General features: G+C 41.8%; 1 protein-coding gene and 2 long non-coding RNA genes across 3 annotated transcripts in view; 2 read left to right on the top strand and 1 right to left on the bottom strand.

The window, feature by feature from the left end:
• LOC116877047 overlaps positions 1 to 3,456 on the top strand; it is a 6,250-nt gene extending 2,794 nt beyond the window's left edge. The window contains exon 3 of the long non-coding RNA XR_004384516.1: positions 3,214 to 3,456. This is a non-coding gene — a long non-coding RNA (uncharacterized LOC116877047). The remainder of the gene's footprint in view (positions 1 to 3,213) is intronic.
• A 9,218-nt stretch (positions 3,457 to 12,674) lies between these two features.
• LOC116876987 (general transcription factor 3C polypeptide 6-like) lies at positions 12,675 to 48,641 on the bottom strand. Its single transcript, XM_032873444.1, has 4 exons — positions 48,550 to 48,641; positions 17,814 to 17,829; positions 15,830 to 16,412; positions 12,675 to 12,679 (listed from the first exon to the last, which is right to left on the bottom strand). Exons 1-4 carry the CDS (start codon positions 48,639 to 48,641, stop codon positions 12,675 to 12,677), a joined length of 696 nt encoding a protein of 231 aa, XP_032729335.1.
• A 16,596-nt stretch (positions 48,642 to 65,237) lies between these two features.
• On the top strand, positions 65,238 to 67,707 carry LOC116876995. Its single transcript, XR_004384507.1, has 3 exons — positions 65,238 to 65,353; positions 66,224 to 66,453; positions 67,691 to 67,707. It is a non-coding gene; the product is annotated as an uncharacterized LOC116876995 (long non-coding RNA).
• The last annotated feature ends 4,382 nt before the right edge of the window (positions 67,708 to 72,089 follow it).

The raw sequence follows: 72,089 nt of genomic DNA, 5'->3' as shown, positions 1-72,089 counted from the left end.
GCAGGGCTGCCCACTTTGCCTCCAAGCTGCGGTATTGGCCAGTCCCCCTGAAATAACTCCTGAGGGCAGAGTTGGCTCATGTGTCTTCCAACGTTAACATTAGAGCGAACCGAGATTAAATGCTCCCGAGAAACTGACCAGCCTAACATTTTTCTCCTCCCTCTCTCTTTTTATAACTATGACCACAGTAGTAATTCAATTGGAAACATATTCTGTCCCTGATTGCTCCAGCACTGGCACTAGATCATTCCCAGGGCTTGATATTTTTATTAAATGCACACTGCTGTTATTTTCTGCGGGGGCTAAAAATACATCTGACTGCAGCAAAGGCTCAGTTGGGGCCTCCTCCCTGTTCTCTGGGAGGCCAGGACCAGGCAGGACCAACAGATTGATGGCCTCCCAATTAATTTAGGCAGCACCCTATTTCCAAGGAAAACGGCCCCAGATACTAATATAACTGTAAAAATAAAGATGGAGTTCTGGTCTAAAAGGACACATAATGGGAGACCACCTTCCTAACCGCACATACTGCCTGTCTCCCTTCCCTTGCAGCTGTCACACATCACCATGTCGAAACGCTTTATGTACTTTCAAGCCATGTCTTTGTGGATGCTGACCCTTCGCTGAGAATTCTGCTCCTCCGTCTCCTTCTGTGAGTTTGTGATTGTCCCATAGTCTCAGCTCAAGCACTTAGCCCATTTTCTGAGCCCGTGCTTTGACGGAGACCCTCTTTGCCTGATTTCCCCGTGCTCCTTCTGCTTATACCTTCAGAACTCACCTTCTGCATTGTAATCATTGCAATCACTTATGTCTGTCTATGATTATCTTGCATTTCTTGAGGCCAGGGACTGTGTTTTACTGACAGTTAGAGCCCTAGCACCTAGCCCAGTGCTAAGCTCAATGAGCTGGGGTGAGTTAGTCATGGAGGATGCAGAATTTGAGGAGGTGCTGCTTTCAGGTGCTGACCCTACACTGGAAAGACGCTGACAGTGCTTCCTCAGAGTTCATGCCGGAGGCTCCAGGCTTGTCCCATCTAAGTCCTGGTCCAGGGGCCTAAGGGGGTTCATCAACAATGATTTTGGAGGAAGACAAGTCAATCACTTCTTCCTTTTGGAAGCTCTCCCCTCCATTGGCTCTTACAATGATGAATTCTTCTCATTTTCTTCCTACCTGGTCCTTCTTTCTTCTTTCTTAGATTCTTCTTCCTCTGTGTGCTCCTGAGATGTTGCTGACAAGATGCTGCTTCTCTGTGGTCCCACAGGATTGTCGATGTACTACCCACCTGCTCATTCAGTCAGGCATTCAGTATTTATGAAAGCGTTACCGGGTACCAGGTGCTGTTCTAGGTGTTTCAAATGTGGCAGAGAGAAAGAGAATGATCCTGTCTTCAGAGAACTGACATTTTAATGGAACACGCAGAGATTAGAACTAGATATCTAGAATAAAATGTTAGTTGTTAGACTGATCTATAATTAAGTTCAAGGGCCTTGCTTTATTCATCCCTGTATCTGGAGCTTATCACAGTGCCTAGTCACAAATCATGGGCTCAATAGCTGGATAAATGATCACTTGAATGAATGAATAAAGGCCTAGGGTCAATGTAAATCTTCTATAAATCTTTCCCTAAACAACTCAGGCAAAGTCTAATTAATTAGTCCATTCATTCATTCAACAAATATTTATTTTATGCCTCCTCTCTGCCTACCTGAAAATATTTGAGGCACGTTATAAACATCTGTCATTGTGCCTACCACAGTTTAGAGATTACTTGTTTGTTTGCCTATCTTCAGCACTTCTCAAGGACAGAGACCTTGCCTAATTCATTGCTGGATCCCCCGACCTAACATGGCATCTTATAGGTGCTCAGTAGAAGTCACTTGAATAAGAGATATATTTTTAATAATTTGTAAGGGAGTGAAATTACCATACCATACTGTGGAAGATGGGTGGTCTCCACTTTTCTTCCACTTTCTGTGACTTTTGAACATTTTTTTTTTCTGGAATTACAATGATTTTAGATGGAAACTTTGTAAAAGGCAGGATATAGCCCTGTCAATGTACAATGTCCCCAGTGCAAAAGCTCAGTGAGAAATTTTCTCTGACATCAAAGAAAGACATTTTCAAATGGACTATTTCTAACTCTTTGTCTAAATTCCTCACTTATCCTATGGTTGAGACTTAAGCTCCGGGCTTAGGGCTATCACTAACTCATTGCGTGACCTTGGATCAACCATTGTCTTTCTTTGGACTTAATTTTCCTTTTTGAATAGAGACTGTGTTGGTCAATTATGTCAAAGTCATCTACAATTCTGACCCTCAGAGGAGCCCATGAATCGCCTCTACTCTGGGGGCTGGTTCCTGAGAATCCTTCTTTTGCCTCTTACTTGATTAATGGACACAGAAGAGATATTCAGAGCTACTACTACTTCTGGATTTCACAAGATGGCCAGTTCACAGACATTTATTGAGCATTTACTATGTACCAAGATCTGCTGAAAGACAATGTTATTGAAGAGATTGTCTTTCTACCCAATAAAGCTATTGTTGAAGTACTTCAGTAGCTTAACCAATTCCTGAGAATATCCTGTGATGCAGTTGGTGTCAAATGGGTGGGGAAAAGAAGATAGGGCAGTAAGCTTTAATCACAACATCACTGTGTAATTGAGGACCAAACACCACATAGTGCAAGGACTCAAAAAAAAAAAGGTGTAAAGAGACTCTATTTTATAAACCTTCTTTCTGAAGGACATGTAAGTCCATTATTTAGGAATTAAGAGAGAAGAAATCCCCAAGGACTTGAATAATTGGGAGAAGGGCTCAGGGACAAGGTGACACTTGAACTGGACCTTGCAGAATAGGTGACAGTGTTGGTAAGGGGAGGGGGAAGCCTCTGAAGGAACCAGGGACTGAAGGGCCCTTCTTTCCAGTCTCCAGTTCTGTGTGCTGATTTATTTGTTCGTTAAACCTGCTGATCAAAAGCACAGATCTTCTCTGAATTCTTGGGTAGATCTGAACCGAGGATCTAGGCGCAGTATCCAGGATTGTCTGGGGGCAGAGCCAGATGTCTAATTGTGATATGTGCAGGGTCCATCAAGATTCTGTGTGGGGAGGTGAGCTGTAAGAGGTTTCTCTACCTTCTCTTTGCTTGTGAGTGAGTTTTACTGAAGGAGAGTCTATTATAAGAGAGGAAGAGAAACTTCTCTTTTCTCTCAGAGACCAGAATACTTCACAGAAAGTCTTATTTCTGCTCTGAGTCCATGATTCTCAAAGGATGTGGAAGGGGCTGAAGGAGTCAGTCCTTTGCAATGGGGAGGGACTAGAGCCTGCCTGCTCCTTTGGAAGCTAACTCCTTGAGAGGACTTGGAGGTATGTTATTCTAGCTTCTATTACTAGAGTCAGCAATCCGGCTTACAAAAAAAGCCTTGCTATAAACTACTGTTGTGTGTGTTTGTGGTTGAGGTGTTTGTGTGTATGTATGTGTGTGTGGTTGTACGTTTTTTGGTGCTCATTAGTCATTTTTTTTTCTAAAATTGATAAAAAGAGAGATATCTAAAGTGGTAAACCTCTAAGAATTTAGTGATTAATCAATTTTTTAAAATCTCACCTGGTGGTGGGTATTAAGGAGGCACAAATTACATGGAGCACTGGGTGTGGTACATAAACAATGAATCTTGGAACACTGAAAAAATAAAATAAAAAAAATAAAGGTCTAAATAATTTGTTAAAAAATAAAATCTTGCTAATAGGTTATATATATTTATTATGGTAAAAAGCACATAACATAAAATTACCATTTTAGGTATTTTTAAGTGTGTAGTTCAAGGACATTAAGTACATTAACTTTGTTGTACAAGCATCACCATCATCCATCTCTGGAACTTTTGTCATCTTCTGAAACTGAAAGTCTGTACTATTAAACAATAACTCATTATTCTTTACTATTTCCCCCCCTGACAACCTGCTTTCTGTCTCTAGGAATTTGAATACTTTGGGTACCTCAAATAAGTAGACTCATATAATACTGGTCTTTTAGTGACTTCTTTAACTTAATGTAAGATCTATAAGGTTCATCCATGTTGTAGCATGTGTCAGAATTTCTTTCCTTTTTAGGGCTGAATAATATCCCATTGTATGTTCGCTTCATTTTGTTTATGCATTTATCTGTTGACCGACACTTGGGTTAGTATTTCCACCTTTTGGTTATCACAAATAATGCTGCTGTGCACATGTGTGCACAAATATCGCTTCCAGTTCTTGTTTTCAATTCTTTTTTTTTTTTTTTTAAGATTTTATTTATTTGAGACAGAGAGAATGAGAGAGAGAGAGAGAACATGAGTGGAGAAAGGTCAACGGGAGAAGCAGACTCCCTGCCTAGCAGGGAGCCCGATGTGGGACTCGATCCCGGGACTTCAGGATCATGACCTGAGCCAAAGGCAGAGGCTTAACCCACTGAGCCACCCAGGCGCCCCTCAATTCTTTTGGGTATATGCCCAGGAGTGGAATTGCTGGTTCCTACGGTAATTCTATTTTTAACTTTTTGAGAAATCACCGTACTGTTTTCCACAGCAGCCATGCCATCTTATGTTCCCATTGGTAACGTAGAGAGTTCTAATTTTTCTGCATCCCCACTGACACTTGTTACTTTTTGGATTTTTTTTCTTTGTGGTCTTCGTTTTTGTCTTTCTTTATAATATTCATGTTAATGATGTGAAGTCTCATTGTGATTTTTATTTGCATTTCCCTAATGACTAGTGATGTTGAGTATCATTTCATGTGCTTATTCATTTTTTATGTCTCTATTTTTACCCTTCATCTAAAACTAAACTATTTTTTGGGGGGGCCACTAAACCAATTTGTGTTGAAAAGAAATTCATCTAAATTTGGTATTATTCCATGCAACCCCACAGGTATTTAAGGAGCGCTTACCCTGTGCAGGATAGTCTGATCTCTGCTAGGACTCTGTGACTGTCCCTTTGGGGTAATCATTGATTGGCGGGGGACTCAGAGATACATAACTTGCAAACAAGCCAGGCTACGAAAAAAGCTAAAAGAGAGGATGGCCAAATTACTCTTTGAGACACAGATTATTGGAATATGTAGATGAACTCTTACAAGACTCTAAGATTCATTCATTTGTTTATTTGGTGAACAGTTATCAGCAACTGCTTTGTTTTGGGCAGTGTCGAGAGCAAGATTTGTATAAAGGGGCTGTCTTCAGTCCAGCCTCTCCTTTACATTGGCCTCTAAGCCACTACAAGAGAGCTTACAGTCCCTGGAAATGTTCTCCTGTTCTCCACCCATCCTGCCTCTGTCCTAGCTTTTCTACCTCATTCCACTTCATACTTCACTTCCCTATCTTCCTAGCCACATCTGCTCCAACACCCAAAGAGCGGGGACTTCCCCAAAGCTGGATGCCCCTTGGCCTCCAGAAAAGAGAATTTGACAATTCCTACCTCCACATGAACTACAGCTTTGGGTGGTAGCAATGTGTTAACACATCAACACACAGTAAAACATGCAAACTATTAGAATGGAGGAGCACTTGCAGAGCAGTTTGGGACTAGGCAGGGAAGTTCTTACCAAGAGGACATTTAAGTTGAGTTTTGAAGTAGGAGGTGCACTTTGAACTAGCTTCAGTGCTTAGTGTCAGTAACAGCATCATGAGGCCTTCATAAAATGGCATTCTATTTATGGAATAATTCCTAATTTTTATGGGCAGTTGCAAAGCCATGAGGCCAGATGTAACTTTTGACTCCAAACCAAGACTAACTCATTGAGTGTTACTTTGGGCCCGTGTTTGATGACTTCAGCTAACAGGGATCGAGAGAGGTGCACCTATATGATCTATATTTAGGCATGTACTCTGCAACGTGGGGCTGTCCTTTCAGAGGAAAGTCTTCGGTGTCAGCTGGGGAAGTACTGATTTCAGGATGAGATCCCCTGACGAGGTGGCACACAGCTTGGAAATTTCTGATACAAAATTACAAAAGCTTTCTATGCTGTTTCCACACCGATTCCGGTTGTTTGATTAGAAGGTTCAGGGAAGACATTGCAAGCTGAAAAGCACCATTTCAAATATTTGCATGTGGGTTGCTGTATAAGATTTTTTGTATTTAATGCAAAAATGGAATGAAGCCATAAGAATGTGTATCTGACTCATTTGGAAAGTGAACACTACATATTTGCCACATGCCAGGAAGCACCTATGTATTCCTGTACCTCTTCAAGTAGCTGCTTCAGTACCTGTTCTCATATTAGTATCACTGCTTGGTTGGCACACTTTTGTAGGGCTGAAGAAAGCCATTTTGTGGATGTGAGTGGACACCAGTCTGGGAAAGGAAAAACCTACATTCTAGGACCTGCTTCTTCATTGGCTGGTGGCTGTGTGACTTTGGACAAGTCTCTAAAGCAGGACATTGAGAATGAGTTGGCATTGCCTTTCTCTAACTTTTGTCACCAGGAAATGGAAACTGAGTTAAGATACCAAGAAGTAGGCTGGACACAAATAGGCCTTTGATGTCACAAAAATTTAAATCCCCGCAGCATACAATTATGCGTGCTCAAATACAGCAAAAATATTAATGAAAGAGACCAAATATTAGTTCTGACTTTCAACGTTCCCTCAACACACGTTCTAAAATCTCACAGGAAGGGAGACTGAGGGATTAACATCTTCAAAGCTGATTCACTAATCCATTATCTTCTTACAAGAGCCATTTGAGAGGATGAGATGTCAATTGAGATTTCAAGTTTTATGTTAATAGATCAAGTTTTGACTATTTACTATGAATCAGGTAATTTGTAAACAGTTGACATTCATCTTCTATTTTAATCCTGACCATCAACCTTATTCCCATTTTGCAGTGGAGGAAATTGAGGTTTGGCAAGGTTAAGTAACTTGCCCTAAATCTCACAGCTCTTAAGCGGTAGAGACTGAAAAATCAGTCTGTCTTATGTCAGAGTTGCTTCTCTCCAGCACTATCTACTCAATTCCTTGCCTGTACAGAATCCTGAAGCATTGACCTGTACCTATATTCCCGAGGACTTCTGATTTGAGAGGGGTCCTTTCATTCAATATTTAACTAATGGATATTTCCATCCTTGTGATCCATGATAAGGCAACTTTCTTCCAAAAAACAAACCTACATCTATCATTCCTTAGGTCAAAGCTTCTTTCTGTGTTTCCTTTTACCTTCAGGATAAAATTTTGGGTCCATAAGATGGCATTTAATGTTCTTCTAAATCTTTTCCCAGTGTAACTGTCCAACATGGAAAGCTGTGTCCCAACCCAAACTCCATGCTCCTGTCAGACATGTCCAGTCTTTGCCCTTAAAAGCTCTCTCCTTCTGCTACCCTACTCACTTAAGCTTTCCACTTATTCTCCCCATGCATCTAGAACATGTCCATTTGAGGGTTCCCATTTGCAAGGTCCCTCTCCATTCTCAGTTCTTCGTGTAGCCCTATCCTGCTATGTCCAGACATGCATTCAAATGCTGTCCATGTTAGTCCACTGTGCATTCATTTACTAATTCACTCAACATTTATTGAGCATCTACCACATACCAGGCTTTTTAAACTGCAAGACATTCCTTGGTAGCTGTTTTTCTTTTAAATTATGATTTGTCTTTGCAGAGGAACAGTAATCTCCTTGATAGTTTTTTTTTTTTTTTCAGCTTCTAGAACTGGACCTTTGTACCTTCAACAACCAACACATAGGAAATGATCAGCAAATGGTTTGGGGATGAATTTCTGAATCATATTGCCTTTTTACCTTATTCACTCATATAATACCTAGGAGATTCACAGCAAGCATAAATAAAATCATTGGCAAGAATATTATGCCTACAAAAATATCATTTGTGGGAAAATTATCAGTTTCAAAAGGTGGTTTTTCTGCTCCTTATCCATACTATACTGCATGCAGATCACCCAGAAATGTGTCACACAAATGTAATGGTGAGAAGCTATTTCTGGCACCTGTTACTTACCTAGAGATGAAAAGAGTAAAAGCTAAAACTTGGCATGGCCATTTACTTAATTATTTTTAAGGAAAATATGCAAGATGTCTCTGGGTCAGAAGTCCAGATAGGTTTTGCAGAACTTCAGAAGTTTTTCATTGTGGGAGTTTTGACCTCAAAGTTGACTAGAGGTACCTTAAGTCTAATTCAACTTAACCACTCATGGTTGCACTCATAGCCCTGCACATGGGATCTATGACTTAGCCATTGATTAACAACATACTTTCTGGTAATGGTCTCACCCTTAAGGAAATGGTCCAGTTGAAGAAGTCATAAAGCTGCATCTCCTGAGCAGAATTTCTGAGGTTGGTAACAGAAGCATCACATGTGCATGTGCACGCGCACACACACACATACACACATACACACGCAGCGTTCCATGGATAAATAAGTTAGGAAGTCTATCTTTATTAGGTACTTAGTGAAAACCACCCCCTTGGATATTTACTAAGCAGATTTGCACATGGAAGACTCCAAAAAATTTATTTATAAAGAAACCTGGCTCACTTTGTTCCCCAAAACTGACTGGGCAGAATGTATGATGTCATTGCCCACTCTTATCCTACTTGAACCTGGTTTTTCCCATAACTTTACTGCGTCTTCCATTCATTTGGCAAACTTGCACTGCCTGCTACTATGCTAGACACTGGTGTAGGACCTAGTCCCTGTCTTAAGTAACCTGTGGTGCCTCAGAACTGAGATACGAGCACTGATGAGGCACTTGCTGGAAGCTGTGAAATAGCGCTGTTTGCAGGGAGAAGTAATTGAAATGCATTCTTCCGAATTGCAAGTTGACCAGGGAAATGGTCAAGAGAAGGAGATTCCAGGCCTCAGGAGGTGTGTGAGAACCATCAAATCAGGTAATGGGATAATCAAGAAGTTTGGTCTATTAGGATACAGGGTTTATGCAGGGCACTAAAGAAACATGACATGAAAGAAGCAGCAAAGCACGAGCATGAAGAACATGGTTCTTATTTCCAATCTGGTTTTGTCTCTTGCTTTTCAAGAATTTCCCATGGCAGTCCTACTTGGGGTTTTTATAACTTCTTCATGGCAGCAGGGAAAGGAGACACATTGGGATGATTCAGAATATGAAAAACAAGGCTCCAGAGTTGTAGGCGTTGGTCAGAACAGCAGGCATCTGTAGATGCCCCTGGAAACTCCCAGAAGAATGATGAGTACTCTTGATAACACCTGTTTTCTTTCTATCAATGGTTTGTGATATAACAAAACAATTCATGCATTTATTCCTACAACATCCTGTTCTCCTTCAGACGTGGGCATTATGCTCATCATGACACGGTTTGGAAATTACTGTGAAAGTGATTTCCATGTCATGAACTGTCACCATTGACAAGTGACAAAATTGTACCCAAGGAACTTTCTCTCTTTAGATCCTGGCTGTATAACAACACTTCTTCCAAATAATTGTAATTTTCCCCCTCAGCTATGTATATATGTTTGTAAGACTATAAATGTAAGATTACAAGTGAAATAAAATATTACCTGTAAATTATATTATGTCATCAATTCCAGGAAAAAAGCACCATAGCAAAATGATCTGGAAAAAAGAACTCTGCATGTTATTTTTCCCTCATCTATAAAATGATGGGGTGGACTAGTTGGTCTCTGAGGTCCTTTCTAGCATTAATGCGATGTTCTTGGATTCTATGGGAGTTGTAGACAATTGTGGACAGCAGATGTGCAATATAATTTTCTCAATAGGGTATTTGTCTCTCACTGACTCTTTGGGAAATGGTGGGCATGCATTTTGTTTGTTGTTATGACTGGAAAATCTGAGCAATAATTATAGTAACATCCACAGAATTTCCCCTGTGGTGTAAAATACAGATAAGACTCTTATAATATTATCCCTTGGTAACTGGAACTCATGATGGCTGGAAATCTCTATGTGGCTCACTGAGATTGGTACTGTGCTTCTTGTTATCTGGCTCTGCTTGTCTGTGGGATGCCCAGGCCTTGGGGTTAGTTCCAGCAATCAATTCATTCATCCATGCGACAAATATTGATTGAGCACTAGCCAAGTGTTGAGTACTATACTAAGGGCTGGGGAGATAGGATGAGTAAGAGCTTGCAGTCAAAAGGGAACACATATATGCAGTCCATTCTGTACTGGATGCCTAGAGTGTGCTTGGCTCTTGACCAACACAGACAGATAGGAATGAGAAAAATAAGAATGGACACATGTGTTCAAGTTCTGAGGTTAGTAATCTATGATACAGAGGGCTGAGAGGCTTCCTATAGGAGATGGCATTTATTTGAAGAGCAGAATAAGAGGTTACCAAGTGGCTAAGAAGACAGCCATCCCAGGTAGTTAGAACAGTATTCTCCAAATTACAGGGGCACGAAGAACATGGTGTGGTGAGGGAGTTCCAAGTTGCCAGGAGCCTCAGTGTGGCTCAAGGTACAACTTAGAGGCTTGAATGAACCTCCCCTACCCATTTAAGAAATCTGGAGGAACACAGAGAGCCACTGAAAGATTGTGGCAGGAGAATGATGAAGCTGCTGTTCTGTGACCCAACATGGATACAATTGGTATGAGCATCAATAAGAATAATAGCAAATATTGATTGAAGGCTGCCCATAGACCAGGTACTGCTTTAAACACTACATATTTGATCTCCTTTCAATGTTATAATACTCACAGAGTAGGTAGTATTATTGTCCCCAGGTTGTAGATGAAGAGATGGAGACACAGAGAAGTCAAGCAGACAGATATCACAGGGTAATTGAGCGGAAGGGTCAGGAATTGAATCTAGGCAGTCTGAAGCCAGAATCCTGTCCTCTATTATAGTTTGTTTATTACATTTTAAACTTTAAAAAATTGTGCAATGAAACACATGTGGAGAAGTGCACAGATCATAAATATATAGTTCAATACACTATCATAGGGGTCATCGAACTGTGGCTCACGGGCCAATTCCAGCCTACCATCTGTTATTGTAAACAACGTTTTATTAGAATACAGCAATACCCATCATTTACGACCTGTCAGTAGTTGCTTTTGAACTTCAGTGGCAGAGCTGAGTGGTTAAGACAGATGCATATGGCTTCCAAATCTTAAATATTTCCTAGATGACCCTTTACAGAAAAAAAATATCTGTGAATCCTTGTGTTATCATATTATGAGCATGGCTATCACCAGGTCCAGAAATAGAATGTACCCAATGCCCAGAAGACCCCCACATGTTCCTTCCCGACCACTGCTCCTTCTACCTAGTGAAAACCTCCCTCTACTTCTCACACTCTTCATTGGTTTTGCCTGTTTTTAACTTCATGTGAATGCAATTATACTGTATGTGAGTTCTGCCATCTTAATTTCTGTGCTATGCTGAGGTGCTTAGCATAAGACCACAAAAAATGGGAAGCCAGTCTTATTTTCCCTGAGTACTCAGTAGGTGAGCATATAGGAGACAAGGCACACTGACCCATGTCTTGCTTCTTCTGAGAAGAGGACATTTAGGGGTCACCATTTTTTGTTCCAAGTTGAATTGTGGTTCTTTCTGACTACCTCTACTAGTTTTCTATTGCTGCTCTAACAAATCACCACAAACTTAGTATTTCAAACAATATAGAGTTTATTTTCTTATAGTTCTCAAGGCCAGAAGTTCGAAAGGATCTCACTGGGCTAAAATTAATGTCAGTAGGAACATGTTTCTCTGGAAGCTCCTTAATTCCCATTCTACACACTCTTCCTGAATGATCCTGTTACTTTAATGACCTTACTTAATATATCTGTGATGACTTGCAAATATCTACCTTTTCCACCTCTGTTCTGACCTTGAGACCTGCATCTGCAACTCCTTGACTGCTTGTCTGACATCTTTTGAATGCCCCCACACACCTTGAACCCACACACCTGCACTGACAGTCCTTCCAGGGTCTACCCAGCTCATGGACTGGCACCACTTTCTACCTAATTGCTGAAAGCTGATTTCCTAAAACTTTTTCTGGATTTATATCTCTTATTTAACCTCTAAATTCAGTCATTTATCACATTCTGTCCATTCTGTACCCTTAAGAACTTTCCGGGTGTATTTATGTCTCAACATCTCCACTGTGATGGCTCCAGGTCAGGCTTTCTGATTTTTATCTAGTTCACTGTGCCTATATCCCAGCCATGGTCTTGCCCCTTCCACATGCCCTGTAACCAAAATGGTTTATCTAAAGCAAAATCTAATTTTCTCTTTTCCCCATAGAGTTAACAGGCTTGTGCCTTATTCACTATCATGCTCCTGACACCTAAAAGAGAACCTGTAACAGGAAACTCTCAATAAATACATGTTAGTTAATTGGAACTCTGACCTATCCGTCTGCTGCAAGCTCTTCTTTCACATCCTCCGACCTCCTTGGGCTTTCTCCGATTCTAAAATCCTCCATCCTGACCTGGGTTTCCCTTCTCCCCTCTCTCATTTCTATAATTGAAGAACACCTTCTTTCCAAGAGAGATCACTACCTTAATCACAGTGCCTGATCTATAGCAGATTTCTAATGTATGTTTGATGAATTAATGAATCCTTACATGAAAAAAGAAATGGAGTCATGAGGTTGTCAGAGATCATTTCCCAGAGTCTGCAAACATGCTCAACCTATTGGTAGCATCCAGTTGAATATTCTAGGGCAGGAAATGAACAGCTAATCTGGGACAGGAGAGATGGGAAAGGTTATCTGGTCCCATCCCCTGAGTTAAGGCAATGTTTCTCAAAGTATGGCAAATCCTTTAAGATGCTTTAGGAATCCAGTGAATTGAGCCACAGTCCACCCTCTGTTGGAGACTGGCATTGCCTCATAGCACACTGAAGAAGAAACAACTCAACAGTTAACAGAACTCCTCAACTTTCACCCTTTAAAAGTTTTTACTTTTACCCTATTGTTTCTCAAACAGAGGTGCCATAGAGCCCTTTCTTGCTGGTAATAGTTACTGACATCCTGCAGATCCAGTGTTCCAGCTGACATACTGTGGGCAATATTAGTCTAAGCAAACCTTGACTTTTTGTGTGACTCAACTTTTACAAAGTGAAGAGAATTGATTTCAATGAATATTCTCTCTACTGCATGAGATGATTGTGTTCAGAGGAACCTGAAAATGACATATATATTTTTTTTAATCTGCCAGAGCAGAAGCAGGTTTTAGTGTTCCCTTTGTCAAAGTAAGCTTTCCCTTTAGTTAGAGGGGAGGAGGAAAACCCAGGTAATTATATAGTGACAGGGACTGTTCTTTTTTCTCCCGTTGAGTATCAATGTCTCTCTTCTCGAACAAAGGTGCTATTGAGATTGTGAATCATAAAATTGATTTCTCCAACTTCTGGGCACCATCTGGGCTCTGAAGTAAAGGGTCTCTCATATAGAGGAAGGCATTTTTAGCCAGAGATACCTTATTGTGTCCTTCAAGGACTTCATATAACTATTCTGCATGCCATTTGTTCATTCCAATAACATACATACAGCCTCCATTCTGCTAGGTGGTGGCAATATCCAGGTTAAGAAACTGAATTATGGCCACCCTGAGTGGGTAAAAATGGAATAAACTCGTATGCCATTCTTCTCCTCCATTTTTAGGGCACTCAACGTGTACCAATGATTCTGCTAGGTGCTTTCATTGTCTTTTTTTTTTTTTCTTTTCAGAATATAAGACTTTAAGTAACATAACATAATAAAAAATTATAAATAAAGTTAAAAAAGAATATAAGACTTTATTATCATATTCAATTTAAGGTAGAACTATATTAGTCTAGATCAATATCATTAGCAAGATTACAAATCTCAAGGATTTTCCATTCTACTTCCTTATACTTTTCTCTGTTTTTCAAAATGCATAATATATTAAATAGGATTAAGTGTGACTATTACAGAGTGACTTAAACAAGAGACAAGTTATTTCTTTCACATAAAGTCCAGAGGGAGGTAGTGGCAGTGCCTTCTCTGCCTCAACAGTGGCAGTCATAGGTTTGGAAAGAGGTTCACACTCACAGGACCTAGTAGGCTTTATTGGCCTATAGGACTGAACCCAGCACCAGACTCACTTAACTTCGCAGGAAACAGAACAACGGTGTGAGCCTTATTTCTACAGGAGGTTTTAGTCTGGTGCCCATGTGTCAGTTCAGGTGTAAGAACAAGATTATTTGGGTGGATGCAGAAGCTGGGCTAGCTTAGAAACTTCAGACTTTGCAAGAGTCAGCATCTCTTGAAACAGCCATGAGTGTAGCTTTCAGGAATCTTCGTAATAAGTAATACAGTGCTTGGGGCACCTGGCTGTCTCAGTCAGTAGACCATGTGGCTCTTGGTCTCAGGTCTGTGAGTCCAAGCCCATCACTGGGCACAGAGCCCACTCCAAAACACAAACAAACAAACAAATAAACAATACACAGTGCTTAAGTAAGTTCAAAGTCCTTTATTTGCCAAAGGGCATTTATACCTATTGTAGTCTTCCTGGTCTAGACACAATTTACCAATAAGGGGTCATTTTTTTTTTTTTAAGTAGGCTCCACATGGAGCCCAATGCAGGGCCTGAACTCATAACCCTGAAATCAAGACCTGAGCTGAGATCAAGAGTCAGACACTTAACCAACTAAGCCACCCAGGGGCCCCAATAAGGGGTCATTTTTAATCACAAACAATATTGCCTGACTTCACAGCTGACATTCTATTATTACCTTCTCTAGCAGATTTCCAGAGAAACAGTGCCAAAAGGTAAACTTGAAGTCATTTCACCAGGGAGAAAAAGAAAGGGTTTTATTATTAACCTTCTTTATTCTTGGCAGTCCAGGGCAGCATCATATCAGGATCCAATCTTCTATCTTGTTGCTCTGCCACTCACAGATTCTATTTCCACAGTTTCTTTATAGTCCGAAAGCCTGCTGAAGCTCTAGCCACCACATCCATGTTCCAGCAGGAAAAAAAGTGGCTCATCTCCATTTATGCTTTAAAGTTTAAGGAAATTTTCCAGAAGCATCCACAACTCAACACTTAGAATTCCATGTCACTGACCAGAACTTGTCATATGGCCATATACATACATATATACACCTATATGGGCCCATGGCTAACCTGAATAATTCTGCGATTATTACAAAATAAAAAAGAAAGAACAGATACTGGGTCAGGTAATTATCAAGATGGGTCAGAAATAGGATGTTGGGAGGAGGAAGAGATTTACTGGCTTTGAGGAGAAAAAGACCAGAAGCCAAGGAATGTAGACAGTGTCTAGAAGCTGGAAATGGCCCTCAGATGCCAGGAAGAAAATGGGACACTGATGCTTCAGTGGCAAAGAACTGAAATCTGCCAACAAATAGATGGACGAGGAAACAGAGTGTCCCCTACCCCCAACCTCCGGAAAAGAATAAAGTCCTTCGAACACCTAGATTTTGGCCCAGCCCATGTCAGATAGCTGACTTACAAAACTACAAGATAATGCACTTGTATCATTTTAAGCCACTAAGTTTGCAGTAATTTATAATGGCTGCAATAAAAAAAAACTCATACACTTACCTTAATAAATCTCTCAATTTAAAGGACTTACCACAGAAGAGTCCCAATAGTCATTTATACCAGATTTTTAAAAATTCAATTCCTATTGGGTCCTTAATGACTTTGGCATTAAATTGTGCTCTAATCAGAAATGCATGTATAACCAACAAATCTAGTAAAAGAGTAAACAAATGAAATCTACACGGTCAATGATTTGATATAAAAACTCCAAAAAATTTGTTACTAGTTATGAGAAATATTTCATCTAAGAGTGATTTTCAAGGCAGTATCTTGAGTTTCCATAAAAAAAAATAAAAAATAACCTTCCACCTTCAAAGAAGAGATATCAGTAAAAGGGCCAGAATTCTCTTCTTCCAAGTTCAGTGATTTCCCCTGTTTATAATTCAGGTTTGAATTATCTTTCCTTTGAATCTCTTGCTCTTCCAACTCCAAAGATTTATCTGAGGCTAGAGCTACAACGTCGTCATCTTCATTTTCATGCAGAAAGCTACAAATCATGTTGGGTCTATAGCAGAAATCATCGTCCTTGATTTGCGGCCATTTCACACCACCTAGGCTTTCTTCTCCTTCCTTCTTTTCTGTCAAAAGAGTGCTTGTCATGCTGAACTTCTTCATTGTATGGTGTTTATATTTTAGCATTGTTTTATTACTGCCTTCTGCATCACCATGTTCAACATTTGCTTCAAATGTAACACAGGTTCCAAGGGTGTCTTCATACTCTCCAGCAAGGACACAGCTGCCCACTTGTATAATGGGACTCTCAGTGTCAATTACCCAAACCTTGCATTTATTTTCACATTTTGATAGAAAGACTGAATCAATAATTCTGGACAATTCCACCAGAACCAACTTCTCGACTTCCTCTTCCCCATCCTCCTGGATCCACTATCGGTCGCGGCCATGATTCCACAACACATTCATTGTCTTGATAAATCCTTAAAGTTACCTGGAAGATGATTATCACAACCATATTACAATTCCAGAAACTGAGGCTAAGGGACAGAGTCACATGCTGCAGTTATTAGGGGATAGTGTCAAAGTTTGAACAGGTCATGTTCCCTCCACGGCTCAATGTTCTCACAGCTGGACAATGTGATGTCACTGGTGGAAAGTTTAAAGGTTAAACTTTTGCTAAGGATCAAAGGTGAGCTGGTATAGAAGAAACAGCCACCAAGTATGGCATGCCTGTTTTTAGGAGCTATCACTAAGCTACAGCAACAGCAGAGAAACTTTTACATCCTATCTTGGACCTCATGCAAATTCCCTCACAGCAGCATTGGCTTTGTGAAGAATTACATTTCCTGCTGCAATGATTAGATAGACAGGCTCCTTTGAGTCCTATCAGCCAGAACTTAGCCCTGTGTTTTGCTGGAAAGTCTTTGAATACTCTCTTCATGCCAGCTTTCTCCCTCTTTGCAGAGGGATAATAATGCAAGTCTCTGTGTCTTTCATTCACTTCCATCTACATCATTTCCTTTGAAATGTGCCTATTGCCCTGTTGTCAAGACAAATGGTACTATGACAGTTTGTATGATAGAAATGAGGACCAGAAGAGCCCAAGGCCACGGTTAGCACCCCATAACACCTCCATCCATCCTAGCACTGAAAAATGGTATGATATACTTTTCTGTGTATCTGCCTTTTCCTCAGGACATTGAGAGTATCTCGAAGGCAGAAGCTATGTCTTTCACCTGTACTTTTCTAAGGTATGGCCATGAGTCTGAAGGATATCAATGTGTAACACATTTAAGAAGTATGTCCTTGGGTGGAATCTGGGATTCTGATTACTCCTGAATGTTTTACCTCCAGCCCTCAACACACCCTACAACTCAAGACAAGACAAATCTAAATGCCAACTTGACATCTCTACATGCATGCTGAAGCATCACAAGAATAATGTGACTAAAGCATAACTCTTTATTTCTCATTACAATCTTGCTTTTTCTGGGTTTTACCATCCCAGTAAGTAGCTTCATAGTGGTGCACACCAGAAACTGAGTTATCCTTGATCTTTTTATTTTTTTTTTCTTGTGTCTATTTTTTAGGAATAATTGGTCACCAAGTCCTCTGGACTTTATATACAGAACATATCCAGAATTGTCCACTTTTTCCAGCTCCCTGGTCTTTACCCCAGTCCAAGCCACCATCTTCTCTTATCTGAACCATTGTAAATACTGTCCCCATTCGTTCCCTTGTCCTCTTGCAATCCATTCCCCCGGAAGTACTCAGGGTGATATTTTAAAAAGCAAAATAAAACCAAATCACTTTTCCACTTAAGACTATTACCTGGCGTTTCTTGTCACTGAAACAAAGAAATAAACAGACAAATTCAAACTTCTTTTCTTGGTTTGCAAAACCCTCTTTGATCTCACTGTACCACTCCTTTGACTCTATTAATTACCTCTCTCCTTGTGTCCCACACGCACCAGCTGTGCTAGCTTGCTGGGTATTCCTTGGACTTTCCAAGTTTTACTCAGGCAGAGAGGCATTTATACTCGGTCTGGAATGACTTGTCTCTTCATCCTGTTTACGTGGCTGGTTTCTTCTTGTCATTCAAACCTCAGCCTACATGGGACCTCTTCAGAGAGGCCAGTTCCAATCACCCAGTTTTAGGTAGCCACATATCTACTCTCTACCATATTATGTTAAGTCTCTTCTTGGACAACACCTTCAGATCAGAATAGGTGTTGTCCAAGGAGAGATTTAAGATAATTTTCTGATATGAAATTCTTCTTGCTATTTCTTTTGTCTGTTTCTCCCTCTACCTTTCCACCCTCTGGATTATAAACTCCAGCAGAACAGGAATCCTCTTGTCATTTTCAATGCTATGTCCTGTGTAGAATGCCTGCAATGTAGCCTGAGTCCCATGAATATTTATGCAATGGCTCTCAGAGGTGTCACTTCACACTGTAGAGAGATTGTTGGTGCTTTCTGCAGGGTGGATGGTCAAGGATTAGAAGGCTGTCTAAATTAATTCTTGAAAGCCTGGAATAAGATACATTATTATACCCTGTCTTTCAGAGGAGGGAACTGATGCTCAAAGAGGTTAAGCAAGTTGCTTAAAGGCAATAGTTTATCATGACTAATTAGACCTAGAAGGTGAGGGAAAGAAAGGAATCAAGGGTAATTCAGATTTCTGGTGTGAGAAAACATGCCACTCTCTCCTAAGATGGGAAAATCTGGGTGAAAACAGATTTTCAAAGGGAAATCAAGAATTCTCTTTTGGCAGTGTTATTCTTATAGTGCCAAAGACCCCTTCTTCTTCCTAATGAGAGGGTCAAAATTTGGGCTCCTACTCTGAGCCCCAAATGTCATGCTGCCTTCCCTAACAGTGTTTGGAACTTTCACAGTCTCTTTCCTTCCCTGCAACTGGGGTGTTCCATCTAAGTGATTTTTCCATCCAACTTCGAGAGGTGGTAGGCCATGCATTTCTGCAGTCTGGAGATAAGGAAGATAATATTCCAACTGGGAAGTGTAAGTGATACCTCTTAAAAGGAGGCCAAGGAGGCAGTTTGCTTCGTATGTTGATGACTGATAAGTGAGGCCTTTGAAGGTTTGGGGGAAGAAGTGAAATTTCATGGTAAGAATGGGGAAGAGGGAAAGCACAGGAAGGGCAACTTTTGCCTACAACCAGGTCTCTGATAATAATGTTACCCCCCTAATGTGGACAGGGCTTTACAATTTCCAAGTATTTCACATTGCTTATCATTTGTGAACCTGACAACAACCTGCAACATGGGATGTTTATCCCTGATAAACAAAAGAGGAAACTGAGCATCAATAGTATTAAGTAGTTGTCCAAGGTTATTGAGTTACAAGTGAGATGAGGCAGACTTCGAAAGCTGGTCTTCCAAGTAACATCAAGGCTTCACATGCCTTGCTTCTCACAGAACACTGTGGCCCTTCTTCTCCACCCCTGTGCAGAAGACACTTTCCTTCTCTCCCCTCTACTTGCCTCTATATTTTGTCCACTTCAGTTCTGAAGTTCACTGTCTTGCCAAACTAGCTGAAAAGCTGACTTTATACCTATCTGGGGCCTCTGTTGAAGAATTAGCTATGAGTTGGTTTCAGGAAAGGTTATTGAGAAAGAACAAAACAGTGAAGATAGTCGGGAGGATGTATGTTGCTTGGTGACACTGATAGATCTGTTTCTTATGCTTGAGGTCATTGGTTCTCAAACATTAATGAGCAAGAGAATCGTGTGGAGAGCTTATTAAAATCCAGATTACTTCGTCCCAAGTATCAGGGATGTTGACTGAGTAGATCTCAGGGGTAGAACCCAAGAATCTGCATTTCTACAAAATGCAGATGATGCTGGTCCAAAGACCACTTTGAGTAGCACTGCTCTAAAGCAGCTGTACCTGCTTGCCCTCCTTGATGAAGTCCAGGTGATGGAGATAATCTCAGGTGGTGTTGACAGAAGTATCTACTGATATAAACTCTCTCCAATCAAATTCTGAAAAGTGTGTTTTGACCAAAAGTTCCACTTCCAGGAAATATATCTTAAGGGAGTAATTAAGAATATGAGTAAAAATTTTGGTACTATGTGCCAGGCTTTTTTTTTTTTTTTTTAGAAGTCCAGTAATTCTTTATAGAATGAGTTGAGGTATAGGATGCTCGTTGCTGAAGTGTTTATAATGGAGAAAAATTGGAGGCAATCTAAATGTACAAACGTCAGAAAGGATTGATTGATGACCTTAACATACCTACTGTCAATTGGAAACCAGGTTATTTTAAAATTTTAGAAAGGATGGTGACAATACAGCGATATGTGAAAACAATTAGCATGACTTCATTTTGTTACATATTTTCAAAAACAATAGTGATGAGATATCAGTTAATTCTTATTGTGATGAATGGTGTTTTCTGTTTTTAGTTCATGAAAAACATGTATCAATTGCATCACAAAATAAAACTTGTGTAAAATCAGCCTAAAAGGGTAACTGTTTAGGAGCTCAGTTCTTTGATTCAGGAATTTTTCTTGGGTCTGCCATTTTGGAGGAAGTAGGAATTTTTAGGTTGGGGAGAGGAATGTTCATTGCCTTTGAAGGGGCAAACCCAGTTGCAAACCCAGTTAATGGAAACCAAACGTGTTTGAACCCCGGCTTTCCAGCTGGGTTGCTCTTTATCTTGGAGCCCACACTTAACTCTGGCATGAGCTGTCCTTTCCTGTGGGGCTGATGTGCAAGGCTGGTTTTTAGTGGAGGTAAGCACCTTAGGGATGTAAACATTAACTGGATTGGGCATTATTTTGAAGTCACCTTGGGCAAATTGTATACATCTCCTTTGAAACTTTTAAATTAGTTGGTCAATATTAACCAGCAATGATTGTTAGATCAACATTTCAGGGGACATGATTGACTGCTGTTTGACAATTTAAAAAGTAATAAGAGCACTGGTATCTGCTTTCTGCATGAAAAGAAATGTTACCACTAATAATCTCTATAGAAGATATGATGTTATAAGCATGAAACTTTACTCATCTGGACTGTTAAAATGAATGACATTGCCTCTGCTTGGATGAATTGTGGGTTAATACCTCTTTCCATTTTGTAAGTATTTTCATGGAATAGGTATTGACTTTCTAATCACTCACTAAAAATGTAATAAAATAGGAACTAGTTAAGAAAGATGTTACTAGAGGGGAAGAGGCAATTCCATAGATGGGAAACAGAATTTAGAGATGGGCATGTAGAACCTGGCAATAATCTGTGTGACTATTGACAAATTGCTTCAGGGAGATGCCTTCATTCCTAAATGTTTGTCTTGTGTGGATTTTGAAGTCAGACATTTAAGTTAGTGTTATGTTCATCAGCTGTGTAACCTGGGCGGGGGGTGGAGAGGGTATAGGTATAGGATGGAGAAATCCTCCATCTTTTCGATTGAGTTATGTTGTTGCAAAAAGACAACCTAGATCCTCACATTAAATAGGTCCTGCTCAGTACATGCTTGTTTGTGGTAATAGTGCTGAGGGTTAATACTGAATCCCAGCAATCTTCCACCTATGCACAGATTTGACTTTACTGGCTTAGCCAGAGAGTAAAAATGCATTTATACTCATTAGTTTCATTACGAGAGTGATGACATAAAAATCTATTGGAAAAGAGTTAAAAAGAAAATGCCCTGTAATCCCACCACTTCAACACAGTCATTGATGGATACTTTTTATAGGGAAGGTCAGCCGGGTTAGAAAAATGAAAACTTTGAGTTTCAGGTTCGAGGTTGGATAAGAAGGCTCTTAATTTCTCTGACCCCGAATCCTTTGATTCCCAGGACCTAGAAAGAGATATTCTCTTTTCAAAGTAGTTTTGAGGTTTAACTGAAAAGAGTAAAATAAAATACTGTTAAGATATTTAGCCTCAGCACTAATTTTTATGGGAAAACATTAGAGATAACAATAACTTCATTCATTCAACAATTCAACAAATGTTTAATGACTTACATATATTTGGAACTATGTGCTGGGAGATACAGTGGTGACCAACAGCAGTAAAAAACACAATCTCTGTCCTGGTAGACATTGCAGGCTGATTCAGAAGACAGACTTAAAACAAGTAATCACACATATAAATACAGAGTTCCAAATTGTCATAGAGTTGTTCAAGGACAAGTAGAGAGTTCTAAGAGGGGGCATCACTGGAGCCTAATTTCACTGGGGAGCCATCGCTATCTTTTGAGGGATGCTTGCAATGGTGGATGGGTAGAAATCAATCAGTTTAAGGGACGGGATGGGTGGGGCTTGCAGAATATGGGAGTGAGGAGTCCAAAGTGAGAAACAACTTGGTCTTATTTGAGAATATGAAAGAATAGCTTTGTAGTTAGAGCACATGGAGGGAGAGGGAGCATGGCACAAGATGAAGCTGGGGAAATCAGCTGGGCCACACAAGGAGGGATTTGCTGCTTATGGCAAACTATTTGGATTATCCAAAGTACAAAAGGGGACACTGAAGAGTTTGGAGTGGGCAAGTGGCCCAATATCCCCCCGCTGTGTAGAGATTGGGTTAAAGCAAAGGGTGGTAGTAAATGGAGAAGGAGAGGACGAATAAAAGCTGCTAGAGTGATCTAGAAAAAAGATGATGATGTCTTAACTTAGCATAAGGTCTATGAAGGGTTGAACAGCGGGTGACTTGAGTATTTTCGAAGTCAACTTCATAGGACTTGTGAAAAACTCAGGAGGGTTAAGGAAGAGGGTCTGAAATGGCTCTCAGATTTCTCGTCTAAGAAACTTGACAGAGGGCAGGCATTCCCTGTCCCTGAGAGAGGGGAGACAAAGGGGGAGAATTTAGGTTTGAAACAGGGTGATTTTGAGATAGGTACATGGGAGACATTCAAATGAAGATAGCAAGTAGGCCGCTGAATATACAAATTTGGCAATTGCATCAGGCTCATTTCTTTTGATGATGCTAAGAACCAAGGAGGTTCTCTACTACTTTTGTAGTTGTTAGCACTTGACTATCTCCGAGGCATCTAAGAGGTAATGGCAATTTCTGTCTTACCTTACTTAGCCTTGTTATGTAGTGAACTGATGTTCTGTTCTAGTCAGAACATCATCTGTCTTTATCTCTATCATCATCTTTATTACCTTTTATGGACTGTTTACTGAATTTAGTTTTCTGCTATCCATCCATCCATCCATCCATCCATGCAACCATTTCCCCAGAAATAGACTATGCCCAAGATCAGAAGTGCACATATGAGATCATTAAACCTATTCACGGTACAGACGAGAAAATTGAGGTCCAGTGGAGAGAAACTTGTAGTCCAGAGGCACTTGCTGCTGGTTAAAATTCCACTTCTGCTTGTTGCATCTACCCTAGTTCCCGAACCAGTATTTTTCATCACTGTGGCTCTTTGGACAATGGCCCTGCCAGAAGGTGGGAGAGAATAGTGCCAGACCTCACTAGGTAGAGTGTGCACCTCTTTCTAGCATTTCTCCCCCATGGTGTTTAAATGTGTTGGGCTCCCCTTTGAAGTCCTGCAGAGTGAAAGCACCAGCAGGCAGTCTCTTCCAAGGAATCTGCAGTCAGTCTGCTAACAGGCAGCTTGTCTCCCCTGCTGCTGGGGGACAGGACAGAGAGTGGGTTTATAGCAGGGGACAAGATAATGATCAAAGGAAAACTTAGACTGATGGTTTCAGAAAATCTTGTGTGATTGATTTAGAGGTGGAGATGGAGGGACCTGCTGGCCTCTGAAGGTTGCAGATTTGGAAACTGCCAGGAGTTAACTCTTTGGGAACTGCTGTACCTCACACACCCAGAACAGACAGAATGAGGCATCAGCAGGGTGACATCAAAGTCTACTTTCCTTTAACCAGCTCTGGCCTGTCCCAATTAACCCCAAACTTCAATGATGGAGTGAAATTAAAAAAAAAAAGAGGAAAAGCAAAGAGGATAAATCCACTGCTTATTTCTATTCTGAATACATTAACCCAAGAGTCAAACTGATCCTAATAAGCTCAATGGTTATGTTTCTTGGCTGATCACTGCAGTGCATATTTCTTAAGTGCTGGCCAAGTGCTAGGCACCACTGGGATGCTAGAGGTTCACAAGTAAGAAGATGGGTTTCTCTGTGTTGTGGCTCTTGGCTCCACATTCGGTCCTATTATCCCTCCATTCTTGCCATTGCTAGTCTCCCTGTGACCACAGGCCCTGGTTTCCCTTGCCAAGAAGGTCCTGCTGCCCCCTGGTCTGCCCTTTGAACATCTTTCTCTTCCAAGTCTCATCTCAAGGGATGAGTCCCCAGGTTTCAGAGTACGACTTCTGGGGGGTGAGGCCTGACACTGTGGAAGCCACTTGGAGACATCCCCTTGGAAAGTGACAAGAGCTATCCAGCGTTAGAAACTGCTGCTCGTTGGCTCAGCAGAGTGGTGGTCCATGGCAGGAGGTGGGGGAGAGGGGCGGGAACCGATGTGTGAGCTGGAAGAAGGCATAGCGCCAACAGAATGTAGCCTCATTGTGACCAGCCTCGTGACTGTGGGGCAAGCTGCTCATCTCTATCATGCTTAGTTTCTTCCTCTGTACAGTGGGAAGAAAACTGCCTCCTTTCCAGATTGCTAGGATAATAGAAATAGGTGATGGTTATGAGGCAAAGAGCACCCAGTGGATGCCCAACTCTGCACACCTCTGTCAGTTTCAGTTTTCTGGAAAGCAGCTGCCAAGACAGAATTAAATGGGCAAGAGGCTTGTTGGGGAAAATGCTGGTGCAGGACCAAAAGGAAAGTGAGTCGGGGAAGGGGAGAGAGGCTCCTCCTGTGGGGTGGGCCTGGCCTCTGGGAAACAGAGGAGAAGTAGGAGGAGGCAGGAAGAACCTGAGACCCCTCTCCAGCACTGAGGAAGTCTCAGCCAATGGAAGGAAGCCAGAGCCTCCTGCACTGAGGGGTAAAATGGTCTGGTCCTAGTCTCCCTGCTGTGCTCAGTCATCAGCTGGGAGCTGCCCTGAGAAGGAGGCCCTGGGCCCTCAGCCTGAGCATCTGCTGCATCCCCATGACTGGCACTGGAGGCTTCCTGAGCTCCTTCCAGCAAGTTCTCTGTGGAGGGACATCTGAGCAGCAAAATGCCACAGCAGCCACACACCCCTCTTCCTTCTTCCCTTGTCTGTGCAATTGGGCTGAACATTTCTATCATTTATTATATTAGTGTGCCAGGACTGACATAACCATATACCACAGATTCAGGGGCTTAAACAACAGAAGTTAACCTTCTCACAGTTCTGGAGGCTGTTGGCAGAGTTGGTATCTCCTGAGTACTCTCTCCATGGCTTGTAGACGGCTGTCTCCTCCCCGTGTCCTCATGTGGTCTTTGCTGTGTGTGTACACCACTGGTGTCTCTGCTTATAGGGACCCAGTCATTTTGGAGTAGGGTTCCTCCTTATGACCTCATTTAATTTTAATTTCCTCCACAAAGGCCCTGTCTCAGTAGAGTTGCCTTGGGAGTTAGGTCTCCAAAATATGAAATTTGGAGAACACAATTCAGTTCATAATACTCCTGTACTTCTCCCATTTTTTCCTTCCATCTCTCTCCCTCTTCTTTTTCCCTCTCTTCAGTCAGTTAATGTGTTTTCCCTCTCTTCCTCCCTCTCTTTCCCTCCTGCTCTCGTTCCCTATCTCATTCTTCAAATTAAGAGCCTATCATATTCTACCAAGTGTGCTAGGGATGGAGAGATAATGATGCAGTTTTCTTCCTCTGAAGATGACCGCTTACCGGGAAGAGCTAGTTGGGACTGCCAGGTGGTATGATGAGAGTGAGCCTGCTGGTTTGAAAAAACACAAAGGAGAAATCTCCGATCCAAACTAGGCTTGCTGTGGGTGATCCAATAACGCTTCCTGGAGGAGGTGGCATCCAAATGTTAAAGAATGGTTAGAATTTATTCTGGCAAAAGATGTATGCACAAATACAAAGGGTACTATGAGATTATAATCCGTTCAACCAAGCATTGTCAGTCCAGCATACTTGGGGCATAGGGCAAGTGCTGGGGAAGTGTGGGAGCCAAGAATAGAGGGGGAAGCTGGTACCAGTGCTGGCACCGAGGTAGTATAGATCACACAAATTCTGATGCCCAGCTTGGAGCTTAAGTTTATCCTGCAAGCTGTGACAATGTCTCCTTCCCTTCTTCCTTCCTTCTGGTGGTTAAATACATTAACAAACCAGCTCCCCAACATTTCAAAGTGTCTGGACTCGATCTAAGGTTCACAGTGTTGTTTTGTTTTTTTTTTTCTCTTGTCTTTGCCAAATCACAGATGCAAACGTTTACATGGAAGGGCACCTTTCCCTTCCCTCCTGTGCCTTCCTTGCCTCCACCTGCCCACTCCGAAGCAGAACCTGCAGCTCACAGAGGTGCAGCTGTCCCTGTGCTATAAACAGTGACATGCCACCATCCCCCTGTTATTAGTGTAGCTGCTGTGCACATCAAGAAAATGCCTTTCTCTTAGGAGCAGCATGCAAAACGGCCCAGAAACATCATATTGAGACCTGGAAGATGCAATTTAAATTTTCTGTGGCTGTGGAGACACCCCCGACACAGTGATTACATATGTCGACCAAGGGCAATGTAGCAGGATGCCCTGTAATTGGAGGTCCCAGACTGTGGGCCGGAGTAGGGGGTGATGACCTGGTGAAAGGGGCATGCACTGCTGGACAGTGCTCCTGTGTGGCAAGTGTGCTGCATACGTCCTCGGGGTTATGAATATCTGACACAGAACTGGAGAGCAAGCCCTGAGTCCAGAGACCTTGTTGCTGCTGAGGAGGAAGATCAGACTCGGGAGAAGGGCTGGGGTAAGATCTTTGTCACACAGCTAGTTTGTGGCAGAGTCAGAACTAGGATTCAGGATACTGAAATGCGAGTCCAAACCCCACTCACTTGTTCATGAAGCCTGTTTTCAATGCTTACAAAGTTCCAGGCTCTGTAAAGGGAACTGGGACACACAGGGAATAAGGACAAGGAATCTTCCAGCCTGGAATTTACAGTCTGACTACATCCTAGAAGCATGCTGGTATTTAACAGAAAATACCAAGGCCTGGCCCTAACCCCAGAAATTTTGACCTAATGGGACCTTGGAGGGGCACAGTTATCAGCATTTTCTAAAGCTCTCCATGACGTAGAACTGTTGGTCCAGGGTCACACTGTCCAGCGTGTGGCTACTGAGCACGCACAATGTGCTATGAGACTGAGTAAAAGCAAAAGAATTAAAAATATCTCAGGAATAACTTATGTTGATGCTATATTGCAATGATAATACTTTGGATATGTTGGGTTCAAGAAAATATATCATTAAAAACTGGTTTCACCTTTTTCTTTTTACTGTTTAAAAATGTGGCTGCTAGAGGAGCCTGGGTGGTATAGTCAATTTAGTGCCCAACTCTTGGTTTCAGCTCAGGTCGTGATCTCAGGGTGGTGGGATCGAGTCCCCCATCAGGATCTGTTCTCAACTCACAGTCTGCTTGAGACTCTCTTTCCCTCTGCCCCTCCCTGCCACCACCCCTAAAATAAATAAATCTTTTAAAAAATGTGGCTGCTAGAAAGTTGGAAATACATATGTAGCTCATATTATGATTCCATTGGCAAGCCCAGTTCTAGAGACATTAACATTTTTCTTTAGCGACTGTACAATCTCTCTCTGTGGTTCCTGCACACAAGGACACAAAGTGGTATAACTAGAGGGGCCCCTGATCATATCTTGGGCAGAACTAGAAAGAAACTTTGCCCTCAAGTCACACTGCCTGAGTTCTAATCTCAGCTTCAATGATTATTTTTGTTGAATGGTCTTGGAAAAGTCAACTCTCTGTGCCTTTATTTCTACATCTGTAAAATGAGGAGAATGGGGCTATTTAAGTTTTCATTGAAATAATATTAGCTATGATTATTACTCTCCCCTCTCTGGGTCTTTTCTCTTGAAATTTGTTTCTCAAACCTCATTCTGTGACCATCTGACACTGAACTGAAACCTTGTCTTAGTTACTTGCAGAATGCATAAATACTTCCTGCTAATTGCAGTCTGCAAGCATCAATTTAATTTCATACTATGTTACATTGTCATAACAAAAGATGTAGCCCCTTCTGGGGCACCTGGGTGGTTCAGTTGGTTAAGCGTCCAGCTCTTGATTTTGGCTCAGGTCAAGATCTCAGGGTCCAGATGGAGCACTATGTCAGGCTCCGTGCTCAGTGTGGAGTCTGCTTGAGGATTTTCTTTCTCTCTCTCTCCTTCTTCCCCTCCCCCTGCTTGTACTTTCTCTCTCTCTCTTTGTAAAATAAATAGACAAATCTTTTTAAAAAATGTAGCCTTTTCACCTTTTCACTGTCTTTTTGTTAACTTCTAAGGAAAAGAGAAGTTAGATGAAAATAAGATGAGTCAATGTCCCCCTTTCCCTCCTCCCAGTTTCTTTACCAGCTTCACATGGCCCTTTGAGCTGGGGGGCTTAACAGTGGAAGCCAGGTTAAAATATTCAGGCAGATTTCTTTCTGAATAAGTTTCATTGAGACTTAGGAGTTTATCTCTGGTGGTAGGGATGTCTGGATGAGGACTAAACGCAGGGCTGACTAGATAAATATTTGTTCAACCTGTGGGGACATTTCTTCCATCTTCAGGCTGTTGGGCTCAAAGTAGAGATAGTCTTGTCCCTTTAGAATTCTGTACTGAATGCTTTGCTTCATATTAATGGAACTCTTGACATAGTCCTGTCCTGCGAATATCCCAGTTCCTCCAGAAGATCAAAGCATAGCAAACATTTTTGGGGGTGCAGTAGGAATGAAAACGAGTTATTATTTCATCAGAATCTTCAGAAGTTCTGGTCTGGGACTCATCCTGGGATGAAGGGGATAGACAGCCACATACCCAGGGAATGAGTTTGGAGAGAATTCTCTTGGAGTGGTTTCACTAGAAGAGAGCATGTATCTGTATCATGAATGTTTTCAGCATATTCAGAGCTAGCTAGTGCCCGACACCTGAAAACAAGTAATGCACCTTTGAGGATCAGGGAACCACTGAGAAAAGTCTTGTGGTCACCCATTGACTGGGCAACAGCCAGAGGAATCCAAAAGACACACATTTGAGACTAGAGTCTTGCACTAAACATGTGGACATAGGAAAGCCACCTACTTCTCTCAGCCTCCTTTTCCTTATCTGTAAAATGGGAGCAATCACCTCAATTTATAGGGTTGTGAAAAAGGTTAGATGAGAGGATGGGCATAAAAGTGTCCAGTGAAAAGGTTAAAGTGAGGGCTGCAAAGACAAAAGGGTGCTGATAATTCTGAACAGACAGAGGTTAATGTGATGGGGAGCCACCAGAGATCCTGGAAGGGGAGCTGTGCTAAACACAATGGATTTATTGGGTTTTTGATGATTTTAAAATTTTTATCTTATCACGATAGTAATACTTGCTTATTGCAAAAAATATGGGGGAGGGAAACATAAAAAAATTAAAATAATTTTCGATCTTATCTTAACCTACCACACAGAACAAATAAAGTCTGTTAACATTTTGGGGAACTCTTCATCACATAAAACTTAATTTGGTGAAATAAAAGAGGAAGAAAATTCCAGTCATTTATTTGAACACAGAGGCATGGCTTGAGCAAGGAGGACGTCTGGGTTGGGGTGGGGAAATGTAGCAGAAGGTGAGGCAGGAGACAAATCAGATGGATTTTGTATGCAAAAGCACTAATGATCTTCCCTTTTTACTTTCTTTTTTCAAGGTAAGTCATAAGCCCTTAACTTACTTTTCTTTTTAATATTAATTAATTAATTTATTTATTTATTTCAGAGACGGAGAGAGCCCATGCAAGCAGGGGGAAGGCTGAAAGGAGGGGATCTTCAAGCAGAACTCCCCATTGAACACAGACCCTGACTTGAGGCTCAGTCTCATGGCCCTGAGATCATGACCTGAGCCAAAATCATGGGTCGGACACTTAACTGACTGAGCCACCCAGGAGCCTCATAAAACCTGAACTTTCTCTGCCTCCTCTTCCTGCTCCCGCACCTTCTGATTTTCATCAACTCCTTCAAATACGTTGGTATGATTTCCCATGGGAAATGTGTACACTTGCCTAACCAAGAGATTAGAGGACAGTAGGGCCCTTCCTTCTCTGGCTCCCATGTGGTCTTCCCATTGGGTTATTAATGATTAGAACATGGTGGAACCTTCAGGCCCTCAACACTGCTGTACATATAAACCATCTAGGGTGCAATTTCCAGCTTTTGGCTCCCTAGCCCAGGTGTCCTCCACCTCTCCTTCAGCCTTTATAATGAGCTCTGTCCTTTGTGGCATGTGGCTGAGAAGTCAATGGATTTAGATTCCTTCCTGATTCCAAAGGTGAGATGAGGTAATGGAACAGGAGAGAAGGAGTGTGTGTGTGTGTGTGTGTGTGTGTGTGTGTCTGTATGTGTGTGTGAGAGAGAAAGAGAAGGAAACTGAGCAAAGAAGCATGAAAGATAAAGAAAGGAAGAGGGAGCAAAAGAAATAGAAAATTGAAGGTGTGTTGAAGAACAGACAGGGAAGACAGAAGAAAGAGAGGAGGAGGAAGGGAGACAGAAAAGGATGCTTGAGTGACAGAGACAGAGTGAGTGCAGGGAGACAGACACAGTCATTACCACTTAATGGTTAATACAGGATTTAAGTGAAATATTCATGAAAGAAAATTGGAGCTATAGACAAATCCAAAGGCCACCCCGCTTGATCCCACCTCCCCCTTCCTATGTGTGTTCTCTTCTTTAGAGTCATGCTTTCTGCTGTTGCCCAGAAACAACGGACGGCTATACTGGGAGGGAAATCTTGGTTCTTTGATGGCATTTGGCTCCATTAAAACTTGTCTGCTCATCTGTGTGGGCAGCTCCTGAGATTCTGTGAGGGTAAGGCCCTTTAGAGAAGCCTCTTGGCACCTTGCAGGTGATGCAAACTGCTTTCCATTTCTCTGAGCTCCATCTGTGGTCAGGCTCCAAGGGTTCCCTGAGTCAAGATCTTCCTCTCCTGCAGGAGATAGCTGAAAACATCCTTGAGGGTCGTGGTAGCATACCTCCCTGCAGAGCCCTGTGCTGGTAAGTAACAGAAACTCAATAAATCCATGTACACTGCAATTAGCCATCTCCCCAACCCAGTAAACAAGAAAATCGCCAGATCTCTTTGAGCCTCCATGTTCTCATCTCTGTACATACAAATACCCATTCTACTGATGGTGTTACCCATAGATGGCATCAGAGTGGAGATGAGAGTTCTCTCCCAGGGCTTGGTACAGGATGGAAGGCTTGATGCTTTCCCCTTTGCTTTCTCCTTCCCTCCCTTGTTTTTCATCAGCAAGGAATGAAACTCAGACGCCTACTGAGTCTTGTTTGATTAGAAGCCATACCAAAGCCAGTAACTGGGACCTGGGGTTCTTCTCTGCTGTCACCTCATAGCCGGGGATACACCAGAAAGCTTTTGCCTTGAGGAAGTGGTGTAGGTGCTCTGTTTTTCAACCCCCCCACACCTACATTACTTGCTTGGGAAACTTACTGTTTCCATGCTAAGTTATGTATGGGTTAAATTGCTTCTTTTGCCTGCTGTTGTTTTTTTTTTTTTTTTTTTTTTTCCCCAAGTACTGTATTTCCTCAGCTCTAGAGGAGCTGGGAGGTCAATCCTTTGATTATAAAAATAACTTGAGCTGTCAATTTCCTATTATAATGTTGTATCAGATGGTTTCCTTCCCTTCTGACTTTCCTTATTTAGTCTTGGGATGTCAGTTTCTTCATTTAAGATGGAGATGATAATGTTTATTTCCATAGGGCCATGTGAGGCTCAAGGAGGGCTTTCTGAAGTGTTAAACCTATTCAAGGGTTGAATATGGTGACAGTGTGTGTGCAATCTTGCCTCTGTTGAAAGCTCTGAGAAGATAGGAAGCCCCTCCATCCTTTCAATGCCACATAACCAGTGCCCTTGCAAAATGCCAGGTGCATACAAGGTGCTCAGTAACTGTTTCCTGAACAAACGATTGACCTCAGATCTTCAAAGGTTAATCTTTATTGTATTCTACCTATTTTCATCACCATTTAGAAACATTTTATTAGAGTTCATGGCTGCCAACATCCCTGCTATACGCTGCCAACATCCCTGATATACCCACATCCCCTCCACCCACAATCCCCAGTCCCTATCCTGTACTCTGGGGTAGAGTTGATGGATAGCTCAGCAGCTGAGAGCATACATTGGGCCGTCCAATGACAGGGATTTCAAGAGGCAAATACAAGGAAACTGGATCACTGCAGGCTGATTCAGAACAGATGAAATTCCTGTGCTGGCCTCAGAAATAGTTTTTTTTTAATTACATATAATGTATTATTTGTTTTATACAGGCTTGTGATACATTAGTCTTACACAATCACAGCTCTCACCATAGCACATACCCTCCCCAATGTCCATCATCCAGCCACCCCATCCCTCCCATCCACCTCCCCACCAGCAACCCTCAGTTTGTTTCTTGAGATTAAGAGCCTCTTATGTTTTGTCTCCCTTTCTGGTTTTATCTTCTTTCATTTTTCCCTCCCTTCCTGTATGATCCTCTGTCTTGTTTCTCAAGTTCCTCATACCAGTGAGATCATATGATAATTGTCTTTCTTTGATTGACATATTTCACTTAGCATAATACCCTCTACTTCCATTCACGTCATTGCAAATGACAAGATTTTGGGGGTTTTTGATGACTGCATAGTATTCCATTGTATATATGTACCAAACCTCCTTTTCCATTCATCTGTGTGGACATTGCTGCTATAAACTTTGGGGTCCCCATGCCCCTTCAGATCACTACATTTGTATCTTTAGGGTAAGTATCAAGTCGTGTGATTGCTGGGTCATAGGGTAGCTCTATTTTCAACCTTTTGAGGAACCTCCATACTGTTTTCCAGAGTGGCTGCACCAGCTTGCATTGTTACCAACAGTGTAGGGGGGGTTCAGGAATAGGGGAGTTTTTTTCTAGCAACAGGGAAAAAAAATAAGAATGAGTCCCAAACAATACAGTGGTCTAAAAGTAGCAACTGTATCTACCAATGATGGCTAGCCATAATTTCACCTTTCTGGGCACAATCTCAGGTGATTCAAAGTTGGGCCCATTTTACAAATAGGAGCTGTAGGCATTTCCCATATTGTTAAGCAGGACATATATTTCTGTTTAAGACAGCAGCAGGCCTGACTCCCTATGGGTATTCAGTAGAGCTGACGGATTAGATGAGGACATGCAGGAGATATCTTGCATCTTCTTTTCTCTGTAGCCCTTAATACTCTCTAAATGCTACCCGTGTTCCTAATTTATCTTGTGTATTGCATGTTTCCCCCCAATTCTGTAAGCTCCATGAGAGCGAGGTTTTATCTTTTTGTTTTCTCAGGTCCCCCCCCCCCCCCGCCCCCAGGTATACACCCAGGCTCAGAGCACAGCCTGATACATATTAGGCAGGCACTAATTATTATTTGTTTATTTACTTAACTAATTTCCTACATAAGCAGTGCTTATTCCTTTACATAACACAAAACCACAACACAAATATTTAAATGCATCTTTTCTTTCCTGATCGAAATGCCTTAGAATATATTACTCGATCCCCTGACTTCCTAAATACAGCTGAGATAATGCTAGGTGATGTTTTTAGCACTTTCAGTTAGTTACACGTGCTTTATTTGATTGACTCATTTAATCCTTATGATATGGTTTTTCTGTAGATGAGGGAAATGAAGCACAGAGAGGGTAAGTAATTTACTCAAAAACCACACAGTGATTAAATTACAGACCTAGCCTTTGAACCCAGGCAGTCATGGTCTGAGAGCCAGAGAGCTTAAATATCACACTATATATTCTGTCTGGATATGAATTAGGTGGTTTGCAGAGAGTCAGTGTCTCTACTCTGAAGGCCAAATCTCCTATCACAGTGAGTCCCTAAAGGTACCCTTGTTTGGGAGTGCCTTCTTGCCACACAGACCACAGAATAAAATCTAGTTTTCTGATGTTCCTTCTCCTTCATCGTTAGCTGTTACTAGGTGATGGTCAGGAATTTTCTGAGAAGTCCTGCTGTGATGATGCTTCTGCTATATCCTAGAGGAAACCAGATGGGGAGGATCTTGTTTCATGCCCCAAGGGGATTAACTTCCTAAATCCTACTAGCAAACTTCTGGAGAACTCCAGAAGTAGAAAACCCAACAACTTTTGAAGTACAACCTCTCTGCGGAATGTCCTCTCCATAGCCTTTGGGGACAGAGGTGTCCTGGCATTGGGAGAAAAGTAACCCCACTGAGCACAATGTCTGGTTGCAGCCCTTTGTCCTGCAGCCATAATTCTGTTGGTGCATACTTGGTTAATATTCACTCTGTGTGTGTGTGTGTGTCTTTGCATCATAACCATCATTGTTTTTCTATTCTTTTTGTGTTCCAAAAGGGAAGTGATCGCTCAAAGCAGATCAATGTGACACTTGCATCGTATTTATGAGGCACAAAGCCCTCCCCTTGCCCTTGGTGAACTAGAAAAGAATTTTCTTCTGGGAGCTAGGTCAGGTCCCAAGAATGCCATGTGTATGAGTTCTGTGCTGTAGCAATAACATAGGCACTGAAGTACTTGGTATTGTTTGTTGGCATGAATTAAAGGGAATAACATGGATGAGCTCTGTGACAGCCAAAAAGTATTTGTTCTTGCACCTGAGTTTGTGATGGGGGGTGACAGAAGTCTGTTAATAGGGTATACAAGTTTATGGGAACCAGCTCACTATCTTGACCTCATCAAGTCCATTCTCCAACCAATAAACACTTACACTAATACTTATTAAGACTTAGGTCAAAACAGATATATGTCCCCATGTTCCTTTCCTAAGCTTATTTTTTTCCTCATTAGAAACAAATATTGACATGTATGGCAAAAAATTCAGTGATCACCCATATCTTCATTAGTCAGAATCAAAGATCCATTGTATAGGTAACATGTTGAACACATTTCATCCTGGGTACAGTACTAAGTGCTTTATTGGATTGACTCATTTAACCCTCACAATGCAAATGTAAAGCATGGGTATAAAGAATGCAGAAAGCATTTAAAACAAACTTCTTCCTTGTTCAATATCAGAGAAGCCAGCTTTGGGGAAATCTATAAGTATTCTGTCTGAATAGGAGTCTTGCTCTTGATTTCCACTTTGAAATCTTCAGTTCATCAAATACTGCCTCCTCCATGAAGTCCTTCTGATTCATTCTCAAACATGCAAATGTTTCCTCCTCATTAACATCTTAAAGTCTCCCGGCTATACTTTTCAATGGCACTGATGGCACTGATCCTATTCTGCCAGACAATGTGGTTCTCTGAGGAGATGGGGTATGCTACAAGCAAGGGATTTGGAGTCAAGAGACATCTGTTTGACTTTGCCCAGGGTCCCTGGGTAAGTGCTACTAATCATAGTATTATGTTCCTCAGGGACCTTATGAGACCTAATGAAAAAAACACATAGATAGAACTTTGTTAACTGAAAGCGGAGGTTACAGCATTTATTACTATCACTGGTGTGTAAACCCATAAAAAGGAATGCTGGGCTGAGCCATCTTTGTGTGTTCTCTGACACCTTGAGCACTGCCTGGGAACTAGCAGATGTCCTAGATGTGTTATCAAAGGACTAGTTTTAGTAGACAACCACTGTCTTCTTAACAGCCAATCGCATGAAACATCTCAAGAGCACCTTCCTGCAGATGCAGAAGCAGGCTGGACAGACCCTTAGGTTGGGCTGGATTCTTTAAGGCCAATGAGGCACCATGTATCCTTTAGCTAGCTGTGAGGAGACAAGACTGCTGGAGATGCTTTGTCAGGAAAGGGGAAACTACTCTTTAAAAAAGTCACCTTAATGTGACCAAATCCTTCATAATGAGGTCAGAAGACAAAGTCAGAGATGCAAGAGGTATGCTCTTCATGGGTCAGAATGACAACCCTTCAAGTTTGATTCCCAAATGCAGACGTGCTTGGCTGTTCTGCACTTCTGGAAGGAAGGCTGTATTTGTGAAGTGATGGAATAATTTCCATGGCAACAGACTGTCTGGTGTCAGAAGAACAGACATGAAAGCTCCACGTGCCAAGTCTGTATTTATGTGATGCTTATCTCTCTGCCTCCTACAACCCAGAAGGGGCTTGATCTCTCAGCAGACATCCTTTACTGTCCAAATGGTGCCAAAGTGGAAATCATGCCATTTCTATCAGACTTCCACATCTAAAGGTTGAGTGTACTATTTCTGTCTTGTAGAATTTTTAGTAGCCTGAATGGAACTGTCAAGGTCTTTGTAAACAGATCTTGCTGGAATCTCGGGGGTGGCACGGGGGTGATGAAGGAGGCAGCTAGGGCCTGGGCCTTGATCTCTAGGAAATCTGGTGTTGCCACCTGCCCAGCACCTTGCTGCAGGATGAGGGGAGAGTGGGAGTGTAGTCACCTGCCCAGCACCTTGCTGCCAGATGAAGGGAGGGAGGGTGCATAGTCGGAGGATCAGGATGGACTCTGACTCCAAAAGCCTGGTCAAGCAGGGTAGAACTGGGCTGGGACACTGCTCCCTGTTGCTGTAGGCATCTTTCTGCAATTGATAGCCCCTGTGAGAAGTTCTGCTCTTACCCTCGGCCCCTAATCTCTGATGCTTCCTAAGACCTTCTCACCATCATCTGTGCACTGGAGACCTCAAACCAAAGACTGCTCTTGGCTCCATTCCTGACCCCAGGCTTTTCCACAAACCACAAAGCCCTAGACTGTTTCTCCTTAGTACTTAACCCTTCCTAACTCCTTCCCGTCTGCCCAAACCACAGGCCAAGTACATCAGGAAAAGTCCAACTACCCCTGTCTTGCTCTGTACCTCAGAGACTGGGTGTTAAATAACATCTCCACAAGGGAAGTACTTTATTTGAGAGAGAGAGAGTGTGTGTGTGTGCACAGGAACACTGGGGAGGGGCAAAGCTAGAGGGAGAAGCAGAAGCAGACTTCCTGCTGAGCAGGGAGTCTGGCATGGGGCTCAATCCCAGAATCCCAAGATCATGGCCAGAGCCAAAGGCAGATGATTTACTGAGCTACAGGAGCCCCAGGAAACTACCTTCTATCACTGCAGGTCAGCAAGATGCCCACAGGGAGCATGTAGATAAGCATTTTTAAATGCTTAATAGTGATTAAAATGTTCTCAACTTAACCTGTGGTAACGGTTGTGCATATCTGTGAATATGTTAAGAACTATTCAGTTGTACATCTTACATGGGCAAATTGTATGGTACATGAATCACATTTCAATAAGGCTATCTTAAAAGGTGAGTTAATAGAAAAAGTACTGTCTCCTAAAACTAGCGAGATCAAATTTTAAAAATAAATGCATTTAGATTACAACAAATTTAGAGGAAAAAAATTACTGTATACATCATAGAACAGGTGGTATGTGGATATGGTAATGAACATTTAGAAAAAAACTGGTATGGTAGGAAAAGCTTGAGTGTCCCCTCTAGTAAATCTTTCCTACAGTCCTTGTTAGAGTATGTGCCACTTCTAAGTGTTCTATACATCATAAACATACCCTTCATAAGTCAATTATCATATCCAATGGTTGCAATCTGTTTATATTGTCCTTCTCCCTCACAAAAGCTTTTGTGTCAAGCACTGAGTAGTCCTTTGGTGGAATCCTTGGCACTTTGTATAGTATCGGTAGGCAATGTGTAGACTAGAAATCAGGGTCTCTCAACCTCAGCACTACTGGCACTTGGACTCGACGGTCCTGCACATTCTAGGATACTGAGTAACAAACCTGGTCTCTACTCATGCTAGAAGGCACCAGGACCACCCTTAAGTATGACAAAATAAAATATCTCCTGACCCTGACAAATATCCCTGGGGAAAAATTAACTTCCTGTTGAGAACCACTGCTCTAAGTCAATAATCATTGAACACTGGGTACATATTTATGGTTACCTTTGATGAATCAGGTACTATTCTAGGCAGTGGGGACAGAGCGGTGACCAAGATGGACAAAGCTCCTGCTCATAAGAACTTTTTATTCTCAAGAGAAAGATAGAAACCAAGTGAGCAAATTAATGAACAGCCTATTCAGATGGTGATAAACACTAAGAAGAAATTTGTCAGGGTGATGGACTTGAAAGTGTTTGGTGGTCAAAGATAGTCTTTCTGAGGAGGTGATATAGAAGCGAGATCTGAGTGTCAAAAGGAACCAGTCACAGGAAAGGAAAGAGACAGCCAGAAGGAAAGTCCCAAAGGAGGGAATGAGCTCGGTGAGTTTGGGGAGCAGGAAGGAGGTCAATATGACAGAGCTCAAGGAGAGAGGTCATGTTAGGCATTCCAGGGCAAGATGCTTGGGTTTTCTTCCAAGGGAGATGGGAAGCCACTTGGGGCGCTCAAGTTTGTGTGGAGTAATTTGCTTTTTAAAAGTTCATCTATTCGGGCTGCTGTGTGCAAATGGTCTATAGGGGTGCACAGAGAAAAGTATAAAATCAGTGAGGGGACAGCAGCTGTCATCCTGGGAAAATCTGAGGGATCCTGAACTAGGATGGTGGTAGTAGACGTGAGAGCAGTAAAGACAGATGGTCATGACTGAGGGAGGATAATCCTAGTCGGAGAAAAGATGAGTGAAAGCTTCAAGATGTCACCAGAGCCAGAAAAAAGGAGAGACTGAGTTTCTCTCTGATTAGAAGTCCATTGGCCTTAACTGGGCCAGAGTTTATTGAGAGGAGAAACATGACTGGCTAATCAAATTAGACTCCATTCTCTTAAGATTTTCCAGTCTGTGGTTCAAGTTGGGTTTCTTTTATGGAAAGACCATTGTTTCATTCCTATAAAGGGGGTTAACAGACTGTAACACCAGCTTAATTATAACCTGCTTCCTTGACCACTTTCGCTGGTTTAATATTTACTCAGCTTAGCATTTATCATGGATCTCAGCATAAGGTGGGGCCATTGAAAAAAATCCCCGAATACAAACCTTCAATAGTTGCAATACTGCATTAAAAATAGGGCAGTCTTTCACAGCATATCTTGGAGGCTGTGGGGGTGAGGGTGGGGGCGGGGTCACAGTGTGGACAGAGTCTCCAAGCCTTCTTGAGTCTCTGGTTATTGTTTCCCTTCAACTTTTATGAAATTGATAGTATTAATAATAACAATGTGATAACTACAACTGCCGTTTACTGAACCTACTAAGCACCAGGTATTACATTAGGTTTAATTCCCATTACAACCTTACAGGGAGGTGTTACAGCTCTCATCTAACAGATGGGGCAACAATGACTAGGGAAAGTGAAGTAGTATCACCAAGATCACACAGCCCTGGTTTTCTAGGGCTGTTGTGACAAATGGCCACAAATTCTATCACCGCTCTGGGCACCAGAAGTCTCAAATCAAGGTGTCAGATGGCCGGACTTGCCCCAAAGGCTCTAGAGAGATCCTTCCTTGGCGCATCCAGATTCTGAGGGGTCTAGAGGCTCCCTGGCTGTGGCCCTGCTTAATTCCATCCTCAGTGTCCAACTTCATATGCCTTCTCCTCTTCTCCCTGTGTCTGCCCTTTTCTCTTATAGGGACACTTATCATTGAAGATACGGCCCATCCAGAGAGTCCAGGATGATCTTGTCTTGAGATATCTAACTTAATGACATCTGCAAAGACCCTTTCTCCGGATAAGTTCACAGTCATGGATTCCAGGGGTTAAGACATGGACACATCTTTTGAGGGCCACCATTCAACCCACTACAGCTGATGACTTGCAAGGGGCAGAGCCTTCCCTCTGTGCTGCAGAGCCTCAAACACACTATATCTGCATCATAAAAGAAATTGGTGTGCCCAGCCTTTTCTTCCTTAGTCTTCATAACCTAGTATATTCTTACAACCTGTTTTCAGTGACTATGACCAAAGAGCCAAAGGATTTTTTTTTCATCTAAAATAAACTTAGCAGCATAATACAGTAAAAGTTATAATTATAGGTTTCGCAAGGATGGAAGCTTTCAAAATGGTGGCAGGTATTTAAAGAACACTCTCATGTTAAAAGATGCCGGTCTTGCTAACTCTAATTACAAAGGAAGGTAAATAATGTCAAAATACATCTTGGGAGTTTTCGATGCAATAAAAAAGTAAGCATTAACAGCTAAACAGCAACTGACATCTGGATGGATTGATGATACAGCTTTTCTCTTTCCCTTTTTTTTTTCTTCTGTTAATTAAAAGTTAGTTGTACCAATAGAAAGTAACGCCAGATTTTTAATCCCTAACAACTTCTCAACCTTTCCCCTTATTCGCATTAAATCTGAGGTCTAAAGAAAACCCACAGCAACTGGGTCTGTGTGTCACAGAGGGAGGCAGAAAGCAAACAAGTCACCTTCTAAAGTGGTGGGGCATCCAAGCAAATCAAACATTCTTGATTCAGGAGAACATGAGGCAGTTGGTTGCATAAAGTTAGCTGGATGAGTTTGTCTGTAGATTGAGCAGTAATCTTCAATACTGTTGGCCATTTGTTGCTTGCTCTGCAGAGACCATCTCTCCCTCAGCAAAGTGAGAGGGTCTTTCTCTGGTGATTGGTGGGGCTGGGATCTCCAGGCAATGGAGAACTGTCCTCCTCACCCCCACTGTGGGAATATCAGCAAACCCAGGACTGTGTAATGTTTTAATGAGAAAGGAAGGAAGGACAGTGAGCACGACTAAGGTGAACCTAAACTCTTGAGTTGAGTGACCTTCAAACTCAATGGTCTGAAATGATTCTTGATGGATAAACTATATATGTGTGTGTGTGTGTGTGTGTGTGTGTGTGTGATCATAAGACATGCAAAGAATAAGGAAGCATTTGGAAAATGTAAAAAAAAAAACTAGAAGAAATGTGGCTCCTTGATGATATTATTTCTTTGATTTTATAGTCTGCTTTGGACAATGTACCATGTTAGGATGTAGAGCAATTGGCGCCATCACACACTGCTGATATGGGAATGTACAATGGTACAGTCATTTTAGAAGAAAGTCTTGCAGGTATTCAAATAGTGAAATAGGGAGTTACCATATGACCCAGGAATTCCACTCCTAGGTAAGCACCCTCCAAAAATGAAAGCATTAAGTCCACACAAAAATTTATTCATGCATGTTCATAAGAGCATTATTCATAATAGCCAAAAGGTGCAAAAATATAAAGGCTTGTCAAGTGAAATGTGGGTTAGCAAGGTGTTCTCTACCTACCCAAGGGAATATCAGTCAGCAATAAAAGAGAAACGAAGGATCCCTGCTAAAACATGCATGAACCTTGACAACATACCACATACAAAATGTTACATGTTACAGTATTCCATTTTTATGAAATGTTCAACACTAGCAAATCCATAGGAATAGGAAGGAAATTAGTGTTTCCTGGGCCTTAGGGATTAGGAAACATCAGGATTATCTGCTGTGAGTAAGGTACTTTTGGGGGGTGGTGATTATAAGCTCTAAAATTAATCATGGTGATATTGTACAATTCTGTGAATATACTAAAAACATGGAATTTTACATGTTAAAGTGTGAGTTGTATTGCATGTGAACTTTATCTCAGAAAAGCTGTTACAATAATTAAAAAAATAAAAATGTAACATTATAAGCCCCTTTTAAAAAATGTTGCAAGATGCATCATTTAAATTGCTCTCTCCAGTTCTGCAGAGGAGGTCTGCCACAATCTCAACTCCCTCAGCATAAAATGGTGTTTATTTGGATTGTTTGCTCTAATTTTCTCTTCTAAGTAATACCAACAAGAACATCTTCATACCTAAAGCCTTAAAAAGACTCTATTATCTATCTACCTATCTATCATCTATCTATCATCTGTCATCTACCTACCTATCCAATCTTCCACCCATCCATCAAACACATCTTTTATCTTTATCATCTACTATCTATGTATCTATCTATCTATCATCTATCCATCTCATCTATCTATCATCTATGTATCCCTTCCCTAGGGTGGATTCCTAGGTCAAAGGGGACAAATCAACCGTGTAAGACCAACTGGATAGAACTAGGGTCTCTGTCCTCCTCCTTAATTCTCTTTTTTTCCCCTCTTCTTTTCTTCCTCCCATCACTCTTCCTTTTATTCCTTTCTTTTTTCTTACTTTACAAACTTATTGAAACAATCTCTTCCTAGTAATTCTGGAGCTTTGATTGCTAAGACTAGTCTAAGAGGTAAATATAAAAGTCATGAGAAGAATTTCTCTTTTTTTGTATCAGCACCCAAGAACTTGCACATACAAATGATTCAAAGAGACTTAGGGCTGGATCTAGCAAAGTCTTTGCTCATAGTCTGCAGAGTCCATTGCATTTCCTTTCCAGGTGTCTCCTTTTCTTTAGCTGTTTAGTTCCCATGTGGTTTTAGGATCTACTAAGTTATGGTCTTGTCTTCAGGCCTTGTAGTTCTTGCTCACTTGCAGCCAGTCCAATTCATTTGTTCAGCTGATGCCGTGGGGCACCTGCTATGTACAAGATACTGCGCTCAGCCCCAGAGCTCAGTAGGGAGTGAGGCAGAGCTGGTTCCCACTACGGACATCTCGTGTCTTTCTGGACTCCTGTGATGGGCACAGCCTGCTCCATGTTCGGGAGCCTCGCTCCGACCCCGGCTGTGCTTGCTGCAGCAGCGGGTGACAGAGAAGTATAGGATGTGCGCCTAGCCTTGTTGGGGGTAATGTCTTATTTCAAGGAAATAGGACATCAAACTTGGAAAAACACTTGGGAACAATACTAAAGTACAGCCAGAGACACTAGCCATTGAGTGGACACTATTATATATAGAAGCTTTGCTTCAATTTCCTCACTTAAACCTCCCAAAGACCCTCAAGCCATTTTGCAGACGAGAAGACTGAGGCTCTGATAGCTGCGGCATAGTGTATTCACGGGAGCTCTCTCTAGCTCTACAGGAGGATGCTTCATTCTTTATTTATTCTGAAGTCTTTTTTAAAAGTTGATTTTATGTATATATTCCTGGGGCTACTGGGTGGCTCAGTCAGTTAAGCATCCAACTTTTGATTACAGCGCGGGTCTTGATCTCCTGTCCTGGGATTGATCCCTCCAGTCAGGCTTTCCCTTCAGCAGGGAGTCTGTTTCTCCAGCTCCCTCTGTCCCTCCCCCCTGCTCTCTCACTCTCTCTCCCTCTAAAATAAATACATCTGTAAAAAAAAATAGTCCTGATATCATGAAACTTATTTTCTAAGAAGACCATAAACAGATGAATCAATGCATAATTTCACAAGGGAAAATGAAGCAAAAGAGGCTAGAGAGCAAGGGGATAGGGAGTGAGGACTCTGATTCGGTGACACTGTGCGGAAGCATCTGGAAATGCTGCTGGTGAAGTGGTGTGTGCAAGACATTCTCAGATCCCGAGATTCATGAATGAATAAAATTATGGAAAGAACTGATGGGCAGACCTAGGGCTTGTAACATTTATTTTAGCAATTAGAAAATATGTCACAACATTAAAAAAAAAAAACTGCTATATCTCATCATCACAAATTCAAAAAGGACACCTTGACACTAAGTCTTGTCACTGACTGGTGAGTGTTTGATTGTGGACTGGCATTTGAAAGCCATGAGTTTTGCCCAAAGGTGTTCTGTGTTCAGCTAGGTAGATGCGTGGCACCAGGCTTTTTTATTGGTGGAAAAACTGGGACTTTAAGAAGTGTAGTAAATTTCCAAAGACATATAGCTAATAAATGGGAGAACACAGTTCAAACCCAATTTAAGCCCCAACCAATTCGCTTCAACAAAGGAGGGATTTGAGTTTAGGTTTTGCTGAGTGCAGGGAGGGGAAAAACATACATTTCAGCATTATGTTGGCTTTGTAGCTTCTCGTACATTGGGGATACAATATCTGTTTCTTTTGCATTATTCTGTAAGTGGATATCTCCTGTTTAGTGGATATGTCTCTATGCCCTGTCCCTCTAGTTCCAGTGATAGTACCCTTATTGTACTCTGGGGACTACCTCATCCCACTGACTACAGTTTTGGTGGGGCTACACTCATAGTGCCCTCTCTCCCCTGGCCAAGGATCCTGCAGGTGATGTGAGTGAGGCCAGAGTCTTGGCATGGAATTTGATTCTTGGGCAGAGTAACACAAATGCTGAAAACAGATGCATCTCAGTTCCAGAACCTTCCCCGAAGAAAAGGCTGTTTGTTAATCCTTCCTTCCTGGACTCAAAGGAATTGCTTTGATGCCTGCCTGCTCCTTTTTAGTTCTTTGGGATTTTTTTCCCCCCTTACATTCATCTTCAATCCTTCCAATAAGTTCCTTCTTTCCTTCCTTCCTTCCTTCCTTCCTTCCTTCCTTCCTTCCTTCCATTCTTCCTGCCTGCCTGCCTGCCTTCCTCCCTTCCTTTCTTTCATGAGCCAGAATCATTCTCCATTGCTTGCCATGGGGTGGCAGAGCCTGGAGATTACAACCTAGGTTTTATATTAGATGAACCTCTGTTCTTATCCCACATTTACTATTTACTAAGTATGTGACATTGGACAAGTCACTTAATCTCTCTAAGTATGTTTTCTTACCTATGAAGTGGGAATAATAGGGTGTTGAAAAAGTGCGCCACTGCATGTAATTTGCTTAGCAGAGAGCCTGGACTCAATCATGCAATTTGCTTAGCAGAGTGGTCTTTCTTATCAACTCCTTAATAAATATTAGCTGCTCTGATCTGTCTTGGCAAACCAGAGAGAAGTATGTTCTCCCCACTTCAAACCAGGACAAGATAGTTTGCACAACACTAAATATAGATAGATTTTGGGGGGGGGGGGCGGATCGCAGGAATGGAATTTTCAAAATTGAAGCCAAAGATAAACTGAAAACATACCAAAGCAGAAGAATCTGGACAATTTATTGGACCAGAGATTTTCGGCTTCAGAGCATAAAGAACTCACAAAATCGTAGGGTTCATTATCTTGATTTTGAGTATTTGAAAGATTTTTTTTTATTCCTATTTTACAGTTGAAGTAATTGTTGACCTTTCATTCCACAAATATTTACTGCATGCCTACTGTGAGTCTGTCATGGGTCCAGATCTTGGGATAAGGAGGGGGAAGATACGACTGGGGTATCCAGTATGGGTACTCCTGGTTAAGGGTGAGTGTTTTCCATCTGATGATTCAGTGACACAGGCTTTTTTACATCTTGTGGAATCACCATCCTCAAGGGCCTCAGAATCCTCTGTCTCTAGTCAGATAATGGGAGAAGGGAGACTGAAGAACATACAGCTGCTTCTTAACCTAAGATGGTTAAGGTTGCCCGAAAGCCTGGAGGTGACACTCATGGCTTGCCCTCCCAGTTGATTATTGGGATCACATGGCCTCACCGGGATGCAGAGGCACTGAGAAATGCACAGCCCCTTCCAGCAACAGCTCTGTTGTACAGAAGGGAGCAGAAACCTGACGTCCAGTGTCCGCTCCTCTGAAGATGAGGCTCTCTAGGCTTTGGTTCTCTATTATTCAAAGGATGGCTTTGCTTGTTCTGTGGTTCTAAAATCTCTGAAAATTGAAGAGGTGAGAGATCTTTACTCGACTCACAAATCCATCAGCTTAGACATGGGCATGCGTGTGCATGTGCACGCACACAGACAGAGTTGAAAACACAGAGAATTCTGAATCATCATATTATATTACTTTGGTCATTCTTTGTAACCTTCAGCTAGAACATGTCTACATACCTAGTTCAATATCACATACACCGAACCTTGAAAAGAGAATATTGCATATTTACATAGATTTGTGTATGTTGGAAGGTGTGTGAAGTTGGTCATACCTAAGGAAATTTTGGCCTTATTGATCTGAAGGGAAGGGCAAAATGTTCAGATGCAGTCATTAAAATTGTAACATTTAATTATGAGGTTAATTTTTTTCCCTCTTCTTCTCATTTTCTCTCTCTCCTCTTGTTTCTCCTCCTCTTCTCCTTTTTCATTTTCTTTGGTAGCTGAAGAGAGACCTACATCAACTGACTTCATGAAGATCGGCTCACACTACGTAAATCAGGAAATGTGGATTTCAAGTGTGGGTCTTGGAGTATGCAAATCAGACAGGGCTTCGTATAATGTCAAGTATTTAGCAAGGAAACTAAAGGGAAATTAAATCTTACTTTCAAAATGTTACTTCCAACATTTCCCTGCATTTGTCCTTTTGTGCACTGGAACTGAACATTTGTTTTTACTAGTGTTTTGTTTTTTTTTTTCTGTGCTATGTGGACTTGACCTCTGTATCCTGCCAATATTTTCAACCACAGTTTGTATAAACATTGCATTGTCCCATGTGCCAGTCCAAATCAAACTTGAACACAAAATTGTGATGGTGAGTAGTTATTTTCTTTTATGACAACTGGTTCATGCAGTCATTGACCCAAAGGTTGAAGATAGAGGTGACAATACAGCCTCTGGGTCCCTATATCTCCATCCCCACCTCTACCTCTCTATCTCTACTTATATATCTATATCTGTATCTATTTCTATACCTTTGGCTAGGATTGCTTTAAATAATATATAATAAAATAATGCACCATAAATTGGTAAAAATCTTTGAAACCAACTTTCTTTTCCTTTCGTGGCCATGTTACTATGTACAAGTATGCTGTAGATGTTAAGCAATTAAACAGCAATGCCTCTATCCTTCAGTGGTGGAGACCGATATGCAAAACATAGGTACCAAAAGTTAAGTGACATCGAAGATCACATTCCTCGGGCGTCACAAAGCCAGGATTTAAAAATCTGTGTTATTAATGACTATTCTGTATTGACATTTGTGTTGAGATAGAAATGAGGAGGAGTACACTATTAACAAGGCAGAAGGATAACGAGTGTAAGTACCCTGGAGGGGTACTGCTCTGTCAGTATCACAGAACATATACATCTGATCCTGGAAGGGCTTCTGAATCCACTGCATCCATTAATAGATAGGGTGAGTGAGGTGTGTCAAGTGGCAGGTCACCGACGTTGACACTAGAATTCAGATCTCCTTTTCTCCAAGGCAGTGTATGCTCCATTATTCCAGAATCAACTCATGACACCAGAGGGAAGAGGCTCTTCCAAGCTCTAGGTTTTATTTGCTAGGTCTTTGCCTTCTTCTCAATAAATCATCAATTTGGCAGTGCCTTAAACTTTCTTTGTCCCTGCTCAGGTCTTGTTTTACTCCCTGAGATGGAATCATTTGCTCATTCTGTTTTCACTGAGTACCTGTACACCTCATATCCTGAGCATGGGGCAGAAGATGGGTTTCTAGCATGTGGGTAACAGAGCTGGCTGTGTTGCTTACTAGATATCTGGTTATGGAAGAATCATCTAGTTTTTTTTTTCTTTTGTTTTTCTCATCTCTAAAATGGGGTTGAGACAATTTATCTCATAGGGCTTTTGTAATAATAAAATGAGTTCTGTGTGGAAAGAAATTTATCCTTATTTGAGGAAATTATAATCTAAAGGAGGAAACTGATATTACAGATATTTACAAAACTAACTAACAAGTGTTGTGTAAGAGAGAGCCCAGGGTCCTGGGAGACTGTACAAGATAGCCGTTTTCCCCAGGCTGGAGGGTGTGGGACCTCCAGGAGTCCAGGAGGATGTCTCATCTGGACCAAATCCTGGGGGGAGCATCCTGGGCCCAGAGGGAAGGCCTGCAGACAGGAAGAGCACAACACTTTCTAGGCACAAGCAGTCCCATGCGCTGCTCCTTTAGAAGCAGAGTGATAGATGGGGAAAGGGAAAGGAGTTGGATGAGCCAGGAGAAACACACAGAGGCAGATCACATGGGGCCCGTGCGTCACGCTAAGAAGTTCAGACTTGTTCTTCAAGCCAAGTCAAATTGTTTGCAAAATCACTCACAGCCACTGTTCTATGATGGGAGCATGGGAAAGAGAACTGAGATTCAGTGAATGCTGGCTATGCCCTGTGTGCTTTATCTAAACTCTCTAACTTAATCCTCATGACAACCCTCCATAGGAAGCATTATTACAGATGCATACATTGAGGCTCAGAAAGACCAGCTTCCAGGAGGTTCCATAACTGGTGACAGAGCTGTGATCTGTATTATTCCGTCAGACTGTGAAACTTTCTTCTGCCATGCATAATGCAGTAATTCCCCTCCCCCCAAAAAACATATAAAAGCTGAATGAAGAGAACTGAAAAAAACCCAAACTTTGCATGTACTATGGAGGAGTCATATTCCATGGCATCCAAAAGCATTACTAAAATTTTTGATTATGCAATGATTTTTTAAAACATTAAAATTGGTTTGAACATTAAATGCAAATAGTTTTACTCTTATGTAATTTCCTGCCTCAAACCCTGATTTTTTTTTTCCCCAGCTTATTTAAAGTGACATTTGGGAAGGAGAAGAGTTTTATTTTAAAATGTAGGAAAATGACTGGCTAGTGGTGATTTTGCAAGAGACAGAGTATGAAACTCAGTGTGAGGCTGCAGGGGTGGTTTCATAGGATTTTATAAGATTTCTTTAACTATTTGTGAGGTGAAACTTGAGTCCGGGACTATTTCTCCTCTTGACAAGGGAGCACAAAACATGCTCACCCTTACGAACTGCTCTCTGGTTCCAAGCACTTACCTGCCTTTGGAATTCTGGAAGGGTTTTTGGTGCCAATTTTCATAATTTCCATACTTTTCAAAGATCTCTCCGTATCTTTCAATAAGGCTCATCTTTCAATACAGTCTTAGATGATCTATTTCCTGAGATTCCTATATGGTATTTAATTTGGTACCTGTTCTTCATGACTGAGCAGCTTGAATCCATCAAGGATTGCAACAGAACCAGAGATTGCCTGCTATGAGCACACCGAGTGGTTTTTATCTGTGTCTCAGTTGTTTAAATGCTGGTGTGAGGGCTTTCATTTTTCCATTTCTCACTTGTTTTTATAAAATGTTAGGGAAAATTGTAGCAAAACATTGAAATCATTGCACAAACATGGTTGTAAAAGCAAGTGACATGGCTTACAATGTCTGAATTCCAAAGATGAGGTTGGTTTAAAGATATCCATGTGAAAAGCAAATATGTGAAGATCAAGACTTGCTTTAATGAATTAATTCAACAAATGTATTATCTTAGAGAACCTTCTCTAGAAGAAGATTCACACACAAGGATGTGTATAAATGATCGGAAAAACCTTCAGGAGATTGAGAAAGTGGGACAGGAAATGAAAGGAAGCTGGTCACTAGTATCTTCCATCTACCATGGGCACAATGAAGAAAATAAGCAAGAAGGGTCTCATGGAGGGAAACTCTGCTCACTTCTGCAGGTAAGCACTGTAGACAGTGTCGATCATATCTCAGAGCTGTCCTCATCAGGGGAAGGGAGCTGAAGTGTTTATACCCACCATCCCACTCCTTGGTCATTGGTTAAGACTCTACAAATTCCCACTCTTCAGTTCCCTGTATTTTGGTGCAGGCAACTCCAGCCGGGCTTCAGTAGCCTGGAGGCAGCCCTCCACAAAGAGAAGCAAGTACTGGCTGCTGGCAGTATGGACACTTAAGGCAGAAATATGCACAAAAATGGTAATGGGATCCAAAGGAATGTGGACAGGACTCTTCCTGGCACCCTCCTAGAACACAATGGAGAAGAGGACACACATTACCTCCCTCACAGAGCTTACATCTGGGTGGCAGGGAAACAGGCAATAATAAACTGATGATAGATCGTTATCCATGCAATGAAGAAAATAGGCAGGGGGCTGATATAGACAAAAAATTAGAAATCTACTGTATATAGATAAAGGGTCCTCTCTGGAGATGGCTTTGAAGCTGAGAGCTGGATGAGGAAAAGGAGTCAACTATTTGACTTTTGAGGTATAGGGCACACGTCTCTTAGGTAGGAATGACAGTGGCATGCTCCACAAACTGAGAGAAGACCAGAGAGGCTGGAACCCAAGCCTGGAGGGGGAGGGGGTGTTTCTGTTATCTGTTGCTGCCCAAAAAATCCACCCCCAATCTCAGTGTCTCATAGGTAAGTCTTACAGCTGTAGTCATTCTGGTGGCTGGGTTGGGGCTGGCTGGTCATAGATGATTTTATTCTGGCAGCTGCTCCTGGGTCTTGGCTGAGCCACATTTCTAATAGGCTCATTTGTCCTTCTTCACTGGGAGGCAATATTTGAGAGAGTGAGGGCAGGAAGCTCCAAGGTCCCTTGAGGCTTTTTTTCAGGAGGTACACAAAATCACTTCCACCAAGTTCTACTGCTCAAAGGAAGACACAACACAGATTCAAGGGGTCAGGAGAATGTCTTCGTCTCTTGATGGGAGACACTAAAACGGATTGGTGGCCATTTTTTAATCTACCAAAGGAAAAGGCTATGATTCGAGATGTGCGAGGAATAGGATTAAGCACGTCATTGTCGGCCACATTAAAGTTTTTGGATTTGGGGATCTGAGTGTCCAGTAGCCAGTATTCATTGTCATCCTTGATCGAGATCTGAACCAAGACAGAAACAAGGTGAAGGTGTAAGATGTATGGACATCAAGCTGTCCCTTTATCTTTCAGAATGTGGTTCATGTTTGTGGACAAGTGGAATATTTCATAGAGCACCAAAAAAGAAAGCAGAATCACCCATCCAGTCACAGTCACAGAATTACCCAACTGAAGTCTCTTCGATTACTAGATGCACAGTCTTGAGGAAATAGTTTGACTTTCTTGATTTACTGAGAATTAAATGAAACCGTGCCTGCCAAGTGTTTAGTCTAGCCCATGGCAGGAAATGAGTGCTCAATAAAGTTTGCAATTGTTATTAATAAAGACAAGTAGCTCTAGGTGCCTGATTTGCATAAAGTTCATAGAGGATATCATACCCACTGGTCCTTCATTCCTTAGCCCCATCTGAAAAGACCTTATTCACCCTTTATCAAAACTTTATCCTTCCCTTTACTCCAACCTTTTTGGCATCTCCTCACATAGCTCCTTCACCATAAGAATGAAAGGAACTGTGGCCAAAAAGAAATTTGCAGATCTTGACAAGTAGACCTTTAGGTTTTATCTTAGTGAAGTTGCAGTTGAATTTTAATAACAATAACCAATAAATCCCTCTTATTCCATTGTGAAGATAAAATTGATGAGAAGTGGTGCTTGGTGTCATCTGGTGAGACCATTTCTAAGGAGATGGACAATGAAATGTTTTCTTTTTAGAAGATTCCATTAAAACACACATATGTATATGAGGGCAGGCTCTTACACTAACACATCCAAACAACTAATTGTTTCTGTCTTTAACACTTCGCACAGAATTGCAGACAACTGACAAATTCCATAATTTATTGACTGTCACTGCTCATACAGAAAAGATGGTCATTATCTCTGATGTATTTATGGTCCTGCTTAATACTGAGTATTAAAAATGTTATTGGGGATTTAAATCTAGGCAAGTGACTTCCATCAGCACTGAGAGATCCACAATTTGCTGGCTTCCCTTCTAGAAGGAGCTTGCCAGATATGGAAATATTATTACATGGTTGAATGAAAAGGAAACTGAATCACAGAAATAACCTCCATCCCTAAAGAGCAATGACCTATGAAACAGCAAAAGGGAATAAGGAAATGAAGTTTCTCAATTAAAAAAGAGAAGGAGGAAGAAAGCCCACAAAGAGATGTAGATGGTAGATCTAGGCACCAGGAGACTGGAAGTCCATCAGGAAACTGTAACACTCTTGGAGTTCAGCTTCCCGTGGATACCTGCTATGGATACCTCTTGCCTCTAACTGCTTCCTGTGAGAATAAGAGCTTATTTTAGAATATCCTTTTATACCAAACATAATACTTTTATGTTATTTGATTTGATTTTCACAGTCTCATGAGTTTGGCCTTATTTCTAGCTCCAGCTTACATCTGAGGACACTGAGGCTCTGAATACCTAAGTGACTTGTCTCTGCTATTCTACTAACGGACACAGCTAGGAATTACGCTCAGAGCATACAACTCAGGACTTGGTGTGCTCTGACATCAATGTCAGGTATGTCTCTGACATCAATCACTCCCCTCCAACCATGGCTCATATGATCCTTGTTGGAAAAAGTATGGTCTATACCTTCACTGGTATTCTCTAAAGAATATTTCACCTTCTGAGCTCATGGATGGAACTCTATGTGTCGATTAATGGAAAGTTTTGTTACCTGGGTATAAAAGGATACCCCTTTCTTGCTTTCCCACTCTTAGCTCCCCAGTGTTTGGTACCCATATCTTAATCTTAGAAAATTTCTTCTTAAAAGAATGCAAGGTCACAATTCACATCCAGGTAGTGGGGTGCAGAGCTCATGCACTCACCATTCTGCTCATGCTCTGTGTCCTTGTTCAGTTATTAAAACTCTCTGAGTCCCACTGTTCATCATCTTTCATTGGGCCTACTTTGCTTACCTCAGATAGCTGGTGTGAGGTTGAAATCCAATTATAATCTAGCCCCTTAGTAAAGTTCCCAGAATTTAGTGGGCACTGGTTGCATGGTAGCTACTCTTATTATTGTTGGACTGGTAGGAAAAAATGCTCATTCATACCATTTGATATACCACCATCCTTAAGTTTTGCTACCAACGTGCCATAGAATCTTATACCAGTATATCCGTTGGATTGCAGTTTCCCCAGTATCTGCCTTTGCTCATAGGTTTGCTTTGAAAGCCATAAGACAAAACAAAACAGGTATCAGAGTGGTTTGCAAGCAGCTATTTATCATGTGTGTATAAGATATTAATGTTTCTATTGTAATGATCACTACTCAGTGTCACCCATGACCTACAGATTTGTTTTCAGGCAGTACTCCCATACCAATGGGGATCTCATAGCATCTTAGAATGTCAGAGCAATAAAACAAATTACAGATCATCCTCCACAAAGATGGAAAACTGCCATAGATTTAGATTCAGCCTGATATTTTTTTAACCACCCAGAGGTGGGTTGTTTTTCTTTTTAATTCAGTTGTCAGCATTTAAAAGTCAAGTTTTTTTTTTTTTTTTTTTTTACATCATAATACAAATTTTTGGCATCTTTTACCAAAAAAAGGGCCTATGTTCTGAATAAATTGTGCAGGGCAAATATCAGCTGGAGCTGACAAGAGGGTGTGTTCTCTACAAGGTATACATGTCCCACAGTACCTCATATCCTGGACTCCCTCCCCATTTCCTGACATCCAGTGACTTCTAGGGACAGGTAGCCCTGGAGGCACTTGAACTGACAACAGGCCTCGGCTTCTTCTCCTCCATCAAGTTTGACCTCTCATCTATAGGGGAAGACATGGAGGCCCTCAGGCCCCTCTGCCTTTTACTTTTCATATTCTTGTTGATGACATTGCTTTTTGTTAGTTTTTCTGGGCCAAATCCTTCTTCCCAACCACACAAGAGAGACCAGGTCTTCTATTTCAGTTGAGCTTAGTTTATTCTACTTCGTTTAATTTTATCTTAAAAAAAAAAAAAAAAGATTTATTTATTTATTTTTAGAGAGAGAGCCAGGAAGGGGGTTAGGGAGTCCCAAGCAGAATGCTGAGCGTATAGCCTGACACAAGGCTTGATCCCCAGACCCTGAGATCATGACCTGAGCCAAAACCAAGAGTCAGATGTTTAACCAACTGTCCCACCCAGGCACCCCAAATTTTATCTTACTTTATTCTTAATCTAAAAAAAATGCTGGGACGCCTTGGTGGCTCAGTTGGTTAAGCAGCTGCCTTCGGCTCAGGTCATGATCCCAGCGTCCTGGGATCGAGTCCTGCATCGGGTTCCTTGCTCTGCAGGGAGCCTGCTTCTCCCTCTGCCTCTGCCTGCCATTCTGTCTGCCTGTGCTCGCTCTCTCTCCCTCTCTCTCTGACAAATAAATAAAATCTTAAAAAATAAATAAATACATAAATAAATGCAAACAGTCTATCTTTACATTTGCCTTAACCTATCTTCTAGGAAAATGCTTTTAACCTGGCTTGAAAACAGGCTATTAGCAAGTCTATATAAAAATAATATTAGCACAAAGGACAATTGGTTCTTTAAATTGCTGTAATTGGTCACTATCAGAGTACTCAGTTCTTCATTAACTTACTTGATCTGCAAAAGACCTGTGAGATCAGGTGAAAAGAAATTAATAATAAGAGGGTCCTTGAACTCCAAAGCTTCATGCCAATGTTCTACATTGTATCCCAGTTTGTAAGAGTAGGAAATTAATGAGGAAAACAAAACAGATGAGCCAAATATAAAGCATGAGTTGGGACCAGAAAGAGTCTCCTGTTTTTGTCCAGAGCCCTGGAAATACAGACAGAGCCAGGAAGAGCCTTGGGAGGCTGATTGCAAATTCTTCACTTCACATAAGCAGAAACTAAAGCCCAGAGGAGAGAAAGTTACTGCCTCAGCTTTTTGTTCAGGTTAAAAAAAAAAATAGGCTTATAACATGGGATTTCTAGAACTTCACCAAGAGTCCTTTCCTGATTCTCAAACTGATTTCTGAAAAGCACGGTGAAATTTCACTATAAGAAAATGTAAGAGAATAAAAGGAGCTAAAACTAGTAAGTTTTCAAAAGGCTAAGGCCATCAGTCTGTCTCAATGCATTTTCATGATGCATTGATTAATGCACAGAGATTTTTCTCTGTTGCTGAAATCTGATTTTTTTTTAAAGTGAATCAATAAGCATTTGTATATTCTGACTTTCCACCTTCCTATGTCCTTCCTTTGTGCCCTGAATGTCTCACTTTCTCTTTATTCGGGTATTTGCTCAACTCTCCTACCTCATTTCATCTCTATAGTAAGAGGTGATGGAAAGCATAGAGACCTCAAGCCAGAGGGTGTTGGACTTAAATATCTCACTGGTTTCTTATTGATGTGGTAAACTGGACAAATCATTAAGCTTTGACACCGCTCTTAGTAATGGCCATCCCCATCTTTGGTTACGGGTTGATGTATATTCACTGACCCACTCTCCAGGCACTGATTGTGAATCTGTTTAGTTTCAGTGTTTGTATTAAGTGACTTCCTGAGCAGGTCACCTCCAAGGTCTAAGGGAGAAAGATACAACTAGAATTGTTTTCCAATTACTGGCTGTACAAAAGATTTTTTTTTTTTTTAATGCCAGTGAGACTTGTTCATTCACTCATTCCTTGAATACCTCTAATATGGCAGGCTGTATTCTGGGTAAAGGAGACACAGTTGTAAACAGGATAGCACATCTCTTGAAGGTTACATTCTGGACAGGGAAGACAGACCACAAACAAGTAAGCTAGGAAGGTACCAGATCACAATGAGCATTATGCAAATATAAGGGAGTGTGTCTTCCTTATGTGCTCCTACTGGGTTTTGTACATTTTTTCCAGTTTTCCCGAGGGTCCTGTAATTGTCTGTCTGTGTATTTATCTCCTTCATTAGAATCAGAGTTTAGGAAGAGATGAGACCTTGTCATTTTACATCTAAATTCCCAATTCTTATGTGGTGTCAACTACAGTGGACGTGTTCAGTAACAGCTTGCTCACCTTTTGAATACTGACTTCGTCCTTGGCTCAGGTTCTTTTTCTCTGCTCCCATTCTCTATACTCTCATTTGGTCTCTTCCTGATTTCTTAACATATGTATTTTTTTAGAGTATGTATTTTAGAAGAGTAAACTACTGCAAATCTTTCCAGAACAAGACGAGTTTGTATAAGGCAAAAGTAAATAAATAAATAAATAAATAAATAAATAAATAAATTCTTATATAAAATACCTAGTGGGTGTTCAATGGACAAATGAGTAAATTAACCAATGTGCAAGCCCAGGATAGAAAAAACATTTTAACATTGTTCAACTAACACTAATGTAGGACTAACTCAGGGAAGCAGTAAGGTAGTAACAAATGAGGGTGTGTGTCAGACAGACTTGAGTTTGGATACAAGCTTTCCAACTTCTCTTTTTTTTTTTTCAAGATTTTATTTATATATTGGAGAGAGAGAAAGTGCAGAGAGAGAGCATGAGTGGGGCAGGGGCAGAGGGAGAGAGAGAAGTAGACTCTGCGCTGAACAGGAAGCCTGACACGGGGCTGCATCCCAGGACCCTAAGATCATGACCTGAGCCTAAAGCAGATGCTTAACTGACTAAGCCACCCAGGGGTCCCCAAGCTTTCCAACTTCTAAAGTTGTGTGACCTCAGGAAAAGGGCTCATCTTTGCTGATCTCAGCGTTTTCGTTGAAAATATTGCTTAATTGATATCTGTACACTGGGCTCTTAAAAGAGTAGATAGTATATATCATGTATATAAAATACTCTGCATACAATAGGAATAGCTCAACTCTTTCAGTCCTATTGTGTACAATTGTGTTATATTCATCAAATAGTCCTATTGTGTACAATTGTGTTATATTCATCAAAGACTCAGGCACAGAGTGGTTGATGAACCTGTCAGATAATTCTAAACAGCCCAGTGTTCTCAATCATAAACATTTAGGATCACAAAATTGATACTCAGAAGAAGGTAGCCACTGTTAAGCATTAAGCTGATTACCTTTTGCTGTAGTATCTCTTTGGCAATATTGAGCCACCTATAGAAAAGCAGTTTATGAGACACCAAAGCGAAGACCAACACTCATGATATAAGGCACTATGATCCTAAACCAGGAGGAGCATGTGCCCCTTTTTTTGCCAGGGACCATTCCTATTTGGTCTAATTGCCTTAGTGTAAGAGCCCCCGACTCCTTTTACAATAATGTCCTGATTTATACAGTCACCCTGTCCTAACTGATTTGCATCCAAAGTCAAGTGTGCCCAGGAGGCAAAAAGAGGAAAGAGAAAGAAACACAAAGCAGTTTCATTCTGTAAACATATCTTCTCCCCACGAACATATCTTCAAAAGGGGCCCTGATTTATGTGTCCTGATTCATGGCAATTGGAGGAGTGGAAGATTTGTCACGTTAGATCTTGAGGGTCTAATTATTTATACTCTAAAACTATGTCTTCACCTCCAAGGGTTGATAGAGAGATGGTATGTGAAGTTATCATGTTAATGAGAGAGCTACAAAAATCAATGGCGGGATCGGGAATGGGGGCTGTTCAATTTCATTGTTGCAGCTAGAGATGCCAGCACATTTGTCTTTCTCAAGAGTATGCACACAGCTCTATTAGGTGCTGGGCGTGCTATAATTCTACTGTAATTGCAATGGCATTATAAATTATCGTCATAACACCCCGTAGTGAGTGCACCGGTGCTCTGGTTCATGGCTCTGTGTTTTCTCTGTGTGCAACCATTTATTTTTGAAGATGGTACAAGGAGCTATGAGCATAAATATGCCCACATCCTCACATCACATGATTAGTCTGTTGCCTGCTCCTCTGATCAGCTTTGTAAGGTCTTGCAATGAACTGAGAGGAAAGAGCTCTGTCTTCCATATTTAGCGTTACTACTAACCAGCCATACGACCTTGTGAAAGTCATATTCCCTCCTTCACTTTCAAGGTATGTAAAATACATGCATTGAATTCAATCATAGATTGCCAAATTTCAGCTATTTTCTTACCTCATTTTGGCCTCCTTTTGCATATTACATGTACATTTTTTTATTTGATTGTAGCTGACACATGCTGTTACGTTCAGGTGCACAGCATGGTGATTCAAGACCTCAGCCCCATGTTGTGCTCACTACAAGTGTAGCTGCCACCTGTCCCCCTGCAACACTACTACAATATCATTGACTCTAGTCCCTGTGTGGTTCTTTTTATTCCTGTGACTTATTCATGTACCAGTAACTTTTATAAAAAGTTTGTCTATGCACAATGCAAAATCACTATAATCACAGAGTTCCGCAAACAGCATGCAAGTGGGTATGGAGAGGTAAGTAGTCTTCTACAGTTTTGAGGTGATAGGTAGAGACAGAAAACATGAATGTCTCTCTTTTGGTTAAATACTGCTAAATGTTTTCTCTGGGTTTTCAAAACTTCTGTTCTAGCTCATTGTCACTGTTGTGAGATGTGATGCCATGCTCCCACAGACACACAGCTGGTGCCAAGAAATCGCCTCTGACACCTTCCCATCCTTGTGTCCACCTCTGCACCCCTCTGTGCTTTAGAGGCCCCTGGGGTGACCCCAACAACACTACGAATGAACCCCAGTCTCTTTTATCTTTTACAGCAAACTCTGAGAATTTTGGCATTCTTGGGATTCAAACGTCATACTTTCTGCAATGAGTTTGGAAGCAAAGTGGTCCTGTGTATCTGTCCATGCAGTTCTGCATGTTGCCCTGTCCCCTTAGCCTTCGATTTGTCTTTTCTGATAGTGCTGGCAAAATTCTAGAAGTCTATAGTTAAGCAGATAATACATCAGAGAATGAAAACCTCTTGAGAGTCCCACCCCCAATCCTGTATAAAATAATTTTGAAGTTTTCCTTCCTTGGCTTTGATGAGCGGTGGTCTCGCTTCACTCTCCAGTCATACATTTTCCAAAGACAACCCCTTCTGAGACCAGTCGTTCCACGTATGACAACACAAGGGTGGGAGGGAGGGATGGGCACTGTTGTTGGAGGGGCCTGTTCTCTAAACTTCTGGTTGTGCCTGAAATTTTGAGAATGTGGCCCAACCTTCTGTAGTTATCTTAATGAGAAGAGTTTAGCTTTTTTGGTCTTGGTTTAAGTAGTTGCTAACTTAGCATAGCACTCAGAGTGATGCTCCAAAGTCAACTAGAAATCAGGTCATGTCACTTCTCTGCTTGAAACACTTCAAATTGCCTGCCCCTTGGAGAAAAAGCTAAAATTCTTAAACTGATCATCCAAGCCATTCTCATGTGCCCCCGATCATGTCCCTGCATGTCTGCCCCCTCATCTCTTTCTTCCTGCATCCTGGTCATTCTGGACTAAAAGCCAAGACATTTCTGCCAAAGGGCATTTTCTGCTTTCCATTCTTTCTTCCTGGGATATTTGAATGTCTCCCTCCCTCAATTCTTCCAGGTCCTGGCTCAAGGCTCAAATGTCACCTTATCTGTGAGTCTCTTTCTGACTAATGTATCCAGGGTAGCAACTCTTCTTTCTCCTGGCATGCTCTATTTCCCTTACTGTGTTTTATTTTTCTCCACATGTTACCTTTTGAGAAACGATATATTTTTCTTTGCCTATTATCCATTTCCCCTCTTTACAATCACAGTCCCGAAGGGCAGAGATTCCTGTTTCTGTCTGCTTTTTCTTCTTGTGGTGTACTCGGTACCGAGAACAGTGCCTGACCTACAACGGCATTCAGTAAGTATTTGCTGAGTACATCCGCATACATAAATGGTGGGATCAAGTCTGCTACTTTTCTTTCCTTCCCATCGTGCTTCTGTCTTATTCCTTTTTTTCTGCTTTAAAGAAATTTATGTGTAATAATTCGTGTTATCCAAAAATTTAAAAATATATATAAAAATGCTATACGATGCATTTCCCGTTAAACCTTATGACTTACCAAATTTTCTTTATGCATATATAAGCATTGTATATATAGGCTCTCCTTTGTCTACTTTTTACTGCTATGGGTTTTTCTAATCTTTTTAATTTTTTCCTTCTTTTCCTCCCTCCTTTCTTCCCTCCCACTCCCCCGCCCTTCGTTGATCCCTTCCCTTCACTTCTTTATGTTTTCCTCATTTTTATCCTTTAGGATTCTCATTATATTTTCTGTAATATCTCTCCCCTTTGTTTTCCCTCCTATTCTCTCTCTGTGTATGTAGGACATTTTTGCTTATTTCTTCAGCAGCCTGCCTCACCTATGTCATCTGAAAAGTCTTCCTGTGGTCTTGCTCTACCTTTCCAAGCCACTCCATTTCAGCCTGCAGTCTTCTTTGGTAATAGCAATTGCTTTATTAATATGTTTTGATTCATGGCATGCTTGTTTACAATTTTCTTCTGATGAGAAATCTTCATCTCATGCTGAATGTTGCTTCTCTTTTCCGGACGTTTCAATAGTATCTTTGAAATGGCTTTCTTGTTCCTGGGTAATTATTCATCTTTTAATGAAATGGGTATTTTGAAAGCCACTATTTTCAGCAGATTCCTAAGGGTGGGAGAATAGCTTCAAAGGTTTCACACCCTGGAGGCTCCCTGCTGGTCGTTGTTAGCATGATCCCTGGAAATACTGCTGATCTGTGTGATTTTTGCCTGTGGATCTCTCTCTTCCTCTCTGCCAAAACTGCCCCCTCGGCTCCCTCACCTGTTTCAGAGAAGGGTGATAGCTTTTGTGCGTTACGTCGCGAACCTCACTTCTAAAGAAGTGTATCTTTGCAGATGCTTCTGAGTTTAGGACACTCTTGTCGCTCATTTAGCTTTTTAACTCTTCCTCCCTTTTACCTTCTACCACTTCCAGTTTGGGGCAATCTTCTATGTGCATTTTGGATTTTATGGATCCTGTGTGGCATCACGTCATATCCACATTTTATCAGAAATGCAGACTACAGGGTTTAAAACATTGAAAATACTCTTTTTAGTGTTTTTAAAACACAATTTCTTGGAAAAGAAGTGAGAAGATGCTGACTATCTCATTATGTTCATATGGGAAATTCTTGTTCCTTGTTTCTGACTATTTTGATTCTCATTAGAATTCTCTAGGGAGCAGATCGGGTGAATTCCCTGATTTTTTACACTCTGAGCTTTCTGAAGTAAGGTATTTGGGGGCTTTCACTGCAGGATTGGGATGGATTTTGGCCCCGTCAATCACCTTCCCTCATGCAGCCTCCTATGAAAGACTTGCCTGGGGATAGAAGTGTGAAGACTATGAAAATAAAATTTACATCCAAAAAGAATTAATTTTGCTATCAGGAGAAGTACTGGATTTTCCTAATCCTCTTGCTTTTTTGAAGGTAATGTTATTTATGGCCACATAACATTACATCAGAGCTGGAAAGCCCCACAGATGCATTTTGCCTAAAACACCACTTGAAAGACGAAAAAACTGAGTTCAGAGTCTGGCATTAGCTCATTCCGTGGCTTCAAAGCCAGAGTGTTGACGCAGAAGATCATATGTAACCGTAAGTTGGAGAGCAGAGGGAGAACGAGATTCTGGGACACTACCCAGAGTAGGCATTCCAGTGGTCAGGGTAACTATGCTGTAAGGATAACTACGTAGCTGTGGTCCTCGGTCTCTGTCTTACATATGTTCAAGCCTAAAGCAGTCATGTGAGTGGGATAATAATTCTACAGAGGAGGAGATCCACATGATACTTTTTGTTCTTTTCAAATCCTTGCTCTAGGTCTTAATCTCTTAAGTCTCTTTCTACCTGGGGCCACCCAGACAACCACTGATTTGTGTCTGAGCTTGAAGGTAAGTAAAATGCTTTAGGCTTTTGTGTACTGTGTGTTCCAAGCCTTGTCTTCAGCCCAGGTTACCAAGGAATTTATCACTGGAGTCTCAGGTGAAAGCCCACCTACTTATAGTAAAGTGGTACTTGGTTCTGATTTGTCCTTTTCTCTTATGCATATATATATATATATTCCTAAGAAGATGAGGTGATGGAGGCTTGGCAGGGTTGGAGGTATTTATGGGTCTTGTAAGGATCGTCTGTAGTGTCCCCCAATTCACCACAATCCCAAACAGAAATTAGTACATCCCAGCTCTCCGTCCTGTCCTTCAGCTCACTTACTAAAGCTAATTGAGAAGGAGCTCCCTGACTGCCTTTATGCACACAGACAGCTGAGCTAGGAGCAGGGAGATGTGATCTTCAACGGTCACTGCAGCAGCATAACTACTTCAGCAGAATCATATGTTTATCATTTCCAATATTTTTGGAGAGTTGGTTCAATCTGTGCTTCAGATGCTTTTTAAGATGTACTGTGAGCTGGCCAGGCCAACCTGGGGAATACTTAGATTATGACCACATTAGCAATGCAAGTAAATGGGTCACAGTGTAAAGCAGCAGCACAGATGAGTTCATAATGATCCCCACCTTGGTGAGCAAATTGACACCTGTTCCTCTTTGAGCATCACTGGAGCAGATTCTTTTTTCCTTCCTCTGGACATCACAAGACTGGGGTTTCTTGCTTCAAAGGAAGAAAGATATATTTGGAGGGTATCTGGGTGGCTCAGTTGGTTAAGCGAGTGACTTGATTTCAGCTCAGGTTATGATTTCAGGGTTGTGAGAGCAAGCTCCCTGTGGGGCTCCATGCTGGGTCCGGAGCTTGCTTAAGATTCTTTCTCTCCCTATCCCTCTGCCCAACCCCCACCCCAACACTCAAAGATGTATTTTGATCTAACCTTTTGAGGATGAGAAGGAAAAGAAAGTTCTAGGCAGGAGGAAGTCCAGAAAGAGAGTACAAATAAATGGAAGGAATTTTTTAGAACTATCAGATAGTTCTGAAGTTTGCACATTCAGAGCAGGGACAAGAAATAGGGGCATAGAAGGGAAGGACAGGAGAAGATACTAGAGGTGGAAGCCAGCACTGGGTTTTGGAAGCTTTACCACTTTAGGGATCATGGACAGTATTCTATGAACAATGGAGAAACACTGAAAAAATGCATGGGAGCGATATTATCAAGTTTATATTTCAGAAAATTCACACTGGCTGCCACTTTGAGGGTGAATTTAAAGGAAGCAAGACTGGACGTGGGGTTAATTTTTGAGCTATGGAGGTAGATGAAGACCACAGTGATGATGGAGTGGCGTGGCAGACACGGGGCCAGTCACTGTCATACCTCCTGTGACTCTGTTCTCATGGCAGTTCCCAGTAGAGAATATAATTTCACTCGCTACAGGGATGACAGACAGGTCACACAGAGAGTAAGAGGCAGACTGGGATTCCATCAGGAGCTCTGGCTCTGCAGATTGAATCTATTCTGGAGCAGAAAACATGGAGCTCCTGGCACCAGCCAGTTCTGAGGGTTATAGATCGTTAGGTCAGGAAAGGGCCTCCGCACTGGATTATCCCATTTCATGTCTCAGTGCTTCCCAACTTTATTAGCTTGAGAATATCTATCTATCTATCTATCTATCTATCTGTCTATAGATAGATATGTATATATATATTCTTTTTTACAAGGATAGTGTGGAGATAAATGAGATAATTTATCTGGTATTAAAACTTTTCCCATTCATCCCTGGGAGGCTTCCTGTGGAGCTACCAAGAAGGTGAAAATTTAATCAGGTATTTGTAGAAATTTTCAAACGAAGGGAGTTCTTCCTTATATTTATGAAGAATTATGGAAAGTATTGTCCCATAAGTGCTCTGAAATCCTTGAAGGCAAATGTAAGTCAAGTAAATTACACTTAATAGAAGGGCTGATTTTCTACAAAAAAGTGAAATTTGGTCTGTTCTTCATTTCCATCAAAAACATTAGTGCCCTCTGCTAGATCTATTAGCTAAAAATAAGTCTCCTCCTTGTTAGGTTCAGAAAGAGTCACATTTTAGATTATAAAATTGGAATACCATTTAGGCATCCAATTTTCATAGAAAATAAACTTTTTTAACCTTTTAATAATTCTGTTTTTCTTTCTCCAGATGAAAATAAGGAATGGACTAATTTCTTTAAACATCTTGAAATAAATTTAGTATCTCTTTTCCTTCTTCCCTCCCTCCGTCCCTTTCTCCCTCCTTCCCTCTCCTTTTCTTTTTAATTAAGCATTAACCAAAAGCCAGGGAAATCTATTTGAAGAAAAAATGAGCTCTTCCCTCTTCTTCCTTATGCTGTAAAGTCTGCACATCGTTGACAGAATGTTGATTTAGAATTACACTAATTGACAGTGAAAGACTTCATATAATCCTGTTTATATGACCTCCAATAATGTTGAAAGATCAAATAAAAAACCGACCCTGGCAATTTTCAGAAGCCGTCATAGACTGTAACAGACATGATTTAGATGAATGAACTTCCAGTCTTCACAAAATGTGAATTTGCATTTTACACAAAACCCACTTCATCAGTCACTAGGCATGCTCCAAAAGGATGACTTCCACAGGGCCAAGTGCCTGCTTTTCTTTATAGGCATATGTAAGAAACCCCTGTTCATTGTTCTTCATGGACTACAAATACTGGTAGCTTCTCCAGAAGAATTGTCACCTGGCTTTTCTGTCATTATGCAGGAGAAACACTGATTTTCAACATCCGTGCCAGGATTCATCAATAGCAAAATGGGCCATAGCACTTGATTTCAGCAAGGGTCATCATAACCTTTGAATGTGCATATATTGAAAGAAGGGGGAAATCTCTAGAGGATAGCCTAAAAACGCACAGAACACAATCTGAGAAAGTATTCGTTCATACTTTTCTAAAGCACATCTTCTTCTCATTGCTCTGTTTTTTACAGAACCTTCAACTTTTACTACTTCTACTCATAAAATATTGATTTTAAAGGACAATGAGAACTCAATGTGGCATCAGTTAAGAAGCACCCTTCTACCCAGGGCCAGGCTCTGGTCTACTGAGGGGAGCAGTGCTGAGAAGAAACAGCAAACTAGGCACCCATCAGATAGAGAATGGAGGTCAGCGAAGGGGATGGATGAGGAATATTGTAGATAGATCAAGTCCCTGGCAACAGGAGAGAGTCATGCAGACGTCTGGAGCAAGGGGATCCTTGGCAGAAAGAATAGTGTGTGGGAGGTACATGAGGTGGGAGTTTGCACAGCTGGAACCTCACAATCTTGGAGGGCTGCTGTGAGGATAGCATAGACAACATATGTGATAGTACTTATCAGTACCAACCTTGGACAAGAGTTCAAAGTGAACATCAGTCAGGTGACTCTCCTCCACACAGTGTTGTGAGCTTAGGAATCACTTAACAAATTCATGCTTAAAAAAATGAGAACTCCCTCCATTGCTAATTTTTGACAAAACACAGAAGGTCTCAGAATCTGATGGTGCCTCTCATCCGAACCGATGTTGGCCATCCATGTGTGCTTATTTTGAAAGGAAGTCTGATTGCAGCAATCTGTGGCTGATGTAGATTCTGAATAGAGCAAAATAACGCCATTTATAATAAATGTAAGTTACCAGGAGTTTCCTATGTTAGAGGAAACAACAGTAGCTATTATAACAACCTCCTAAAATAACACAAAAGTCTTTTCACTCACAAGAAGTCTGTCAGGTGAGTCTCCTCCACAAGGTGGTCCAAGGCTCCAGAGTCCAGCTACTTTGGGGTTCTGTCATTTTTACTTTGCAGTCACTGTGGAGAGAACAGACATGAAGTGGGGCATGTGGGTTTCTGGGGATAGACACAGCACTTCTGTCTACCTTCTACTGGCTGGCAACATAGTTGTCCTCAATACCCAGAAGAAAGTGAAATATTTGGTGAACACACAGGCACACAGATTCTGTGCAGGGACTTTATGGTTATTATCTCATTTATATCTACGAGGCGGGTGCTCTTATTTCCATTTTTTTCCCTGCAAAGATCCTGCAAAAGCCACAGATGTGGCCAGAGCCATGCAGAGATTCCATCCCAGGTCTGTACGATGATAAGATGTCCCAAGTCATCACCTTGTAGTGCCTTCCTGAATAACCGACAAGGTATGGTATCAGAAAGAGGCTGGGCAGAGTGCCATTTGGTTACCTGACATCTTTTTGGCTGTGTTAACAGCTTGGCCAATTTGAGAAGTCACTCCACAACTTTGTATGTCAACTTCCTCATGAGAAATGGGACTGTTTGATTATTCACTCTCCTTCTAGTGCAGCAATTCATTTAATTTTATTGCCTTTACATTTTTATAAGCATGATATTGGTGAACGACTTTCGCATCCCTTATAAGGGTCCTTAATAGGGGCTACAGGGTAGTTGGGGGGGAAATGCTCTGCTGGAATCATATCCGTTTGGAATACTCAGCACCTTCTTAGCTCCTTCTGCCTCTGTTCCCCTTGAAGAATTTCCCATCTGTTAGCAGACCCCACTGTCAAAGAGCAGCTGATTCCTGTTGGTTTAGGAAAGCGTCCAGCATGGCTTGTATTCAACAGCCCGTGGTCTCTTTTCCGGAGCACCCTGGGAATGGAACCTGCCAAAACACTTTCACCATAAACTCGGCATGAAATGCGCCTGTCCAGGGCTTCAGAGCAGCTTAGCTAATAAAGCAGGAGATTGCTGAGGAAAAGTGGATACTTGTGCTGCTCAGGAACTCCCAGCGCCAGGAGCCTGCCCCTCCTGGCTCCCCTGGGGATGCTGGGAGTTTATAGGTTTAAAGTCAAGACTACAAGTATGGCCCACAGCCAGCTTCCTGAGAAGGGGATGAAAGTCCCCATCGGAACGCCTGCCCCCTCTCTTCGCCTTCTTTTTTCTGGTTAGAGCAGAACCTGCTTTCTTTTCATTTTTCTTTTTCTTTTCTTCTTTTTCTTTTTTTTTTTTTTTTTTTTTTTTGCCAGAAATCGGAGGCTGTTTTCTGTTCACAGGAATGAAGCACAGTGGCAAGAAATGATGTCAAACATGATTAAATGTTACCAGGACAAGATGGTGATTTTTGCAAGCCTGTGACGTGAGAAATCTGGGCCTATTATGAATGAGGAATTTCCAGAATGTGCTTTTGAAAGTTTTTCAGAGTAAGTCAAGTGCTGTGGGTGCTATGACTGAGGGGGAGACGTAATCACAACCAGCTGGAAAGTGTTGGCCAGCCAGTTTTTCTGTAAGCCCCAGGGTAATTTAACCCATTAATTCATTCCTCGTTCATTCATTCATTCATCCTCTTGAGCTCCTCCACGGGTCAGATGCTGTGGTTGGTGTTGGAACAATAGCTCCCTGCTGCCCTCCCAACTCCCACTCTTGTTCTCTCTAAGACCTTAATCTTTTTTCTTCCTCTAGAGAAGTCAGAATGGCCCTTCAGAGAAATAAATCAAATAATGTCCTTTTCCCACTAAACATCTTTTAATAGCTTCTGCGGCATTTAGAACAAGCAGCGCTCTGTAGTGTGGCCTGCAAGGTGCAGCCTGATGTGGCCTAGCCTTGTGTGGACCCTGTCCTTGCCTGGTCTCCCTGGCGATTACTACTTTCCACTGCATGGGGCCTCCTAGCTCCCCACACAGACCGAGCTCTCACCAGGAAAGGACTTCTGCATGTGCTGGGCTTCCTACAGAACCATTCTTGGCCCAGTTCATTAGAACCTGTATCTTTCTTTTCTATCTCAGCTTAAATTCTACCTCCTATAGGAGCCCTTTCCTGACCACCCATTTGAAGGTAGTTGACAGTCTTCTTTATCCTGCACTGAAGTTATCCCGATCTGTAATGTTTTCTTTGTTTATTTGTTTGCTTTCCCATTCATTCCCTACTAGAATGTAAGCTATTTTTCTTTTTCACCAGTAAGTAGGACAACAAAAAACATTTAGGTAAAGCCCTGTCTGTAAGACTGTCATTTAGTGAGAGAGAAAAATGTTCTAAGACACCACCCAAATACAAGGTGATAATGGCTGTGTCAGAGGGAAGCAGGACACAATGGGAGAAGTCCTTGAGCCTCCCAGACTAGGTGGTCAGGGGAGGGCTTTATCAATAAGGTGAATTCTGAGCTGGACCTTGAGCTTGACCTTGATGTGGTTTGTGGATGGTGAATACCGTACAGAGCTTTTCAACATTTTTGAATAATGAAGAAATCTTTTTGTGTGGTTGAAGTACAGTGTGTATAAGATGAAGGAGGGAGACGTGACCTGCAGGCAGCTGTGGCCAGATATGAGATACTGTGGGATGATGGAAGGTAGAGAGAGTGTTAACCATCCCAAATACCTTGAATCTAGTGAAAATGTTTATTCCTTGTGCTGCTGGTGCTCAATGAGAGAATAATGCTTCTGTGGAGACCCACCTCCTTGGGGTGCTTTTGAGGGGGGATATCTATTTAACCATAGTTAATTTCTTGCCCTCAATATTGTCCCCAGTTACATCCTCTACATGATGTCAAGTCTATCTGTGGCTTGGATATCCTTGAGCAACTCGGAAGAGAACAGTGAGAAAAACATCACATTATTATATTCTTCTTCATGAATGTCATTCAAATAAAGTTTTTGAAGAAGAACCCAACTACCACTACTGTTTGATGAGGGCTGTTGAAAGTGACAGGATGGTGGCAGCTGCCTTTGTCGAAGAAGGACCCTCTTGGCTGCCAGAGAGTTGGCTTGGCCGCGCAGCATTACAGAGGCATGTGTGAACAGTAGTGTGAGTGAGGATCTGTGTGTGTGTGTGTGTGTGTGTGTGTGTGTGTTTTCACTTGGGAGGACCAGACACAATAGAAGAGAATAGGAAACTGGAAGGTCAAAAGGGAGGTCACAGGATTTTATTTGAAATTGTTCCCTATTAGCACTAATGGGTGTCATTCTGCTTTCTATTAAAGCCATTTTGTCAAACTAGCTTGTTTTATTCAGTTGCAAGTAAAGAGGCTAGTTAGGGAGAGGAAGAGCATAGCACCATGGTTTAGGGGTGAATTTGGGTCACACAGACCTGGGTTTGCTTCTTGGTTCTGTCCCACTTCCAAATTATATAATTTTGGTCATATTACATAACCTCTGTGAGCTCTGATCTCTCCTCTGTAAAACTGAAATAATAATTCCTATCAGTGAGGATTATTTAAAATGCTGAAGAGATGATGCATACAAAATACTGACTATTGCATCTAGAATATAACACACATCAATATAGGCCAGGGGCATTATCTTATTATTATTATTTGTCACTCCTCCTATCACTAGGGATTTCTGTGTACTTCCTGGACTCTAAACTGTAGGCAGGCAGAATTCATGCCTAATTCCTTTTTATCTCCCACAGCAGCACAATAACTAGGCCATAAATAGCCCCTGATAAATATTTATGAAATTATTTTTAATTACTAATACATGATTTTGATGTATTCATAGTTCTTAATAATTTTAATAATCATTAAATTTGTTCAGGAAGCATTTGACTAAATTCCTTTTTCCTCTTGTACTCTTTCTTCAATGGGTTTCAGCCAACCCCTAGGGAAGAAGGAAGGGAGAGGAAATCACTATTTTGAGAGGGTTAAGAATCAGGTCTCTAGAACCAGACAGAGCCAGACCAGAGACTGTAACGTGGCTTCCTAGACTCAGGGTTTTCATCTATAGAATGAGGTGAATATTTACAGTGATAGTAACGATGACAGTGCATATCTCACAGGTTTGCGGTTTCACTCGGCCTCACAAATACCTTGGGAGGATTCTGGGTTAAACAGGCTTCTATGGAGGTAATGGAATCAGAACCAGAGGAGACGGGTGAAGAGCCTCGTTCACGGGAGAGGTCCAAGGACAATTTGTTCCTTCTTCTTGCTTCTTCTTTCTCACTGGGAACAAAGGAGCAGAAAGGTTCTGGTCACCTGGCTGCTGGGGGCTGGAGGGAGGGGCAGGGCAGTGGGTTCCAAGTTCATACAGCTGGTTCTCAAGCCCAGATCCTTTCTGCTGGGCCCTGGAGCTTCCCTCAGGGGTGTGGGGAAGAGGCCTTTGCGTTTATGTGAACCCCTCCCTCTCTCTCAGCTCAAAGCCATCTTCACCTAAAAATCTCAGGGCCATGAAGAATGAGTCAGCTGGTCACACAGCTCCCAGGGCCACCTTCCAGGTGACAGAGACAGATATCACAGTCGAGAAGGACATAAAGACCTGCCCAGGACCAGCAGGACTTATGTTCATGCCCTGGGAAAACACTCTGCCATGTGGCTCATTAAAAAGCCAGCATTGTCTGCCCAGCTGCTTCTTGCTGTGGAACGAGTCTGATGTCTCCTCAAAGCTGTCTTGTCTCTTTTTTAACAGCTGATGGTGGAGGATTGCTGAGGCCAGAGCTGAGTCACCTTCAACACAAGCTTTTTTGTGTCGGCTGCCAATTGCCAGAGAGGCCTTGTCTGCTTTTCTGATGCAAGGAGCAGCAAGCTCCCATCTCTGCCTCAATGTCACCCTGCTGGCTGGCTCTGTCCACACAGCTCCACAAAACAATGTACCCCAGAGAGGGAGAGAGAGAGAGGGAGGGAGGGAGACAAAAAAGGAAGGAGGGAAGGAGAAAGAGAGAGAAAAAGAGAGAGGGAGAGAGTTGGAGAGAAAGACAGAGAGACAGACAGAAATGGAGATGGAAAGGAAGAGAGAGAGCAACAGAGACAGAGAAGGAGGGGGGAGAGAATATAGAAGGCAGAGAGGGAGAAAGATGGAGAGAGAGAGACAAAGACAGAGACATGGAGAGAGAGAGAGAGAGATGGAGACTTTGGTGGTGGGGAGCAAGGGAGGGAGGGGAAAGGCAAGTCTGCTGAATCAGGAGACCTCCAGGTCACACTCTGCTGGCAGGACGAAGCAGAAAGAAGAAGTCTCATTTGGAATCCATCTCCCTGCCTCTCATGGTGCTATTACTCCTGGCTTAAAAGCTGGGAACTTTGCCTCTAGGAACAGGTTTGATGCCCTATCCTAAGCCTTTGTTCCTGCAACTGTGGAATAATGAACTAACATCACCTAAGTCAGAGGGTCGATGGGGTACTGATTTATCTAATAACAACAATAAACTGCCCCCACCCTTGACTGCTACCCTCAGACCTTGTGGGCTCTCATGCTGGACACTTTCCCAGGCCACTCGACTCCTCCTCTCTAGACGATCCTAACAATGTGCTGAGTTGTGCCTGCTGTTCAGTATCTGCCCTCCTAACTAGGACAAGAGAGTGGCACATGCCAGGATGATGGCACTCCATTTTGGCATCTAGCCGAGTGTCTGCAGCACAGATAGTTACTATATCAATATTTGTTGAATGATGACACTGTAAAATGTTGTAACAAACTCCTAATGGGATCCCCTCCCCACCCCTTGCCCTGTCCCTTGAATTTTGCTCTGCCCCTCTCCAAACCATATTGCCCAGAGGCAATGGAGTCATCTTTGTAAAGGACAAATCCGACTTTCACACCTTTCCTTAAAGTCCTACTCTTCCCTTTGCAGACAAGGAATATCCCAGCACCCCATCCTTAGTCTCTGGCCATTCCAACTGATGATTCAGCCTCTCGCTCCCCCGTGTCTCAGGGCCGCTCCTGGACACTGTGCATTTACAGCATCCTTGGCCTTCCCAGGAGATAACTTCTGCTTGACAGGTCTCTTCTGCCCCAAAGATTCTCACTTGTTCTTCCTGGGGAACCTCTACAGGCTTCCTCCTTTGTGAAGCCTTCCTTGACACAGCCACCAGTGTCTCCAGATAGGACCGACCCCCACTTCGTGTCCTCCACTTCCAGATTGCCAGTTGCTCGTTTCTCTCCTCCAACAAAGGACAGCAAGTTCGGGAGCAGATGGGAGGGGGTGAGGATGGGATGTAGTGGGGGATGGGAGGGTGGGAGGCAGACGTGCCAAGGTACTGCTCTGAGTGAGAGGTTTGAGAAGAAGGTGGCTGCAAGGACAAGCCCACACCAGGACACCTGTGGCAGCGGCCACTGAGGTTATGTCCAGAAACAGACTGCACCCCAGGTGAGCATGTGTGCACCATCCTGTCCGTGCCGAGGCCTGGCACAGTGCCCTGAGTCAGGCGCCAATCCAAATTAGGCTCGAATTCCCTCTGTAAACAAACAGCAGGACAGGGAACAGAGGCGCCTGCTAATTTTGAGTGGATCAACGCTTTCTCTGCTGGAGATGGCTTCAAGTGCTCAAGGATCAAGCCAGGCCCCCTTGCTGAATCAGCTGGGCCTCCATGATGCTGGAGGTACGTGACGGGGGTTTTGCCTCTGACTTTGAGAACTGGTGATTTAGCCTGTAATACCTACCTGGATTCTGGACATTTTGAAATAGAAAACAGAAATTAAGGGCATGGTGGAAAGAATGTAGGCTTTGCAGTCAGACAGATCTGGGTTTTTCGCATGGAGTAACCATGGTATAACTTAACTCTCTGAGCCTCAGTTTACCTTTCTGTAAAATGGCGATGTTATAGTACCTGACTTATGCCCTACTGAGGGTTGTACGATACTCTACTGTATCCTGGTGTCTAGTGCTTGCCACAGAGCAGTGGGTCTCAATTGGGGCACCTTCATCCTCCAAGCCATACTTGGCAATGTTTGGAGACATTTTTGATTGTCACAGCAGGGGAGTATTCAACTGGCATCTAGCAGGCCAGAGATGTTGTAAAATATTCTGTAATGCACGGGACAACCTCCAAGCCCCCAACAAGGAGTTGTTCAGCTCAGAGTGTCAACAATGCTGAGATTGAGAAGTCTGTCTTACTCGAGTATGTTTGGCTATCTGGAGCCAGTAACAATGTTAACTATTAAATATTAATATTATATTATATTAAAATATAATTATTGGGGTGCCCCTGTGGCTCCA

The sequence above is a fragment of the Lontra canadensis genome, unplaced genomic scaffold (genome assembly GCF_010015895.1).
Source record: "Lontra canadensis isolate GAN:19392208 unplaced genomic scaffold, GSC_riverotter_1.0 scaffold49, whole genome shotgun sequence".
Lineage (NCBI taxonomy): Eukaryota > Metazoa > Chordata > Mammalia > Carnivora > Mustelidae > Lontra > Lontra canadensis.
The sequence above is the reverse complement of the archived record's forward strand: the minus strand, read 5'-3'. Positions and strand labels throughout refer to the sequence as shown.

What these genes read in the sequence shown, in the direction of transcription:
- LOC116876987 (XM_032873444.1), bottom strand. Translation starts at nt 48,641, where the DNA reads ATGAGCCTTATTGAAAGATACGGAGAGATCTTTGAAAAGTATGGAAAT.